Below are 72,089 nucleotides of genomic sequence, written 5' to 3' on the forward strand. Positions count from 1 at the left end.
GTGTTGTGTGAATGGGGCTCAGTGCCAATTACATTCTGGGTTCCTGGGCTTTCTATGACATTTCGTTTCTGGAGAGTGGAAGATGATTAACCGGCAGAGTACCAATATTTAAGCCAAGTCTGGAGGTGACGCAAACATGGCGGGTGAGGTTAGCAGAAAAAAGGGCGGAGCTATGTGAAATTATGTCATCTAAGAAATCGAGACCATACATGGTCAGATGCAGACTTTATTCTCAAATCCTGCATGCGATATCTTCTGTGAATTTGACAAACACCAATTCCGTTTTGTCGAACTGGATTCTATTATGGACCTGAAAGCATGTGAAGTTTGTTTTGGAGAACAACATGAAGTAGAATATGGCAGAGCGATGATTAATGTAAGCAGCTAATGACAAGACATTCAAAAACAGTTATGTCGGTACTGAAGCATAAATGTTTTAATTGGGTTCTTGAGCATTGAAATGAATGTTTCTTTTATTGAGAACTCACTCCGTGCAATTATATTTAAAATACAGTTAAAAGTTAGAAATTGCAGAGGCATGTATTGATTTATTATGGCTGTGGAGGCGGGGTGTGTGGTGGGGGTGGGAGGTGTGGGCAGATACAAATCTTGAAGCTTTCACCAACTGAAACACTACAGCCTAATTTTAATGCATTGCTCTCATTCCTTAGACATAATAATCCATATAATCCTGCAAAACATATTTCTGTAATTGTGAAAATTCAATGTTACATAATGAGAATTGAATTTGCTTGTCCTTATTCACTGTTGATAATTTTCCTCACTGAACAAACTCTTTTCACCATCGCCCAAAAATATTATACTTAACTTCTTGCCTGATAGATAGTTTCAATTTGATCAATATAATTGAAATTCTACCAATTATAAACCTTGCTCTTTCCCTATATCATTTGCTGCCAATTGAAATGACGGCGTATGACAAACGATTTTATTTCTACACGTTACCAAACAAGTAAAGTTTCCTGAAGTTTATGAACCAGTGTGCAATAGCATATATTTTAATAATTTTCATATCAGTTCAACTTGAAACTGACCCTTGTTGCAGGGTCAGTACTGGCCGGTAAGCCTCGTTTTGTTGCAAATTGACATATTCTTCCCTACTTAGCCGATATTGGATACAAATGGCAGCAACTACAATATAAGGAAAAAACAATATGATACAATATGGACAAATTTCATTGCAGTTTTACTAATTCTAAATGAGAAGGTCTTCTATATTGCACCACCTGTTAAAAAGCATTCCTGTGGTTTCCAGCTATCCATTCCAGAGGAATGGGCCTACAGCTCTTGACTGGAAACTCTCCTGCACAGTCCCTAAGAGTTGGGCAGTCTGCCACCTGTAAAATCTACTCTTCTCTGCTCAGTAGATGCAAGGACACATCAATCCCCTACAGAGAGGTATCAAGTAACTTGCTTAAATGCAATTTATTGACTTTCACTGGATTTTGAATTAATAAATGATTGATATAGTTTGCTGACTTGTGCCCAGCAGATCTAACATTAGGAGGGAGAGAAGCAGCACATTCTTTCCATGATTTGAAGGATCAGGAACGAACGTCCACAGGTGAGAGGATGTAAGGAAATTAGAACTGACAGAAGAAGCAATCCCTTTGCCTAGAGAACTAGAGATGGTTTGCATCAGTAGGTAATCGCATATGGTGGGCAGCAGGTTTGTCCAGATGGGTACTCCAGTTGCGTTTGCAGTTGGGCCATTAGCGAGGCAAACGGATTTGTTCAGTAGTCAGGTCACTTAGGTGGACAGTTAAGTTGGGTGGGCTGTCACTCGCATAGTTGGGTAAACAGGTTTGGTGGATAGATGGGTCGTGTAGCTTGGGAATCAGGCTAGGTAGGGAGATGGTTCACCTAAGCAGGAAGTCAGCTTGGATGGGCAGTCTGGCCTGTGGTTGGTATTCAGGTCGGTTTAGCTGTTGTGTTGTGTAGGTGGGTGATCAGGTTGGTCAGTCAGCCAGTTGGAAAGGCAGTCTGATCGGGAGTAGTCAGTTTGGATCAGGTGGGTCGTTGATTCGGGCAGGTTTTCAGATTGGATTAAATAGTTGGGCGGAGGGTGTGGTCGTGTTGGCAGGTGGCCATTTCGGGAAAGGATAGTCAGATAGGGAGAAAGTTTGGGGGCAGATAGGGGCTGGTTCGGAGTGGAATATCCGAGTTGGAAGGTTTAGTCGGGGCGGAGAGAGGGTAGCCAGGTGGGTTGAGCAATTAGTTGGGTGGACAGTTGGTTCGGTGGGACATTGCGTCTCATGGGCAGTTGGATGGGGTCAGCTGTCAGGGTTGGGGAAGTAGTCAGGTTTTTAGGATGGTGTTGGTGATGAGTTGGAGGATTGGATGTGGTGCTCAAATCAGTTCTGCTGGTTAATCTCTGAGAATGATCAAGTTTTACACAGCATAACATTCGCAGCACAAGCATGTAGGCAAGTCCCATGTATCTGACACCCAGTCTCTGACATGAGTTCAGTGTGGGTGACATTGACAGCGGGTCCAGGACAACGCAAATCAGCCAATCAGAAATTTAAACTTCCTGGGCAATTTCAGTGCGTGTGTACGTGCCAGGATGTCTGCACAGTTTGGGATGTGTAACAGCAACTTAAATTCACTGCTGTGGACATTGGAAGTTTTGGGAATTTAGCTGTTTACTAAACTGACGCTTCTCATTGCAGTTCCTGCCCTGGAATGGAGTTAAGGCCAACACAGAGAGGTTTTACTTCACTGTTGTGACATGATAATGACTTCTCTCTACCTACCCTGAGTGGCAAGCACAGTGCAAAAGGAAGAAACAATTTAAATCCCTTGGAAAATCAGCATACATGAAACACAAGACTGAAAGTGGGGCAATGTTTTCTGATATCATTTAAATGAAACAACATATTGTCGTGGCAGCAGAAAGGCCACATTAAAACGTGGAATACTGGCGAAAATTTAACTATGGTCAGAATAGGAAGGTTACAATTAGCATATGTTTAATTCAGTATCAGAATAATTGTCCAAGGAGATTTCACTACCTTCTTCAGCTCTTCCCCAAATTTAGTTTGTGTAGCTGCAATAAACGTGTTTGTGCAGGAACTCAAATACTTGAGTATGTATCCGGTTTGAGCGGCGATGAATGCAGGAACTGTATAATCTGGTTGTACATGAATGACCATAACACTGACTAACGAACAAACGTCTGTTGTCAGCCAAAACAGTATAAAAGTACCGATACAGTGAACAGTAAAATACTCGATTTCCTTCCGTTCTGTATTTCTGGGTCACTCTGATTCTCGCTGCTGTGACCCCGGAGCTCCTTACAGTCTCGACTGGCTACTAACATTTGTCTGATTGTGAAACAATTAAACAGTAATATCAAAGTGAAAGGAATCCAACTCAATAAAATACTTTGTAGCCAACTAAATGTTACACCAAAAGGAGATGTATAAAATTCCAAGCTGGGTTGTAAACCCCAGTGAACATTGTTAATTGTTCGCTTAGGTTCAAAAGTAAACCAAAAGGGAATACTCTGTAAACATGAGAGGACAAATATTGCTGTTAGAACTGTAGCAGAAGTTCTCACTATGCAACACCTTGTCTTAAACTTATGACTACAGATAGATACAATTCAGTCAACTGTGAAGCAGACTGTAAACCACACCGTTAAATACAGGTTCACATTATTTGTATAAAAACAAAAAAACTGCGGATGCTGGAAATCCAAAACAAAAACAGAATTACCTGCAAAAACTCAGCAGGTCTGGCAGCATCGGCGGAGAAGAAAAGAGTTGACGTTTCGAGTCCTCATGACCCATTGACAGAACTTGAGTTCGAGTCCAAGAAAAAGTTGAAATATAAGCTGGTTTAAGGTGTGTGGGGTGGGGGGGGGGGGGGGGCGGAGAGAGAGAGAGAGAGAGAAGTGGAGGGGGACGTGGTTGTAGGGACAAACAAGCAGTGATAGAAGCAGATCATCAAAAGATGTCAACAACAATAGAACAAAAGAACACATAGGTGTTAAAGTTGGTGATATTATCTAAACGAATGTGCTAATTAAGAATGGATGGTAGGGCCCTCAAGGTATAGCTCTAGTGGGGGTGGGGAGAGCATAAAAGATTTTAAGATATTTAAAAATAATGGAAATAGGTGGGAAAAGAAAAATCTATATAATTTATTGGAAAAAAAAGGAAGGGGGAAACAGAAAGGGGGTGGGGATGGGGGAGGAAGCTCACGACCTGAAGTTGTTGAATTCAATATTCAGTCTGGAAGGCTCTAAAGTGCCTAGTCGGAAGATGAGGTTTTGTTCCTCCAGTTTGCGTTGGGCTTCACTGGAACAATGCAGCAAGCCAAGAACAGACATGTGGGCAAGAGAGCAGGGTGGGGTGTTAAAATGGCAAGCGACAGGGAGGTTTGGGTCATTCTTGCGGAAAGACCGCAGGTGTTCTGCAAAGCGGTCGCCCAGTTTACGTTTAGTCTCTCCAATGTAGAGGAGACCACATTGGGAGCAACTAATGCAGTAGACTAAGTTGGGGGAAATGCAAGTGAAATGCTGCTTCACTTGAAAGGAGTGTTTGGGCCCTTGGACGGTGAGGAGAGAGGAAGTGAAGGGGCAGGTGTTGCATCTTTTGCGTGGGCATGGGGTGGTGCCATAGGAGGGGGTTGAGGAGTAGGGGGTGATGGAGGAGTGGACCAGGGTGTCCCGGAGGGAGCGATCCCTACGGAATGCCGATAATGGGGGTGAAGGGAAGACGTGTTTGGTGGTGGCATCATGCTGGAGTTGGCAGAAATGGCGGACGATGATCCTTTGAATGCGGAGGCTGGTGGGGTGATAAGTGAGGACAAGGGGGACCCTATCATGTTTCTGGGAGGGAGGAGAAGGCATGAGGGCGGATGCGCGGGAGATGGGCCGGACATGGTTGAGGGCCCTGTCAACGACCGTGGGTGGAAAACCTTGGTTAAGGAAGAAGGAGGACATGTCAGAGGAATTGTTTTTGAAGGTGGCATCATCAGAACAGATGCGAAGGAACTGAGAGAATGGGATGGAGTCCTTACATGAAGTGGGGTGTGAGGAGCTGTAGTCGAGGTAGCTGTGGGAGTCGGTGGGTTTGTAATGGATATTGGTGGACAGTCTATCACCAGAGATTGAGACAGAGAGGTCAAGGAAGGGAAGGGTAGTGTCAGGGATGGACCACGTGAAAATGATGGAGGGGTGGAGATTGAAAAGCAAAATTAATAAAATTTTCCAAGTCCCGACGAGAGCATGAAGCGGCACCGAAGTAATCATTGATGTACCGGAGAAAGAGTTGTGGAAGGGGGCCGGAGTAGGACTGGAACAAGGAATGTTCCACATACCCCATAAAGAGACAGGCATAGCTGGGGCCCATGCGGGTACCAATAGCCACACCTTTTATTTAGAGGAAGTGAGAGGAGTGGAAGGAGAAATTGTTCAGCGTGAGAACAAGTTCAGCCAGACGAAGGAGAGTAGTGGTGGATGGGGATTGTTCGGGCTTCTGTTCGAGGAAGAAGCTAAGGGCCCTCAGACCATCCTGGTGGGGGATGGAGATGTAGAGGGATTGGACGTCCATGGTGAAGAGGAAGCGGTTGGGGCCAGGGAACTGGAAATTGTTGATGTGACGTAAGGTGTCAGAGGAATCACGGATGTAGGTGGGAAGGGACTGGACAAGGGGAGAGAAAAGGGAGTCAAGATAACGAGAAATGAGTTCTGTGGGGCAGGAGCAAGTTGAGACGATCAGTCTACCGGGGCAGTTCTGTTTGTGGATTTTGGGTAGGAGATAGAAGCGGGCCATCCGAAGTTGGGTGATTATCAGGTTGGAAGCTGTGGGAGGAAGATCCCCAGAGGAGCTGAGGTCAGTGACAGTCCTGGAAACAATGGCTTGATGTTCAGTGGTGGGGTCACGGTCCAGGGAGAGGTAGGAGGAAGTGTCTGTCAGTTGACGCTCAGCCTCCGCGAGGTAGAGGTCAGTGCGCCAGACAACAACAGCACCACCCTACACCCCACTTCCTGTAAGGACTCCATCCCATTCTCTCAGTTCCTTCGCCTCCGTCGCATCTGTTCCGATGATGCTACCTTCAAAAACAGTTCCTCTGACATGTCCTCCTTCTTCCTTAACCGAGGTTTTCCACCCACGGTCATTGACAGGGTCCTCAACCGTGTCCGGCCCATCTCCCGCGCATCCACCCTCACGCCTTCTCCTCCCTCCCAGGAACATAATAGGGTCTCCCTTGTCCTCGCTTATCACCCCACCAGCCTCCGCATTCTAAGGATCATCCTCTGCCATTTCCGCCAACTCCAGCATGATGCCACCACCAAACACATCTTTCCTTCACCCCCCCCTATCGGCATTCCGTAGGGTTCGCTCCCTCCAGGACACCCTGGTCTACTCCTCCATCTCCCCCTACTCCTCAACCCCCTCCTATGGCACCACCCCATGCCCACGCAAAGGATGCAACACCTGCCCCTTCACTTCCTCTCTCCTCACCGTCCAAGGGCCCAAACACTCCTTTCAAGTGGAGCAGCATTTCACTTGCATTTCCCCCAATTTAGTCTACTGCATTCGTTGCTCCCAATGTGGTCTCCTCTACATTGGAGAGACCAAACATAAACTGGGCTGTGCAGAACACCTGCGGTCTGTCCGCAAGAATGACCCAAACCTCCCTGTCGCTTGCCATTTTAACACTCCACCCTGCTCTCTTGCCCACATGTCTGTCCTTGGCTTGTTGCATTGTTCCAGTGAAGCCCAACGCAAACTGGAGGAACAACACCTCATCTTCCAACTAGGCACTTTAGAGCCTTCCGGACTGAATATTGAATTCAACAACTTTAGGTTGTGAGCTCCCTCCCACATCCCCACCCCCTTTCTGTTTCCCCCTTCCTTTTTTTTTCCAATAAATTATATAGATTTTTCTTTTCCCACCTATTTCCATTATTTTTAAATATCTTAAAATCTTTTATGCTCTCCCCACCCCCACTAGAGCAATACCTTGAGAGCCCTACCATCCATTCTTAATTAGCACATTCGTTTAGATAATAACACCAACTTTAACACCTATGTGTTCTTTTGTTCTATTGTTGTTGACATCTTTTGATGATCTGCTTCTATCACTGCTTGCTTGTCCCTACAACCACAAACACCCCCTCCACTTCTCTCTCTCTCTCTCCGCCCCCCGCCCCCCCACGCACCCCCCCACACACACCCACACACACACACAAACACCTTAAACCAGCTTATATTTCAACTCTTTCTTGGACTCGAACTCAAGTTCTGTCGAAGGGTCATCAGGACTCGAAACGTCAACTCTTTTCTTCTCCGCCGATGCTGCCAGACCTGCTGAGTTTTTCCAGGTAATTCTGTTTTTGTTTCACATTATGAGCTTGCAAATCGGTGTATAGGACAGGATTGTATCTGGAAAATGCTTACTCAGGATTTGATACACGAGAACATTCTTGAGCATGACCAGTAAATCGGATGTTGCCATGGACACCATATAGAAATAAATACATTTTGAAAGGTCGCAATTTCCTCTGGAGAGAATCACGATTGTCATCAGGTTCCCTATGGGAAAAAGGGAGAGAATTTATCCAACATGGACATTTACAAACAGTCCACAGAATATTATCGGAAATAGTGCTGTGCATTTATGCCTAGCATTATATACATGGATCTGATTTATAACATTGGACAGTGTTCACGAAATTCCTAAAATAAACAAACGAATATGCACTCTACTGTGCTTATTTTCAAGAGCAGTATTTTTGAGACGCCCTAGCTGAAACAGAGACCGGAACCAGGAAAATGGCGGGGAGTCTACAATTTGGACACCAGACATCTGAGAAATGACACTGTGCATGTAATTGGTAAGGAAATTTAATGGAAACTAATTGGGAAGCATAAACAGATTAGGCAATAGGATTTCAGTCTGTGGTCAAAACCAGCAGGAGTCTTAAAAAATTCAATTCCTTTAAGCAGAAGAGATGCAGGCCCAGGGGCTCTCGCTGTATCTGTGAATGGGAGCAATCTTAAAAGAGAAAATCTGTGAGCCAACCAGGCAAGCTGAAGAGCTGGGAGTTATTTTTTTTTTACCAGAGCTAATCATACTGTGTACCAGAGAGCCATTGAATGGTGGGGTGACAGTGCCTCTGGGAGATCTCCGCCATCAGGAGTGTTGTGACCCGAGTGAAAGATGCTACACAGAAGTATGCCTTGTTGATGATTATCATATCTGTGGAGCATGGATGGAGTCAAGTGGCTGTTGGAGACCACTTGAGAATCAGACCTTGCGGGAAGAAGAGTAGTTGAGCACTGCTGAAGCAAGATGGAGTTGTGAGAGACATTGGGACTGAACACAGAGCCAAATATGTGCTGAGGACCCGCCGAGAAATCCGTCAGACTCAGAATTGTTGTATCAGCTACTTCAACTCTAATAAATACTTTCTACTGAATACAATTATAAATTAATTATATGTTTTTGTTTATGGTTTGATTTTTTACAGTAAATGTTAAAAGAAGTGAAATCTTGTCCATTGTTTCCTTCCATCGGAGTCCTTGGAGAAGTTTCGTTCCATCAGATATTTTATTCTCAAGTGGACTCGACACAGTATGTGTCAGTACATACACAGTATAACAGTATGTAGCGGGACTTGGACTCAGTCGTCCTCCCGGTAAATTTCAGTCTGATCTTTTCATCGTTCCGAGAGAATGGTCACTCGAATTCAGCCTGGAGGATGGTAACGGAGAGTCGCCCCAAGCTGCTCCTTCTCCCGCCGACATATGCATTGAGCCTCAACTGGAACTAATGTTGACTTTGGTTAATAGCATAAAACTGGCAAAATCTGATCAACCGTCCGTCATACATCTCTCCCGATTCCCTATCAATGAACTTCGCCACTGGCATTGGATTGAGGCTCAATTAATATTTAAGCTGTACTGTGCAAGTCACCCGTGAGTACCTCACAGAGACATTCCAGTTACAGATAAAATGTTTTGTAAAGGGAAAATGGGATATTTCTATAATTTGTTGCATTTTAACGGTCAAATAAGAAACAGATTTCCTGACATATAACCTACCTGTCATCAGGCCGTTACCGTGTGATTCACTGAGTGAATTTGATAAATTGCCACTGAGTCTTCATGTTATACTAAATAGAATTTTACAAACGGCTCCTCCTGATTATTTGGAAATGGGAATCTCGGGAAGGACATCCGGTGCCCGTGGTGTTCAATTTAATTTCCAAAGCATTACACGAAGCAATACATTCAAATAAAATATTCAGCTGAAGAAAATAACTATCCAATTTAATTCAATACATTTGCCTTCTTATAATCGGTCTGGAGAACCCGGTCATGAACTAAACAGGAACCGATGGGTCTGCAAATATTCTTTGCGAGGGAGAAATCAGGAGCAGCTTCCTGTTCCTCAAAATATCTTCCCGTCCTCTGCTGGGTGGAGGATGCTGTAGTACTTGGAATTATCACTGTGACGTCGACACTAGGCAACATGATTTATGAGATTGATAACATTGACTCTAAGCCACAGATTATTTAATGATCTATGAGCTGTTGGAGTGGCGGCGATTCAAACCCCCTCTCCTTCAGGGTGAGGAGGAAAATTAAACTCCAAGTGCCCACAATCTGCCGAGCAAAACCACGGCTCACTGGCCCGGTGAACAGCTATATTTCCCGTTGATACTCAGCAATTCATCCCGGTATGATATGACTAGGCAGTGAGACATTCCCGCAATCAGCCACATAATCACTAGCAGTGAAATACTCAGCAGTTACCAGGCAACAATGACTTACCGGGAATTCCAAAGGATGTGAGAATTGGTTAGTAAATTTCCGTTCGTTGTAAAATCGTTGGCCGGGTCATTTCTGTAGAAGACTGCGATAGATTACTCAGTTTTCTGAATTGCATTAAAGATCCATAAAAGTTTCCGAATTTATAGGACAATTTGTGTTGCGGTGAGGAAATCAGCTTACACAATAATTCGTGTTATTTGTAGCCACCTAACAAATAAGTGGGTAATTTACCTCTTCAGAGACCCCGGTCCGTCAATGGGGAAATTGACCAGCTCAGTTCCAGAAACTTCGTCATTTAAATTAATTATCAGAAAGCAACCCCAGGCGGAATGTGTTCTGCGCATGCCCCCCTTGAATGTGGAAAGGAATACTCCTCTGTACAGTGTTGGATTCTTGGGGCTTCATATTATTCTTTTGCGATCGTGACTCGTCCATTGCAGAATGTAAACGTGTTATAAAATGTAATTGCTTAACGTAGACTTCATGTCTTCTGTGGTGAAACCTCGTGATGACTCGGCGTTATTATTACTGACGATGATATTTCTCTGACATTAAGAATACTGGCAATGTCCGTATATTTGTGCTGTTGCTATCAGTCAGCAGTACTAGTCATTATAAACACTAACATATTGGAAACATATTGGAAAACAACCCGTGCTGATTTTATCAATGCAAACTCTAGTCAAAAATAAGGATGCCCTGCTCCAACATTATTAGTTGGGAAATGCAATCAAAAAATGCTGGGAATGCTCAGCAGATCCTGCAGCATCAGTGGAGAGTCAATCAGAGTTAATGCTTCAGGTAATGGTCAGCATTGACTTTTTCAATTTCAGGTTTCCATCATCGCCGTATTTTGTTTTTGGGTTATTGTTTTTGATCCTGTTCCAGAACTTTCACAGTGACTCTATTCTAGTTTTTTGGTGATATTAGCATAACATCACTGGTAGTAACCCAACTGTGGGGTTACAGGACAGGCTCCTACTCAACTGTTGTTCGTGATATCCTTTCACTAACATTACTGTGGGTGAGGTCACCGTTAATGTTTTTACTGTTAATTTAATATTACTGAGGAAGCCTCTGCACAAGCATTAATAGTTGTGTCCATGCAGAGAATCATTACAATATTTCGATTTGTAACCCTAATCCAACGTTATTTTTCAGACCCTCCGCAAAGTTATTCGTGATGAAATCACTTAAACATTGCTGGAGGTAATCCAGTGCCTCCAAGTAATTTTCTTGTTTTGTTTTATTTCCTTCCTAAACCAGATCACCCGATTATAAGGTAAAAGTCCGCATTGCCGTAATTAATGCGGATATATTTTAATCAATACTCTGGGTAAAATAGGAAAGCCCCTACTATCTAAAGCGATGCTTCTTGCAATCCTCTGTTTCACATTTGGAGTATTTTTAATACTTTGTTTAAGTATCATGACACACGTACTCTTGGGCATAACTAAAAGAGAAATAAGGAAAATTCTCCGATACATTTCGGTTGTAACTGGGCTTGGAGAATGAAACGGTGGCATGACATGTCACTGAAAAATTGTTGAGAGATCAGAGAAATAAAGTATACGCTCAAATTTAATGCAGGAGGAAAATTTGTATCCTTGAATATGTACAGTTGATGTTGACGTTTACACCGTACACACAAAACGGAGTCAAAAAATGAAACGGAACGTCAACCAATGGAGAATATTACTTCTGCCAATTGGCGAGACATCGATTGTGTATCACACCAACCGACAGTGAAAAAACAATAAAAATTCACTTTAGCCCAATGGACTTACGAATGACAGTAGTCGCTTTCAAGAGAAGGGCTAAATATAGCTTTTAAACTGAGAGCAGATGCAAGGATGATAATGTGGTGAATTGCATAAGCAAGTTGGCTGATGACACGAAGATTGGAGGCGTTGTGGACAGCAAGGAAGGCTTTCAAAACTTGCAGAGAGATCTGGACCGGCTGGAAAAATGGGCCAGAAAATGGCAGATGGAATTTAATGTGTAAAAGTGTGAGGTGTTGCATTTTGGAAGGTCAAACCAAGGTAGGACATACACATTAAATGGTAGGGCACTGAGGAGAGCAGAGGAAAAAAAGGATCTGGGAGTTCAGATACATAGTTCCCTGAAAGTGGCGTCACAGGTAGACAAGGTTGTAAAGAAAGCTTGTGGCGTACTCGCTTTCATAAATCAAAGTATTGAGTATAGGAGTTGGGATGTTATGGTGAGGTTGTATAAGACATTGGTGAGGCCAACTTTGGAGTTTTGTGTGCAGTTCTGGTCGCCTAACTACAGGAAGGATATCAGTAAGATTGAGAGAGTGCAGAGAAGATTTACTAGGATGTTGCTTGGTCTTAAAGATTTGAGGTACAGGGAAAGATTAAACAGGTTAGGACTTTATTCCTTGGAGCATAGAAGAATGAGGGGAGATATGAAAGAAGTTTACAAAATTATGAGTAAATGCGAGTAGGCTCTTTCCACTTTGGTGCTCCATGCCCTGATTAATAAAACCCAGGATTTGGGGACCAGAGCTGCTTTCTCAAACTGTCCTGCCAGCTTCAATGATTAATGCAGATAGTCACCTAAGTCCCTCTTCTCCTCCATCAATTTAGAATTACGCCTTTCATTTTATGTCAGCCCTCCTCGTTCATCTGACCAAAATGTATCACTTCACACTCCAGCACATTAAAGTTCACCTGCCCCGGGTCTTCCCATTCCACCAGCTTATACATATCCTCTTGAAGTCCATCATTATATTCCACAAAATTCACAATACTTCCAAGTCATGTATCATCCTCAAATTCTGAAACTATGCCCTGCATTCCCAGGCCTACGCTATTGATATCAATCAAGAAAAGCAGTGGTCCAGCTACATACCGCCACCATGGCACAGCACCTGCAGCACACCCGCATCTCCCTGCCCTGCCCCCAGCCACCACAGTCACAAGTAAATAACATTTTCTGTAATTCATGCTTTAATAGTCTTGAATTCAATTATTGAGCTGTGGCATAATGGAATTCTAGCTTTTCTAACGATTAACAGTTCACAACACCACATGGTTCGAAATGAACAGTTTCAGGGAACAGGTCCTCAAATCATTAACACAGAGGGAACTAATGTAAGAGTTGATTTAGAAATGATATGGTTAACTCGTTTGTTTAGAGCTCCTGAACCTCAAAATCACCCACTTCATCACTGCATTTGTATCATTCATTTTGTTGTTAATAGCTACATCAAGTCGCCTGTATATAGCACCTCTAAAATAACTCATAAGAAGGACTTCTGGACTCAGCCAGAACCACCGGTTTCAAGTGCCACACCTGGGTGTTAAGACCAATCATTATTTTTATTCATTTACAGGATATGGTCTTCTCTGGATCCGCCAGCATTAATTGCCCATCCTTAGTTGCCCTTGAGAATCTGCTTGTGAGCTACCCTCTTGAACAATCGCAATCCTTGTGGTATAGGTACACCATAAGTGCTGTTAGGAATAGAGTTGCAGGAGTTTGACCCAGTGACAAGGAAGGATGGGAGATATATTTCCAAGTCAGGATGGTGAGCGGCTTGGAGGGGAACATCCAGGTAGTGCTGTTCCCATGTATCTGCTGCACTTATCCTCCTAGATGGTAGCGGTCATTTGTTTGGATGGTGCTGGTTAAGGAGCCTTTGTGAATTCCTGCATTAAATCATATAGATGGTACACTCTGCAGCTACTCTGCTTCGATGGTGCAGGCTATTAATGTTTGTGGATGGAATTCCAATCAGGTGGGCTGCTTTGTATTGGATGGTGCAAATCTGCTTGAGTGTTATTGGAGCTGCACTCATCCAGGAAAGCGGAGGGTATTCCATCACACCCTTGGCATAAGCATTGTTGATGGAGGGCAGGCATTGGAGAGAAAGGAAGTGAGTTACTCGCTGCAAGATTCCTAGCCTATGACCTGTTCACATAGCCACAGTAATTATATGGCTAGTCCAGTTCAGTTTAATTTCACTATTAATTGCCAGGATGCTGGTAGAGGGGAATTCATTGTCGTAATGTCATTAAAATCCATGGTGCACTGGTTAGATTCTCTCTTGCTGGAGGTGGTCATTGCCTGGCGCTTGTGTGGCACGCCTGCTACTTGCTATTTGTTCCCTCAAGCTGGATATTGCCCAGGTCTTGCTGCATTTGGATATGGGCTGCTTCCATGTCTGAGGAGTCGGGAATAGCACTGAACATTGTGCAGTCATCAGCAAACATCCCCACTTCTGACGTCCTGAAGGAAGGATATCCATTGATGAAGCGGCTGAACTTAGTTGGGCAGACAACACTGCCCTGATGAATTTCTGGAGTGATGACCTGGAACTGACCTCCAACAACCAGAATTACCTTAATTTGTGCATGGTTTGAATCCAATCAGCAGAGAGTTTCCCCCTGGTTCTCATTGACTCCAATTTTGCAAGGTCTCCTTTTTGCCACACTGGGTCAAATGCTGCCTTGATATAAACGGCATTCACTTCCACCTCAACTGGGGAACATCACTGAAGTCAAACACATCGAACAGTTCAAGCCGATGACTTTTTCTCAGAACTGAACAAAGGTCCGAATGAGCTTTCTTGCTTTCAGTGGGATGGTATCACAATTTTCCAAAACAAATACCATATGAAATTGTTTACTCACTGTTCAAATAAACCACACTGGTGTTGTATCTTACCGGAATTTCTGCAATTTAATATCTCCCCGAGAAAACATGCAATATTCAAAGTTGTAATTGTCTCTACTGCTGTTCGCTGGGTGAGGTAAGTGTAACTGCACTCTATATCAGAGCAGCATTTGAGCGAGTGTGGCATTCAACAACCCTACAAAAATTAGAGTCAATGGGAATTCGGGGTTAAACTTGCTGCTGGCTCTAGTGCTGGAGCTTTTTTGAGGAAGGCTTTGGAATTTTATGATTCTCAGAATTTAGAACATTATTCCCAATGAGCTTTTTTGCTTTATTAGGGTTAATATCACACTTTCCCACAACAAACACAATATTGATTTTTTTTTACCCATTCGCAAAATCCAACTCTCTGGGCTTGGAGCTTTCCTCTCCAATTTCTTCAACTTAACTTCTCGGCACAATAAACACAAACTTCAAAACTTTTACAGTTCAGTGCAGACAGCTGTGTAACAACAGTTGTCACATCACAAGCCTCGAGTGAGTAGCGAGTAGTCATTGTAAATTTGGAGATTTGTGCAATGAATCCAAAGGGAGGCTGCTGGTCTGCCTGTGAGGGAAATGCGATGTAGAGGGTGAATTACCAAACTAGGGAATGCAAGCAAACTATGGTTTGCAGTGCCTCATGTCAGATTGTGAAGGCATCTGTGGGAAGCTTGTGTGATCCAGCTGAATATCTCAAACAGTAAAACATAAAAGGTTTAATCTGTGGGTCTGCGGTTTGAGTCCCGGTCCAAACGCTGCCTTTTGAGTCCAGGTGATTTCCCCCTCTGCACCCTCTACCCCCCACCCCTCGCCGTGAAGCTACAGGGTGGAAAAGTGTAAGGGATGCTGAATTCTTCAAGAGAGCAGAAGAGACAGATACTTCTTCATTAGCAAATAAATACTGCCTTCAGGAAATTATTGTAGTTTCGATCAACTCTTAAGAATTATTTCTAGATTTACAGCTGCCCTAAATGTGAAAATAGCTTCTTGATTTTTCTCTTGGTTGGCATGGACACCATCGCTGTGAATCAATGTCAAAAAAGTGAGTTGATTCCACCCCACGCCTACCGCCAGGGATAGCAGCATCTCTCGTTTTAACCTAACTTGTGGTTTAAACGGAATGGAAACTTCAGTCAAATCATCCTTCATTCTTCTTTTCTAAAGATAAAATAAACAATGAAAAGCCCTGAAAAGGAAAACTAACGTGTGGGACAAGGCGGCTGATTGAAAATAGGTGAAGTTCTCCATCAGCGAGCCTGCACAGACAGGATGGAACAAACGTTTTGTGCTCTATCTGTTCTATGATTATACCTTTCTATAATTATCAAAGCTGAACTCCTGAAGTAACCGACTGAACTCTGAAATTCAACTGGTGAATCAGCACTGTTTCCACTCCAAGGCCAACATACTACTGGTGGTTCCTCAGAGTAGTGCCTGTAAGAACATGAGAAACAGGAACAGATGTATCATGGATTTGACGGCTTCTCAACAAATTCCTGATCTTTCTGGTTGATCTTCTGCCTCAACAGCACCTTCCTGAGTATTCTCAATTCCCCCTGTCGTACAGCGCCATCACAGATAAAGCATTCCTGATTAATTTTAAGCCACTGAAGAGGTGAACATTGATCTCTACTGCACGATAATAGACTACAATTCAAAAACTTGTTTGCATGTTTTTTATGCCTCTTTTAGTGACATGCATTGTATTCTAATTGCAGCAGCAAGTTCAGGACAATTGTCTGAATATCGATTGTAATGAGTGTTAACTCGGATATGACAGTTTGGAAGTTTTGCTCTACAAATGATTTTTTCTTGTCCATGTGCAGTGATGGTTTGTGAGCCCTCTACCTGGAGACTTAAATCCATTTGCTTTTCCACAGTCCCTTCCTTCTCACCAGATAGAAAATATTCTCCTTGCTCAATTGGTCCATGAAAATGGTTCCTTGTCTATTCTCCATATCCTTACTGACAGGCTCTGCAGCTACTGCCCATTGTATTCCTATTCCGTCTCCTATGTTCTGAATACACACACAGCCTGGGGAAGCAGATTCTTTCGAGCCATTGTATCGAATCCACAAGCACTTTTCTTGGTAGTTTTCCAAATCTAAATAGCAGAATAGAATACGAAAATAGAAAAATCATAGTCGAATATAAATGGATTCTCTTTGTGTTTCTGCCAACAAAATCTTTATTTCCTGTTGCAGATTGGGTGACAGCAGTTTTTCAATGTGCAAGTATTTATAATTAACGCTGTGACGTTTGAAAACGGAATTGTGTTTCTTGGTGTGCTAGCTCTGAATTAATATGTGTGTAACTGTGTTATCTCTCAATGCACTTGTGTGTATCTGCGTTGTGTGTAAGTATATTTAAGAGTGATTGGGAAAAGAAGAGAAACAGGCAGAAAAAAAATATTTCTGCATCAAACCAGATTCAGACCAAATGAGGAAAATACAGATCTCTGTAACCAGAAGAATGAAAAAGTACACTTATATTCAGCACAAGAAGTCAAAATTACACGATAGACGGCCACTTTATGAGCGTTGTTTTGGGCGGAGATAAGTGTGGTTTATTGACTACCAAGTTATGTAGTTGTGGCTAAGTGATTAACGCGATGAAGTACAAATCCATTCGGGTATTCTCGTGCAGATATGAATCCTGTCGACTGCACAGCTCCTTTTACTTGCGCAGATTAAAATTTGGACCAAGTTCCTTTTACACAAATCATACCTTACGTGGGATGATACCCCACACCTTTCAACAACATAAGCCAGTTTCCTTATTCTTATTCATCTGCGTGTATTCACGAAATTCCTGTCATAAATACAGCAAATATCAGCTAAATTAATGACACCCACCTTTTCTTCCCTCTCTCACACTGTCTAAGTCACTTTATATCTTATAATATGTGTCCTACTTTGTGCGTGGGCATGTTTATGTGTGCATTTGTACTGTTCCTTTGCGTGTTGTTTTTGTTTATTGCTCCTGCATTGTTCTTGTTTATTGAGTTGTTGTAAGACACTCTCCTTCAAAAGCCTTTCCAATTTTGTTCTAAACTTATTCACAAAATTATCTTCTACCACTTTTTCAGTTGGGGCATTGCAGATCCCAACGACTCAGTGGAAATGTCTCTGCTAACATCCTCTGTATATCATTTACTCAATGACTTTTTATCCACGTCTTTAGCTATTGACCTACAAGCAGAGGGACTCTTTTCCTGTTTACCCTCCCCAAACCTCACGTGATGTGGAAAATCACAATTAGATGATTTTCTAATCTTCTCTGTCCGAAGTGCAACAGCCAGAACTTCCCCAGCAACACCTCATGACTGAACGATTTCATCCTTGGAAACCTCCCTGTGAGCGTCCTCTGCCCCCTTTCTCATGCCTTTCTGAAGATCGGTGACCATCCTTAACCACAGGGCTCCTTACTAATGTCGAACTGCAGTTGCTAATGTTTTAGCATGATCTCGACGCTTGAATACACTATTTTTCGATGTAGAAACCCAAATAACCAATACACTTTTCGAAGTACAATACAAACTTTGTGGAATGGAGACAAATATCCCTCTGCCCATCCCCAATTTACAAAAACTCACACTTATACACTGTAGCGACTTTCCATAATAGTTCTGCCAAAGTTCATAATTTCATCGCTTACGTCCTCGTATTGAAATGTGTATACTTTTTTAATCTGTTATTATTATTTGTGCGTCTTAATTTCTGAACTTCTTTCTCAGTGGGTCTTTGTTTCCCTGGAAGCCTTTCTCTTTTCCACTTTCAACTAATGACGGGATAGAATTGCGACGCGTATCTCTGTCCTTCATTCTCTACTTGACACTTTTTGAATATCTGTCTGTTTGTCTCTGTTTCCCTTTCCTTAACATCTCTATTTAATAATAAAAAAAATCTCCCAATCGGACGGAGGAATAGGCGCCGGACAATTCTCATATCCCGTGATCAGCACAGTATTCAATAATCGATGGATTTCAGCTTTGAATATATTGAGCTCTCCCAATCCTCTAGGGTAAGGTGCTTCAAAGTTTGAATGAAGAAATTTCTACTCATCACTAATTATACTAAACTTCAAAGAGAATAACCTCATTTTACTCAATCTCACCTCTGAATCCAGGAATGAATCTAGGGATCAAGCTCTATTATCAACACGTGCAGTTCGACCTTTTAAATCGCTGGCTCTATTCAGCAGGTCAGACAGCACCTTTGGCTTTCCGACCTGAAATATTGAAATTGTTCCTCTCCAAGGAAGATGTAGTGTTTGCAGAGTATAACAGGAATTTTCTATTTTTACTTCAGAATTCCAATATCTGCATATCTGCGAACATACGAACTAGGAGCAGAAGTTCGCCAATTGCCCCCGCGAGGCTGCTCCTCCGCTCAGAAAGATCATAGCTAATGTGTTTGCATTTCAAGTTCCACATCCCCATCTACCCCAAGAATCTGTCTGCCTCTATCTTCAAAGTATTAAATGACACCGCCTCCACTCCTTTCTGAGGTAGGGAGTTCCAACGTTGCATAACCATTTGAGAGAGAAAAAAATCTTCATTTCTGCCCTACAAGGAACACAATTAATTTTGAGAGAGTACCCCCTAGTCTTTGGCTCACCCACAAGGGGAAACATCATTTCCACGTCCTCAAGGCCAGTTAGCATCTTATATACTTCAATGAAGAAACTCCTCACTCTTCTAAGCTACAATGGAAACAAACCCAAACTGTCCAAACTATCCTCATAAGAGAACCCGCTAATTCCAGGTATCAATGTTGTGAACCCCCTCTGAACAGCCTACAACTCACTTACATCACACCTTAAGTAAACTGCAAGACAGCATTAGAGATGTGGCGACATAAATGCCCTGTAGAATTGAAGCATACCATCTTTACTTTGGTGATTCATTCCTCTAGTAATAAATGATAGCATTCTATTAGGCTTCTGCATTACTTGCTGTACCTGCATGCTAAGTTTTTTTGACTCATGAACTACGACACCTAGATGCCTCTGCAATTTGGAACTCTGCAGTCGTTTTCTGTGTAATTAATGTTTTTGTTTAAATTCTCCGTGGCAAAGTGAACAACTTCACGTTTTCCAATGTTATAATCCATCTACCAGATTTTTGTCCACTCACTCAACCCGTCCCTTTTCCATCTGCAAATTATTTGGTCTTTTTCACAAATTTCCTACCTATCTTTGTGACATCTGCAAATTTAGCTTCCAGGCCTTCACTCTCCTCATCCAAGCCATTGATGTAATTTTTTAAAAGTTGAGGCCCCAGCATATAATCATGCAGTTCCCCAGTTGTCACATCCTGTCAATCAGACAAAGGCCCATTTATATTGCTCTCTGGTTCTGAAAGACAGCCAGCCTTCTGTCCATGCCAATGTATTACCCCCTGCGCCATGAGCATTTATTTTCTGCAATAACCTTTGATGTTGCACCTTCTAAAATGTCTTTTCGAAATACAAGTGCAGCACGTCTACAGGTTCTCCTTCATCAACAAAACATGCTTCTCCTTCAAAAAAAACTGTAATTAATTGTTCAAACGTGATTTGCCTTTCACAAAACCTTGCTTTTGCGAGAGTCTGGTGAACCATTGTTATATCATATCTACCGGAAGTATTTCCTCCTTCAGGCTGGGACTCAATACTGACAATTATTCATTTATTTCAAGTCCTTTACAGCAAAGGCTGCCCAGAAGAAAGAGAAAGAGGCTGATGTCAACATCTTGAGACTATCTCCCTCACAAGACTCTTAGTGTACCCACTCCACATGGATTGTAGCAGTTCAAGAAGGCAGCACGCGATCAGGTTCTCGAGGAGAATTAGGGATAGGCAATGAATGATGGCTTAGCCAACAATGCCCACACCCCATCAATAAATTAACAATCACCCCGACCTTCAGTATAGAATGAGCAATATGGTTGTGGTGATTTTTTTGTTTTCACGTCGTCATGCTGCATGCTTGTAATGGAGCAGCAAAGCAGGTTGTGGGATCTGATTTTTGCAGAAATTTCTGGAGATTTATTTAAGTCCTTAACAGCAGCGATGGGCAATGCCTTGGGTTTGACTGCCTCGAAACTGGGAGTTTAACAGTATTTTTCGTACTCATCTACAAGTACAGAATGAATTTTGGACTGGGAGACCAATTCCACTTTGCTTCCTTGCTCCATGGTTTCTAGCTTCGCATCACTGAGAAAATATTACTCCGGTTTATCGCCCTGTGCCTGCAATATCTGCTCTTTGTGTAACACCTACATTCTTACTGACAGGCTCTGCTTCTACTGTTTACTCTTCTTCCCTTTCGCCCCGCTGTGTCCTGTACACACAGTTCAAGGAGAGAATAATATGGATTAATCTTATCGAATCCTGTAGCTGTTTCAGTTGGTAGCCTTTCAAATCGATATGATACATGGAACACGGTGTAATTTTGAATATGTAAATTGGTGCTCTACGCATTTCTAGAAACAAAAACTGCCATTCTTATAGCTCTTTTAACAAAGCCGCTAAGGCGTCTCCAGTCTGGGTTACATCCGCTTTGAGATATGTCCATTTATGAATAATATTGTGATATTTGCAAAGGGATTGTGGGTGCGTATTATTCTGGAGATGTGTGTGAACCTGTGTGCTATTTCTCAATGTACTTGTGTTTTGAGCGGTACTACAATGTAAATACATCCGAATGAAGTCAGATCAGGCGAATTAATGAACAGAAAATATAGATACATCTCACTAGGCCTGTAAACAGCTGAGTCATAAAATACATCACACAAAGTCAAAGGGATATAAAAATGAGCTCTGGTCGGTTCAATTATATTTGCAATGATCGCTGAAGGCTCAGAGCCGTTTCCTGCTAACCTAGTAATTAGCTATGGATGCTTTCTCCAACTCCGCCCTTTCAGGATGGTACATTATACAGAAAAACTAACCTCCTAGATAATTTTTGTCGGTGAAGACCAATTCCTTTCACACCATGAAGAGCCGCCGCACGTGGACCCAAACGTTTGTCAGTTGAGAAAGACATTTTGCGTGTCATCAATATTCATAAATTCATAAATCATAATATCTGCACGATGCAAACACTTAATTGTTTGCTCAGGGGTGAAAGAAAGTCTTCAGGGAGACAGTAAAATGCAGAATTCCACAGATGAGTGCAGCTCTGGGAGAAAAAAAAAAGTCATCTCCTCTTAAAAAGGAGACCTCTCATTTTTCAACTGTGCCTCTAATTCTAACCTCAACCCGATCAAGTCCCCTTGGGATCACGTATGATTCAATAAGATCACCTCGTTTTCTTCTAAACTCCAATGGGTGCAGGCCCAAACTGTCATCATAAGATAAAGCCTTCCTCCTAGCAATTAATTGAGTGGAATATCTCTGAAATGCTTCTTATGCATTTTTTATGACATGGCTGATGATATGTGCCAGTTGGGCCAAATACACAACGGAAACTTGGCTGCTCTACGACAACGGTTTTGGCAATTTGCTATTATTACGAGAGGACTTTTGCAATGAACTCAGAGGAATTGAATCCAAAAACAACTTTAGATATTTAAAATTAAGTTAAAACATTTATTAACTAAAGGAACAAAACAAAACAATAAAAGCACAGAAGATTAAAGTCACATGGATAGCTAGTATTAACATTTCTCAAAATTCTTAAACAGGTTTCCAACTCCACTCCCCCTATAAGGCAAAGATGCAAGATAGGTCTGCAAATACAAAATCAACTGAGCACACGAACAACTAGACTGTGGATTCCCAAAGTCTTGTAACCCAACATTTTTGTTACTGGACACAGCAGACTTCTGCTAAAGTGGTTGGAAGCTTGTCCCCGAGGACTGCTTCACACGCAGTCCCTTTCAGTCTCACATGGCCAACCCCCCTATCCAGTCTTTCATGCTTCTTCATATATGTTTCTCTCTCTTTCATCTCTAAATTTCATTATTCTACAGGTCTTTAGAAGTTTAATTTTCCCGGTATATAATAATCATTCAAAAGGTCAATATGACCTCTCTCCTTTTGCCCTATTTAGCTTATAGTTGCAAACAGCCTACTATACATTTCAAAACCAACCACGTTTCCACTTAATTTAAAATGCAAATTTATTTCACACCCTACATGCTGCTCTCATTCATATTTACTCATTAGCATTTCAAATGTCTTTTTTCCCCTAGCATATTTTGACAAGTTCAACCTTACAGTCTATCTGACTCTGATTCAATTAATTCAGTCACTTAGGTAGAACCAACATAAGGCTAAATAATATTATGAAACATATTATCGTTTTATGACGAATTCATTTTTTTTTCAAAGGGAGGCCAAAACTGGACACAGTATTCCAGATGTATCCTCACCAAGCTCTTGTACAGCTGCAGTAAAACTTCATTACTTTTATATTCCATTATTCCTCAATAAACGTCAACATTCCCTTTGTCTTCCTAAAACGTGTTGGACTGGCATACAAACTTTTTTAGTGATTCATGTACTAGGGTACCACTATCCTTGTACAGCTATGGTCAGTTGGAGAAATTCTTTCTGCTTGCTTGGATTCTGGGAGTAAGGGCCACAGTTAAAAAAGAAGATATATTTCAACATTGAAATTAGGAAACAATCTCAGACACCAAGGGTGCTTTAACTTCAGAGCTCACTTCTGTACACAGTAACTGGTCGTTTTAATATAAATCAATGATCGATGGCGTTTTATTGCAAAAAAAATCATTAATGTGCACACACGACTTGGTTCACAATTGGCCACGATATCTCTAAATAACCGAACAGAATCTAGTGACTAAATCGCCTCACCAAAAGCAATTTTGGAGAAAAGCGAATAATCTTTCAGCTCAGCACTGTACAGCCGCCTGAACACAAAACTGAGTTCATCGATTTTAGATCATAATAATCGCCTCCATCCTGTTTATTATTTTTTCCCTTTGTCGGCTTGGTTTGGCCCCATTTATTTAATTATTCCTTCATGTTGTCTTCAGGCGGCTGCTATGCAAGCATTCATAACCTCTCTTAGACAAAATGTATTTTACCCTGTATTGCAAGAGTGCAAGAAGAAACACGTTTTGCTAAAATAACACAAGGCTTTGGTGACAACATAACTTTAATATTGTTTGCAGTTGTAGTCTCCATATTTAAGGAAGGATACAATTCCATTGGAGGTGGCACAGCGAATGTTCATTGACAGGTCCCCGAGGTGAGGGGACTGTCCTATGATGAGAGGCTGAGTAGAATGGAGCAGCATTCCGGCTCTCCCACGCGGTGGTTCCATATGTGACTATCCTGAACCACCAAAGCAGGCGTCCATCATGCTCCCGGCTTAGGTTCTATTGCCATCGGCCCTGACATGAGGTTCAATCTCTCCTCGCACCATAACTGTGCAGATGAGCCATCCCGAGTAGCTCGCAGGGACGGCATAGTTTTATATGAAAAATGTCCGCTTAAGGAAATATTGGATTGTTCTATAAATTGAACATTTTCGGCAGTCAATAAAATAATTGAGTCACTTACATAAATCCACATAGATATTTCATTGCAGTATTGAGCAACAAAATCATTCCACAAAAGGGCTTGTGCCATGTGAAGTCGTGTTGTAGGTTACCACCGCAGCCGGAGGAACAATAGGTGGATGGCTTCATTTACATCCCTGGTATTATGTGGAGGGAGCAAATCGCCGGAGGGAGAATCAGAGGTCATCAGTGTCCTATATAATTTCCAAATCCTTATTGGAAAGATAGGAATTTTTTGAAAAGCTGTGCACAGGAATAGTATTCCTGTGCACAACCTGTGCACCATCCACGCCAAGCAAGTCAACATCTTTCCCAAAGACATCCAGTTGGCCGCCGCATCCGCGAGGAGCGAGTCTAAAACACGGCTTCAGCACCACTTGTAACAACGGCTCTTTTCGGAGCTACCAAATGGACAAAGCGAACAGGCGTGATCTGCCATTGCTGAGAGCAGCTAAATGATCTTTGCAACTGAGTGATTTGAATAACACCCAGTGCTTTGCTGGGCTATTTCATGGAGACAGATAAGAGCTCTGTGTCTGGAGTCACATGTTTACCATCCCAAGGTAATTATGACAGATCGATAATCTGTGATCTGTGTCTGATTCCGGCAACGCGGCTGGTCTTTAATTCATGGAGTGTGAGTCTGATAGCTGACCTGGAATTCTGAAGCAGCATCTCTGGCACCAGCCAGAACCTCACTTTCCCACAACAAGCATAGTAGTAACTTGTTTCCCCATTCGCGAAATAAATCCTAGTCCCTTCGTACCTGTCACTGGAATTTCTGCAACGTAATACCTCACTGAAAGAAAAGCAATCTTCAAAGCTTTGAAAGCCCGGTGCAGATCAACGTTCTCATTTCGCACTCTCATACAGCCCGTAACAGATAAACAATGAAGTTTGCCTCAAAGCACTGGGATACATTTCTGAAGTTTGCGTGGCAGAGCTTTGGTTAGATTGGGCGTTGTGACTAAGTTGGTTAAAGCGCCTGTTGAATGAACAAAAGAGAATGCGTTCAAATCTTAGAAGTTCCTTTATCCGTTTTGTCGATGCATGGCTTTAAATTTAATCAATGACTTTCGGGAAGAGCATTGAGAATTAGCCGCCTATATAATGAAGCCGGACATTACCATCGTTTCCTCGGGAGGTTCATGCAGAAGGATCATTTCGAAATATTGCGCCGATAACGGTGAGCGAGGATTGGATGATTTATGCAACTGCGCGTTAGGCAAGAAAGAGCGGGGAAGGTTGTGTTGGAATTTCTTCGATGAACCCCTTGGACCGACTATTCTATTTCCGCCCCTACCCTTTGTGATTCGCACAATTTAGAACGTTACTCCGAATCAGCTTTGATGTTTTCCGTGAGATGATATCACACGTTCCGACAACAAACGTCATCTGAAATTGTTTATCCACCTGCAAAATCCATCTCCGTGTCTTTTTAGCTTTCCACTACAATTATAGCTTCCAGGAATCAATGCAATATTCAAAAGTTTAAAGGCCCAGTGCAGATACCTGGGTAAGAACAGCTGTCACATTACACGCCAGTGCTAAGGAGCGAGTAGTTGCAGCAAGTTAGAGGATTTGTGAAATGAAGCCAAAGGGAGGCTGCCGGTCTGTCTGTGAGGGAAATGCTCTGCATCGGGTGAATTAACAAATAAGGAAATACATAAAAAATTGTCTTGACCCTTGTTAAATAATGAGGACGGATATTGGAAAATGCGGAGTGAAGCCTGGGTAGCTCAGTCGGTAGATGATCTGAGGGCCCAGGTTTCAAGTCCCTGTCTGGGCGCTGCCGATAGGCAAAAGGTGCTCGCTCTCCGTCAAACGGCAAAAAACCAACAATGGTTGCTGAGTTTTTCAAGTAGAGCTGAAGTAACAGGGACCTTTCCTTGATGTCCAAGAAAAGATCCATCCCTTCGAAATTAAGGCAGCCTCGGTCAATTTTAAGATTTTTTCTGGACTTGCAGGTACTCCGAGTGTAGAAAGTGCTCCTTGACTTTCCTCCTGTTTGGCGCTATCGCTGTAGACCTGTGGCGGGAATAAATGATAAAAATCAGCCCGGTTCCTACCGCCGGGTGCAACGGCTTCTCCGTGTTTAAACTAACAATTCATTTTAACTGGTTAGAAACCTTGTTTCGATCACAAAGGTAAAAGCAAAACACTGCGGATGTGGGAAATCGGACACAAAAACAGAAAATGCTGGATCAGATCACATTTCATTCTTTAATAATCAAGAGAATAGAAAACAGTGAATTCCTGAAAGTAAAAACAACGAGCAAGGAGCGGGGAGAAGGCAGGGGATTGATCGTGGGCCAGCACAGAAAGGATGGGCCAAATGGCCTCCTCTTCTGCTGTACCCATTCTATGATTGTTCGAATCTAGGATTATGAAACTTGACCTCCAAATGTAAACTACTGAACTCTGGAATCCCACTGGTGAATCAAGGCCGCTTCTTTTCCAAGGTCAAAAATTCCTGCTGTTTCCTATGTGTGGTGTCTGTAAGAAGATGACCACAGGGGCAGCTGTGTCATGGATTTCCTGGATTCACAAACATTCAAGTATTTCCTGATAGCATATCCGCCTCAATTCCGCATTCCTGAAAATTCTCAGTTCACACTGCCTTACTGCCCTGTAGCAGGTGAAGAATTTCCACCGAGTTTGCAACAAAATAGAGGGACACGCTTGAGAATATCGCTGCCTGGTGTTGTTTGCATTTTTTCATAGTGGTTTACTGGGTGACATCTTAGATCTAGTAATGGATGAGATCCTGATTTGAATCACAAAGGCACTTTTACTTATTTAAAATTAATCAGGCAAAGTGCTGAGCATTTTCGAGTCGGTGGAAAGCGTTTGCAATGACGTATGAATATAAAGAAGCACAACAGGATCGAAATTTCCTTATATGCGAACGTGCACCGTTGTCCTTAAGTATCGCTTCCTCTTCATTTCAACCAAATGAACCAGTGGGTTTGCCGGTTTACGCAAATGAAAACTACTTTGGGGTAAGTGCAGACGTTTTGCAGGAAATCCCATTTTCTTTTCATCTTTGATCTGGATCCGCAACACACAGTTTCACAAAGAGGATCAATCTTCGAAAATCTCGAGGGATTTGAGAAGTAATTCTAGCACAAAAAAACCGTCTTTAAAGACATCTCAATCAATCACAATGCATTTCAATGAATTTTGTTCTCCGCTTTCATTGCACCTGAAAATTGTTCTTGACATGAATCTCACTGAAACAGAGGGTGACTGTGGTATCTGCCAACGTGTAGGTGATGCGGTTTGTGCCACTGCAGGACTCTCAACTGGGATTCTCACAGGACCCCAGGGTAGAATTGCTGCAAGACTTGGAACACGTTGCCAACTTTTTTTTTCTTTTATTGCTTTGTGGATGTGAGAATCGCTGGTAAGGCGATTCTGGAGCTTCTTTCTGCAATCAGTGTTTAATTAACCACTACCATTCAGGACTGGATGTGACAGGATTACAGAGCTTAAACCTGACCCATTCGTTATGCGATTAATTCGAAAGCGATTGTCTGTGAGGACAGGAGACAGAGGTTTCATGGCACAATAACCAAAGGGTGTTGTCATTGCAATAAGATAAAAAAGATTTGTAGAAGGCACTATTTCAGCCTCAGCTGGTGCATCCCGTCTGGTTCTGGCCGCTGCTGTTGTGGATGGATGGGAAGATGTAAAGGGTGTTGGAAAGAGGGCAGAAAATATTCACGAGAGTGTTTCCTGAATGAAGGAACTTCAGTTATGAAGGTAGATTGGAAAATTAGGACTATTTTCCTGAGAGAAAAAAAAAAGGCTGAAAGGAGACTTGATGGAGGGATTGAAAATCAAGAAGGATCTGTACATATTGGATGTGAAGAAAATGTTCCCGTTCCTAAAAGGATCAAGTTCGGGCTGGTGCAGCTTTAAAGTAGTACTTGAAAATATGAAAAAGTGATACGAGGTAAAAAAAAAAAGATTCCTTCTCGCGGGAAGTGGTTAAGGTCTGGAATGCAGTGCCTGAGAGTGTGGCGGAGGCAGGTTCAAGGGAAAAATCCAAATGGGAGTTAGATTGTTATCTGGAAAGGAAGAACGGACATGCGGGAAGAAGGCGGGGAATGGCACAAAGTGAATTACTCAATCGGAGAGATGGTGCAGACAACATTCGTCGAATGACCCCCTCTGCGCTGTAACATTTCTGAGTTTCTGTGATTCTATGGGTATAATAAGGAAACAAAAGATGTGCCCAGATGATGTTGTGAATGGCAGCACAGCAACTGCCCGAATGTAACATGGAGAATAAGGAAAGAAATGTGACAAACCAAACCGCAAGAAGAAAAAATACACGCTGGAAACAACATGGAGGCAGATTCTAGTGTCTCAATTCGTTGAACTCAGTGTTGAGTCCAGAAGGCTGCAGTTGGAAGATGAGGAGTTCGCCTCGGATGTTTTCTGTTGTTGACGCCATTTAGTCCCAAGAACACGTTTAGTGACGTTGTGCCTGATTGGAGAAGAGCTGCATGTGATCGCCTTTGGCTCATATTACCCTCTAATAAAACACTATGAATCTCAGATTGAAAATACAACAAGCGATCAAGCATTAGTTTGCGTGTACAGTGGGAGCTCTTAAGTTCCAGCACTCTTTCTGTGTAGAATTGTTTCTCAATTCCTATTCTGGCTTTAGATTTTTGACTGTGGCCCTTAGTCCGAGATTCTCAGGAAACGCAAATAGGTTCTGGCAATGATCTTTTGATTCCCTTGGCATCCGGAATTCTTGGATCAAATCAGTGCATGAATCACGAAGGAGAATTCGTTCCAGGGACTGAGCTGTGTTTTACTGTCCGGAGTTGAGAAGCGTGAGGAGAGAGTTCAAAAAGCAAATGGTTTTGCAGAGCAAGAAAGTTGAAAGATTGGCGACGAGCGAGATCGAGGAATATGAATACCGTTCAGGAATTTTTTTCCAAAATGCCTTCAGATAGAAAAGTAATGTAGTACGGACACTGGAAAACTGAAAGAAACATTTAAAAAAACAAAACATTCTGGAAATATTCAGCAGCTCATAGAGCATATATGGAGACAAAAGTTGAACTGTTCAGGTCGATGACTTTTAATCAAAATGGAAGTAAGATGTGAATATAACAGGATTTAAACCAGTGGAGTGCGGGAGTAGGTGGCGTGTATATAAGAGAATGTCAATGAGGATGGAGGGCAGGGGGAAAGGTTCCATGGTTACAAAAATATATATAATGGCTGTAGGAAAGAAAATAAAAATATGTGTCCATGTGAGGTTATGAATGGCCATTAGCAACGGTCCGAATGTAACATGAAAGAATAAAGAAAGATAAGTGATCAATGTTGAAGCAGATGTTCTGATCTAAAATTTTTGAACTCAGTATTCATTCCAGAATGCTCTATCCTACCCAGTTGAATGACCAGGGGCTGTTCCTCGAGCTTTGCTCTTGTTGAGATCCTTTATTCGCTGGAGCACGTTCTGTTATTCTGAGATCCTGGTTGTTTGGTGACTACCGCTATATGTTCATTTTTCTCTCATATTCCTTTAAAACCTCTTTTAATGAAATTATTTGAATCTCAGATTTAAAATAAAACAATGGGTTAAACAATATTTGCCGTAATCAGTAGCTCCAGCGTCATTTGTGTGTAGAATTATTTTCTAATTCCCCTGTAAAAATCTCTGGTTTTAATTCTTCAACTGTGACCTGGGTCCTAGATTCCGAGTCAGCGGCAGTAGTTTATGGGACGATTTTATCCATTCAACGCTACAAACAAAAGTATCGAATCCCTCCTGCAATCATGAAGGACTACGGTAAAGGGACAGTCAATGAGTTAAATGTAGAGACTGAGCTGCTGTTTAGTCTCGGGAATTGAAGAGAGTTAGGAGGGATTTCATGAGACAGAGTTACAGGGGAAGAAAATTCTGAAAAATTGGCGAGGAGGAAGAGCGATGGATATGAATGACGTTCAACATCTTGCAAATTTTGATCAATGAAAGACCGAAAGAGAAATTAATCTCTGAGCCAAGGAGCTGCTGATCCGTGCAGTGACCATAAAAGAGAATTGAAATGTGCAGATTCATGGTTTTTACTGAGGGAGATGTAATGGGACAAGCAAATAAATAAAAGATGGAGGATGATTAGCAGGACACTAAACAGCTGCCGTCCGGAAACAAGAATTAAATTTTAAAATCCGAAAAAAAAACAGTGGCAGAGATTACAATGTAAGTCACCCTGTCATGTTACTGTCACTCTTTTCAAGATGCACTTTTGCATTCAGATTATTAATGAATTCTGGCTCATTATTCATTACTAAATTCAGCATGGCCGGTTCCGCTCGGTTTCAAAGTGTCTTGTTTCAGCAAACTGCTCTGGAATGAGGCTAACGATTCACCGATTTCCCGGATATTCCGATTTAAGCCAGTTTAGGACAAAAAAACAGTTTTTGTGCTAAAACACATACAGAAATGTCGTCCAACTATTGTTGTGAATAGGCCTTCCTTTCAGGTTATTCTCACACACCTCTGAAAACAACCGCTGTTCCTTTATTTGCACGAAATGTTTGCTTTATATCAACCAATTTCCAATTGCTTCCTTTGTGTTAATTTGTAATAAAATGTCTCCTCGTCGGGGAATTGAACCCCGGTCTCTCGCGTGACAGGCGGGGATACTAACCACTATACTAACGAGGAATACACAAAGAGCACTCCAAGTAAAGGAACCTGAGGTTAGCTTCACCCATTAGCAAATGAAATTGAAGAGGTGGTCTGATGTGGGGCTGCAGGAGGTGCCGGCTTCCTTCAGAGATCCCAGAGCCAAGGATGGCAGGATATCTTCTCTGAGTGAAGTCACACTGTCTTAATTCCGATCTGGGCTTCATGGAACAAAAGCAAAAATTGCTGGGAAAACTCAGCAGCTCTGACAGTATCTGTAGTGAGAAAGGCAGAGATAACGTTTGGAGTCCAGAGTATTACGGCCTTGAAACGCTAACTCTGCCTTTGTCTCCACAGATGCTGTCAGAGCTGCTGAGTTTTTCTAACATTTTTTTTGTTTTAGATTTCCAGAATCCGCAGTAGCCCGGACTTAATGATGCTTAATAACCCATCAATTGACAGAATTATTGAAGAATACAAATTGAGTTGTCCCATGCTCAGTGCAGTTATACCGTGAAGAATTCCTTGTGAGTATAGTGGTTCCATTTCTCAATGAGAAAATGCAGCCGACAGTGAGACCTGCGCATGTACATTTCCAGGAAAGTTGCCAATTTCGGCGATCGCCAGACTTCAGATTTTAATTATTAATTTCAATTTATTTATTTCAGGATTTTTGTTTGTCAAAGCTTCCCCACTACTGACTGGTCTGTAATAGGCTGGTTGGTTTTGCCCCCTTTTTTGAATATGGATGGAACATTTTCAATCCTCCAGTCTTCTGGCACCAATGGATGACTCTCTTTCTCTCGCGATCGCCACTTGCCCTTCTCCGATATATTTTCACAATTGCAGTTTGCGGTTTTTAATATACTTGATTGTTTTTACACAAAACGATAATTATTCTCGTTTGGGTGAGTCAGGTATATGAGAACATTCTCTACAATATGAATACGATCAATTATTATTTATAAAAGTTATGTAGATGAATGTTGCTTACAGTATTCTAAATGCGATTAAATCTGAGGCCGATATCTGTGGCACGAGGGTACAGAACACATTTGTAGGGTGGGCTGTTGGTGAGCTCCAGTACATTGTTTGTTGTAGAAACTGTTTATTAGAATTTCAGTCTGGCTAGAATTGATTAGATGACTAGTTTACGAATGATTGATTAGATTACTAATCCATTGGATTTGCAAGAGAGAGAAATAGAGAAGTTATCCAATTGGCCTAAGGCCTGGTCTCTCTGATTCACTGCTAGTGAACATGTTCTTGGGAAAGTCGAGGGCGAGTGCAGGATGGTACCTCTCAGTGAGACCTGAGTTCACGTAATGGAGAGAGGTTTCCACAAGTACTCACCCACTTTTCACCTTCAAGCCTGCAGTCAGTGCCACAATTGCCCTCCAAGAGAGCAACAATGCTCCTCATGAAGTGCAGCTTTCCAGGAATTGCAGCTTAAATGGAGAGAGGAAAGTCACTGGTTACTTTCTCTGGCTACCGAGAGGAATCCAAAGGCTATAAATGTAGCAGACATGTGATGGGGGTGGATGGAGTTGGCGGGAATGATCCACATACATTGCATGACATCCAATTGCAGAATCTCTACCAGGTTAAGGGATGTCCAATTCCAAGCTCACAAAACACGGTTTTTAGGTGTCTCATACAACACAGCATAATGTGCAGGGACACAACAATCATACTGAGTAGTGTTGTTTCCTTGTCCAAATTCTCAACTGGACCCGCAGTATCTTGTTCTCTGCACGTAGGGCACCATTTTCCTTCGTCAGGGCTTTGATTTCACGCAGAATCTCTCCTAGGCCATAGTGTGCTTGCCCACCTAAAACACCTCTGTGTCTGACGACTGGTTATTAAGGAGATGGGTAAAATGGTGGTGGACCTGTGATGCTGGCCCGTCCATGTCCGTTTCCCACCCATAGCTGCTGCCAAATGAAGCTCGGCCTGATGTGGCTGTGAATGCAACTGCTGAGGGGCTCTCTTTCTCATTGGACTCATGTGTGACTGTTTTCATTCTGACTGGTGTTGCAATGTTAAACCTCATCCTCACGTTTCCTTGCCACAAACTCTCTAGATGGCTCACATGGCTCCTTTCAGCTGTGACTGTGCGGAGTGGCTGTTTTCAACAATGCTGACCGCTGTTCAGTGCCACTGGTGGAGGTTGACACAATCCCGATTGGGAGGTAGTTCCTCCCCCTCCTCCTCATCCTCCAGCTTGCCAATATCCCTGCACACAGCAGCCAGCTAGTCTCCAAACTAGGCCTGGGCCAATGACAGTATCTGACTTCTTTTCTATGGTGAGTAACATCCATTGCCATGTAAGGAAGCGGCAGGAGGAAGCACACTGCCCTTGGACTGCAATTCATTCATCTTCTGTGCGCTCGCTCAGCTGCAGATGAACAGTGTGCTGGGTGAACTTTAGCTTCTTCCTAAAATCTGCAAAATTAATACTGGAATGTCTCATAAATCAGCCAATTCAAAATGAATAGGCTTAACTAGCAGGAGTCTTTGTTCCTCGCTTATCACAGCTTTTAGTATCTGCCTCTGTAACAGTGCAATGATCATTGCTTGTGCTGCGCTCTGGAGACAAAAACATAAATCATGCATCTGATTTCACAACTGCAGGTGGACAAGTCCATCCTTTGAGCAGAGATGTCTGGTATCAAACAGCTCACCCGTAAATCCACCGGCGACAAAGCACCCAGGAAGCAGCTGGCCACCAGGGCAGCCCGAAAATGTGCCCCCTCCACTGGCCAAGTGAAGAAACCTCATTGCTACAGCTGGAGCACAGTCATGCTCCAAGAAATCCACCGATGCCAGAATTCCACAGAGTTGCTTATCCGTAAACCGTCCGTCCAGCGCCTGGTGAGGGAATTTGCCCAGGGCTTCGAAAATGACCTGAGGATCAGAGAGCTGCAATTGGAGCTTGGCAGGAAGCCAGTGAGGCCTACTTGGTTGGCCTGTTTGAGGAGACCAAGCTGGGTGGCATTCATTTCAAAAAAGTGACCGTAATGCCTGAAGACACCCAGCTAGCACGACGGACCCAGGGGCGCGTGCTTAAGCTCTTTGCTTCATTATATTTTCTCCAGACGATTTTGAAGTGACATTTAAAAAATTTCTAAAACATTATTGGACTGTATTCTTGGCTTTTTGTGGAGGCTGGGCCTTTATTTTATATCTTTGTTAGCATTGAGTATGATCGTGCCTTAATGTGGAAGTAGCAAAATTTTTTGCAAACATTTCTTCGAACTCTTGGCTCAGTTTGAAGAATAAAACATGTGTATCTTTAAAAAATAATAAAAGAAATTTGCCGACTTTGACATATACATGCACGTCTAAGCGGATGCATGGAAGAAACAGTTGTGCAGAGTGATTTTTTTAAACAGTTTTCTGGCCAGTTATACACTCTACATTGTTTGGCATGATCCCAGGCCTAGTCAATAATATAGCTTTTCCCTGTCAAATGCGCTCAACTTCACTGCAGCCTTCTCTATGTTACAGCTGGAGAAAATAAAGAACAAATCTTCCAACTTGGTCGCAAAATTTTCTGCAACAAGTTCCCTCGGCCCTCCCATTTGAACTAGCCCGTCCCCCCTCACTCTCGATTCTTCTGCTCGCTCAGGCAGACAGCGGCTCCATCCTGGTCAGCAGCTCCGCGATGCAGAAAACCAGAGACAACTTTCGGTTCGCTGAGGCAGGACCTGCCGGGGGCGCAGAGTGGTCATCTGCAATAAGGTCACTGATGTCCAGATGGCCGATAGGGAAATTAGAAATAGTGGACAAAGCCTGATAAGACCCTGCTGAGGGATTGAGATGGTCAATGCTCAGAATTGCAGAAACGATCAGAAAAGGCTGAAAATTAGTGGTGGGAAGCTAAAAGATCTGGGAACATTTTATGACAAGGATTGATGTGACTATAGCATTTTGTGTGATCTCTATTTGAATGCAGGTGTTGCTACACCATTTTTAACTGTGTGTAATTATTAAACTTCAAGCAGGTGGAAACACTCTGTCCTCTTTAAACTAAGTTGAATAAAACATCTCTCTATATCTGGGTATGGGACTGTGAAAGCTTGCAAACAAACAATGCTTGAATAAAAAACGAACAGCAGATGAAGAGACTGCCACAGTTGATATAAAAACATCAGGATCATTTTTTACCTAAAAAAAACAGGGTACATGTTTCAAGCCGGTTCCTCCACACCGCCCAGCCCCCGCCCTCTCACCGCTCACCCCCACTAAAGACAACTCCATGCTGGCCTTGCTTCCTTCTTCCAATCCTCTATCACCATGCCGTCCTAGCTCTCATTTCCCCGTCTCCATGCTGGCCTGACTCCCCCCACCACCACCCCTCCGAAATATCTCAATAATTGTTTGCATTCGCCATCCCACCTCTTTCGTGATCCGCATGGTTCCGTCTTCACCCACCGCCGACTTAAATCGTTTCGGCCTCTCCCCGCTCCGGACTGATGCTCCAATCTCTCGCATTCTCGGTCCCGCTCACTCCCCGATGCATATGGAACTCCTTCACTTACCGATCACAAGCAGAAAAGGGGCACTGACCGGCACAGGATGTCGAAATGCCCCTGGGAGCAGCAGGTACTGGGGTAATGGCCTCTGGACCACACAAAAGCTTTTAGTGTGTCCACCTTTGCGTAGCTGGGAGGAGCAGAGGCCTCTCCTCTAATATCCACCGTCCCAGGTACAGGCTGCATTCCCACTTCCTCTCCCAGAACAAGAGGGGATTGGGCGATAGTTGGAAAGCAAGGCTGGACACCAGGTGAAATGTTCATGTTCTAAATTCCTGAATATATTGTAGTTCATTCTGCTATCGCTTTCAAACTTTACCTGACGGGAATAACTCCACATTCACAACATTCTAACAGTGACAATTGAGACTTGAACACCCGGAAAAGTGGGTAAGAAAGTGAGTATGACACAAATGCAAGTCGGAAAGTAAGTTGTGAAGAGGGCGTAATGATATAGACAGGATAAGTGATAGGACAAAGTTCTGGCAAATGTGGTATAACGTAGTAAAACGTGAGGTTACCCATTTTGGCAGGATGAAAAAAAAGGGGCACATAATCCAAATGGTGAGAGATGGCAGAACCATGAGATGCAAAGTGATCTGGGTGTTCTAGTGCATGAATCAATTTGTTTATTACTGCTGCGAAACTCTCCAATGCCATTGAAATTCGAATGGTCCAGAATCCCAGGCCAGATCATTCTTCTCCTTGAGGTTAGAATGGTTGCTTTTCAAAAGGCCTCATTCTCTAAAAAGGCCTCAGTTTCGAATTAAACCTTTATTTTTATTGCTGCACCAGTCGCGCTGTCTCAACAATTCGCTGACATGTCTTCTACTTTTCTACTGAAATCTTAAAATCAGCTCAATTTTTCCGTTGAATTCTCACTTCAAAGCTGAGTAAGGCATCAGGGTAATCTGTGACAAGGAAATCGTTTTGTTTTACGCAAGAGGGCCTCAGAAATCATGCGATGAGAGCGGACACAGAAACAAGGGGACATTATTCTAACCCGTGAGCCCCTTTCACACAGACTCTCTGACACAATGTTGAGGTCTGCACAGTCACAGGACAAACTGTTCCCAGATTGGTAGATCCTGTGACAGGCTCCCCCCTCCGCAGGGCCTATTCTGTGGATTCTCGGGGGTTAGTTGTAGTTTCCCGGCTCCGCTCAAAGTGCCTGTTCCCCTGATTCAGGGCTGAAACCAATCACAGCTCTGGTTGCATTAACACAGACCTAATTCTATGTTATTAAATTGTTCACAGGCAGTAATATATTTGATTAAGATTTAAAAAAAAACAAATTGTACACTGTGGCCCTCCCTTAAGCGTATCCCACTTTGTTTTACAGTACAATAGATAAAAGAGAGGACAGAAGCAGGGTGAGTTCAGGCAGTGAAACACAGACGGTCAAAGTAACTGTTCCAGGAAACCTTGTAGAAAGCTTCAATTGGAGTGGTAGAAGATGCAGTTTCATCTGTCACGGATATTGTACCAAAGACAAAGACAGTATTAATCTCAAACTCAGGGGCAGTGCCAGCGAGTGAACCAAAGCCATATATTTAACCCTCGCTTCCCTGCTGAAATCTCTGCGGTCTTGCAGATCAGTTGTCGCTGGGTATTGCTCTCAGTAACTTAGTGTTTAACTTCGATTAAATGAAACTGGGAGTTCCACTGTCAGATATTAACTATTGCACGATCCCAGAAAACTTACCAACTGCCTCACTCCTCCCATGTTTCTGCAGGATGACTTTGTGAATATGAGCTCGTGAACAGCAAATCCCTGCAGGGAATGATCCCAAATTGAGCTTCTTAAAGGGACAAGCCTCCAATTTTATCTTTCTGACATTTTCCATATCTCCAGTTCTGTTCTTCAGATATTTGTCAAAGTGATTTGCAAACAATGTTGATTTTAGTTGCTGATTTAATGCGGAAAATGCCGCATGAGCTATTTAGTCCCAAACTGAACCTTGAATGCTCGTGAGTCAGAGACTGATAAATACAGAATCAATCCCACAGTCATGGATAGTGCCAGAGATTGATATTGACAGAATCAACGTCACAAGCATAGACAGTACCAGAGACTGATATTTACAGGATCAATTCTGAAATGACAGATAATACCAGAGACTGTTATTGATAGAATCAATCCGCACTCACATGAATAGTAAAACATTGCAGGGTTACGGGAAGTTGCAGTGGATGAATTGTTCCTTTAGAGGGCCAGCACAGATTGGACAGCCAGAATAGCCTCTTTCTGTGATATAGCCATTCTAGGATTCTAATAGAAAATTCTGGAAGAACTGAGTAGCTCTGGCAGTTTCGAAGCTCCGACAGCGGGTCTATTTGTTAACATTCTGTCAACCACACTTCCTGTATCCCCAGATGCTGCTGCACCTGCTGAGCGTTTGCAGCATCTTATGTTATTATTTCAGGTTCCCCGAGTGTGCAGTATTTCAGTTTTGGAATAATAAAACAATCGCTGTGCGGGAATCGATATTCAGAGAAGAAATTGGAAGCAGCAGAGTGAAAAGAGAATCGGTGAATTTTACCAAATATGAGTAATTCTATCCCGGCTCCACACGACAGCTCAGAGAAAATCTTCATTATCAGCAAAAGTGAACAAACCGGAGATACATGTTAAATGGAAGATAATTGGAGGTTGGAAATCATTTCCTTTGCATTAAAACTGACCGCGTTTTCAGAGAAAAATCTTACCACAGCTAACTAAACTCAATGCTGAGCTTGGGATTTCAACTTGATAGGTTTAGAAACCAAGTAACTGTGATGGTTGGGAATTGAACGCAAGTTAACTACTTGTAAAGCAGCTACACTCACCACTATACCACCTGCGCTTTGCACCCAAATGCAACTATAGCAAAATGGCTCAAGACTCTTCACAAGAGCGTTATCATTATAAGTAAAATAAAGTTGATGCTGAGCCACAGAAGGAGATATTTGGTCAGATGACAAAAGCTTGCTGAAAGAGGTAGCTTTTAAATAACATCTTACAGAGCAGAGGGAGCTAGAGAAGTGGAGATGTTTAGGGAGGAGATACAGAATTTTAGAGCAGGTCAGCTGAAAGCATGTTTGTCAATGCTGTGGAGTTGAAAATCCCATCACCAGTTGCCCTTGACAAGGTGGTGGTGAGCTGTCTTGTTCATTCCATGTGGTGTAGGTACACCCAGAGTGTTGTTAGAGGTGGGTGGAGGGTTTTTTAAGGGTGTTGATCCAGGGAAAGTGAAAGAACGGTGAAATATTTCCAAGTCAAAATGTTGTGAAGGTTGGAGAGGTACTTCCAATTAGCTGTGATCCTGTGCATCTGCTACTCTTGTCCTCATAGATGGTGGCTGTTGTGGGTTTGGAATTTGCTGTCCAAGGATCCTTGGTGAGTTCCTACAGTGCATGTTCTGGATGACGCACACTGCTGCTACTGTACACTTGTGTTGGAAGGATGTGCCAGCCAAGTGGGTTATCTTGCCCTGGATGGTGCCAAGCCTCTGGAGGGTCGTCGCTGCACTCATCCAGACCAGCGGAGAGTACTTCATCACAATCTTGACTTGTGCCATGTAGATGGTGGGCAGTCTTTGGGGAGTCATCAGGTGAGTTAATCACCTCAAGGTTCCTTGCCCCTATCCTGCCCTTGCAGCCAATGCATTTGTATATCTGGCCCTGTACAGTGTCTGGGAAATGGTACCCCAGATTTCCATAGTGAGAGATTCAGTAATGACAATGCCATTAGACTCAATGAGCAATGGCTAGATTCTCTCTTGTTGGAGATGGTCATTTCCTAGCGCTTGTGTGGCACGAATGTAACTTGCCACTTGTCAACCCAAGCCTGGATATTGTCAAGGTTCTGATGCATTTGGACGTGGATTACTTAAGTATGTGAGGCTTCGTGAATGGTGCTTAACATTGTGCTATCTTCACTGAACATACAAACTTCTGAACCTATGATGGAAGGCAAGTCATTTGATGAAGTAGCTGAAGATGCTTAGGGAGAGGACACTACCCTGAGGATCTCTAGTATCATGTGGTCAGGGCTGATAGACCTTTGCACTGTCAGGGGGTCAGTAATGGGGGAATGCTGCAATGTCCGAGGGTACCATTGACTGAGCGCTGCACTGTCAGAGGTTTAGGCATGAGGGAGCACTGCTTTGTCAGAGGGTCATGAATCCAGGAGTGCTGCACTGTCAGCGGGTCAGGACTGAGGGACACTGCACTGTCAAAAAATGAGGGCTGAGGGAGCGCTGCATTGTTGGAGGGTCAGGACTGAGGGAAGACTGCAATGTCAAAGGGTCAGGGCTGAGGGAGCACTGCATTGACAGGCGTCACGGAGGGTGAGGACTGGGGGAGCACTTCCTTGTCACAATGTGCGTATTGTGGGAGCGCTGAACTGTCATATGGTGGTAGCACTGCAGTGTCAGAGTGCCAGGACGAAGGAATACTGCATTGCCAAGCATCAGGACTGAGGAAGCACTTCACTGTCAAAGTTTCAGTGCTGAGAGTGCATTGCACTTTCAGACGGTTTGAGCTGAGGGACCTGTACACAGATAGATGGTCAGGATTGAGAAAGCGCTGCACTGTCATAGGGTCCAGACTGAGGGAGAGCTGTACTGTTGGAGGATCAGGGCTGAGGCTGTTGCACTATCAGAGTCTAACGAATGAAGGACTGCTGCGCAGTCAGTGGGTGAGGACTCAGGGAGCACTGCACTGTCAGAGGGTCAGCGCTGATCGAGCGCTGCACTGTCAAAGAGGCAGGACTGAATGAGTGCTGCACTGTCAGAGGGTTAGGCATGAGGGACCACTGCAGTATCAGAGGGTCAGGAATAAGGGAGCGAAATGCTGTCAGATGGTCAAAATTGCGGGTGCGCTGCACTCTCATTGGGTCAGAAATGAGGGAGTGCTTTGCTGTCAGACTTCCGAGAATGAGGGAGATACGCACAGTCAGTGGGCCAGGATTGTGAGGACTGCACTGTCAGAGGGGAGCTGAGCCCTGGACCAAGCTCTCAAACTAACCCTATTCCACTCTTTAATAATCCCACTCCGAACTGGAACACTGCTGGCAATTATTTACACTTAAGAGGATTAGCCAGTGAACATTTCAGAAACTAAGGTCAGGCACAGAGAGAGAGAGTGAGACAGAGAGAGAGGGAGTGAGAGAGATAGAGAGAAGGGCCTAAATAGAGCAACTGGAAGGAAACTGAAAGCGTTGTTAAAGTGCAAGTAGACTACGTCAAATGCTTTGCTCTCATCTACAGACCTCAATAGGAGGAATGCTCACGTAGAGTGAGCCACTGAAAGGAAATCATTACATGGTCAATTGATAGCCGAACTGTTCTGTGGAAGTGGATGAACAAGGAACTAGACTTTGCTGTAAGGAATTTGCTACTCCCGGTGATAGAACTACGACTCCCCCACAAATGCGGCAGAGCGTATTCTCTCGATTCGTCTTTGTGATGGAAAATGTGCTTTCAAGGCTTGTTTTATTTCTTGAGGCATATTCAAACTGAAAATGGAAACAGGGGAAGGCAATTTCCCCTCTCAATTGCTAAGGAGTCAAACGCTGAATCTGAAATTCGTAATCCAAACCTTCTGTTCAGACCGAAACTTATTGCACCGATGTAAAGGGATGCAGAGCTATTCAGGTTCACAAATGGAAGTTAATGAGTCACGTGGTGCAACCAGGGCAAGCTGAAGGAGACAGAGGCCAAAACCATAAGCTGATAATAAGATGTTACAACTATTTATTTACACACACATAGCGCAGAAGCCAAATGCAACATACTTCGAGACAACTTTTCCAATGGTGCAATCTAAACATATCCGAAGCAATAGGGGGACCGTTGATTGGTTAGAGGCTAGCATCATTGTGGTCGAACCTCCCATTGAAGCCAATTGGTCCACTCATTATTTACAAGAATAATCCGAATGACAAAACTCTTAATGCCGAAGGAACCATTTGAGTTAAAAGCCCAAAATGCTGTGAGGCGGTGCATCAATGACTACTGGCTACAAAACTGCCAGAACTTTGAGATATCCTTCCACACAGGGGTGTCGGGTTGGGGAGTGTGTGGAGGTAGTGTGGGGGTAGGTGGGGGATGGATTAAGGGATCAAAAAGGCAACAGATTGATCAACAAAACAAAAGTAACTCAAATGAAATCAACGCCAGGGGAAGTCATCACTGTCTGCAATAAATAGCTGGACCGATGTTGGAACTACTCCTTGTGAGGTATGTTAGGGACAACATTGTCACCTAGAAAGATCTAGACACCAAAGAAAGCCTGCCTGTCTTACTAGAGCTGTATGTCGAAGCCAAAGTGAAGGAGCTTAGCAAAGCTATTCACTCGCTTGCCATTGGCAAAGCATCAGATTTTGATACTAGCCCGCCTGAACTCAACAAACACAGAAAATTGGCAGTCCTGCTGCAGCTGCTCAAAGCTCTCTGTCTCTGCTGGATGGAGGGTGCAGTGGACAAGGAAATGCACAATGCAAATATTGTGATGCACTGATTGCAGCAATGATCCAGGCATCGCCCTGCTGAGCATCATGGGAAAGGTATTTGCCAATGTTGCCCTTGTCAGGCTGCTGATCTTGGTTGAACACACCTATCCAGAACCTAAGTTTGATTTAATAATTGGAAGATCAACAAATGACATCACAATCTAAGCCCGGCAGCTGCAACCAAAATGCCGTTAACAAAGGAGACCACTATATCTTGCTTTCACTGATCTCACCAAAATATTCGACCATGTGAGCAAGGTAGAGTATTTTGTTTGTTTACAATATCCATTACAATTCTCATTGGCCTTTGTACCATGAACCATTTGTGTCCCGCCCACCATCCTAACAGACCAATGCCTTTGTAAATCGCAATTGTTATGATTGTGTCTTTCTTCAGTTTTGATGAATAGTAATCGGCTGAGCAGTTGACTTTGATTATCTCATAATGTTCGTTGACATTATGAGAAATTCCAGCATTTTCAGTCCCTTTCAGATTTCCAGCGTGCACCCTATTTTGTTTTTTTCTATGTGCCAGGATGGAGGAATCAGATTCAACATGGAATTAAAGAGAACTGATGCACAGGGTGATGAGGAAAAGCCGAATTGTGAAACAAAACTGACAACCCTTTAGGCACAGGCTCGAGGGGCACAAATCCTTCTTCTGAACGGCAGGATTTTATGATTCCACGAGTTTCATCTCCACATGAACTGGGGGATTGAGAAACGGCTGAAGATGTGAAGGTGATGGAACAATGATCTCGGGCAATTACCTGATGTTCTGTCCCAACCAGCTTATAGACACAACAAGGCATCATTTTTCGAGCTGTGGTGACTGAAATCTGGAAGATTTGTTGGGCTGCAAGAGGTGCCAGAGAAAGAGAGGGCAAGGTCAGGGATGGATATGAAAGTAAGGATGAGAATTTTAATGTTTAGGTATTGCCAAGCCAGGAGCCAGTGTAGGTCAGCAAACACCGCTTGGTTGGTGAACTGGACTTGGTTCAGGTGAATTTCCGGGCAGTAGAATTTTGGATGAGCACAGGCATATGTCGGGTTGAACATGCGAGGCTGGCCAGGGGAACACTGGAATAGTCAAGTCTAAAGTAAGCAAAGGCGTGGATGAAAATTTCTGCAGCAGATGAGCTGAGGAAGGGTCGGAGTTGGACAATGATTAAGGTGTGGAAGAACAGTGTATTCATCTGATAACGTTCTGTCATCTTGTCCAATAGCATGTAGTTTAGTCAGGAATATTAGGGGTGAAATGAATACAGTGTCACACATTATTGTCTAACATATATTTGGAAAAAGACTCTTTCTAATGAAGTTCTGTTGAAGAGTCACATTCTGCTCAAAGCATGAACTCTTTTTTTCTTTCCACAGATACTACCAGAAGAGTTGCAGCAATTTTTGGACTTTCAGCAGAATAAGCAGTGTTTTTTTTTTAATTACATCTTTCCTTGTTATGGTTCTTTTAATTACAGCTAATCCTCCCCCTTTGGGGAAATGAACCTCCATCTTCGGTGTTATAGGCGGGGGATACTAACCAATATACCATCATGGAAGATCTTGATGAAATGACTGGAGTGATTGTGGGACAATTCAATTTCTACAATTCAAGAAATCTGTCAATTTGTGTATTAATAAACATCATAAATTCCAGAAAACAAAGTCAGTCCATTTAGAGAAAGGATCCTGCCATCCTTCTAGGGGTTATATCCTGATAGGATTGAGCTATCCCTTCATTCTCATATGGATTTCTAAATGCCTGACGTGAAATCTGGATTCATCGGTTCCGTTTGTTAGTTCAAACATTCCTCGTTAATATAGTGTTTAGTTTCCTTGTTTATTATGCGGGTCACCGGGGTTCAATTCCTTGATGGGCAACAACTTCAATCAAACTAAAAAGTAGAATAATTGGAAGTGGAGTATAGAGTTGGCAATTGTTTGATATGTAGTAGAGATTGAGTACAGATGAAGATTATGTCAGTAACAGCAGTTCTGTTTCCGAGATCCTAAGAGATAAGAATCCCCTGGTGCCCTTCACTAGCAGGGAGGCGACGTTTCCATTTGCTGGCACAATTTTACACCGGAGCAATATTATGGTCCCACTGACGTCAATGGACTTTTGGATGGCTCGCCACATTTTACAGCTCTACACAGAAACTGGCTTTCTCACCTAAGTTGGGCTGAATCGGAATTTCTGTAAAATCAGTGAATTAGTTGCTTGTATCCAGGACAGGTTGCTGAAACAAGACACTTCAAAAACCAAGAGGATCTGGCCACATTCGATTTAGTAATGTGGAACAAGGCAAAATTAATTAATAATCTGAGAGTAAACATGCATTTAGTAAAGAGTGCCATTAATATGACAGAGTAGCTTGCATTGTAATCTCTTCCACCATATTGTTTTTCATTATTTTATCTCCTCTTATTTCATTTTCTTTCTTTTAGTTTCGCAGCTATGCTGGAACCTGACATTCATCCCCCTGCCCCCATCTTTTGTTTCTTTACTGAAGCCATCACCTCGCCCTCTGGCCTTGCACAACTTTTGTCATTTTTGTCACATTTGTCATTTAATCTTTCCTGCCCTCCACCCATCATAGGCTTTCCCTTTTGTTCGTCTATACACACTCCATCTGAGATACAAGGAACAATGCAGGCAGCCCTTTCTCATACACAGTAGATACATTATCACTCACAGAGACACTGAGACACAGACAGGTCATCAGTTCCACAGATTCAGAGAGCAGAAATGTTCAGTCCAAACCTTATCCCAAGTTCCAGAGATATAATTTTAATATAACATTCAAACAGAGCAAGAGAGAAAGAGGTTTCCATTTTACTCCAACTCAGTCCCACTGACGATTATATACGTAAATTACATTCCCCAAATCACATGTACGATAAGATTGAAATGAACTGCATCAATCTGACAATAGTAACACACATCAGCTAATTGAATAGCAGATCGGAAGATACAAATTTAATCTTGATTATGTCAGAATATCCAATTTAATGTTGCAAAGTTATTCACAATCCTGCTCGCAGTTATGTAGATTTACTAATCGAAAAGCAGAATACTGCTGATGATGGACACCTGAAATAAAACCAGAAAACCTGGAAATACTCATCAGATCAGGCAGCATCTGTGCAGAGAGAAACAGGTTTAATGTTTCACGTCGATGACCTTTCATCAGATGAAACGACCTAAAATGTTATTTCTCTTTCTCCCTTCACAGATGCTTCCTGACCTGCTGATTGTTTCCAGCATTTTCTGTTTTTACTTCATGCAGATTTAGTACTTGATCAGACGTCACACACGCTGTCTGTTTAAAACGCACAGTCTCAGTGTTCAAGTTTATATGCAAGATGGAAAAACTGCTTGTACATTACAATATTAAAGATAACGTTGCAAACAGCATCTTGTAAAGGCAGACACAAAGTAAATAAAGTTAAGGAACCGATCAAAAGTAGAAATAATACCAAGACCCAGGTACAGAATGAATCCAACACTTATATAGAGTACCAGAGATTGACAGATAAAGAATGAATCCAACATCCATACATATTACCAGAGAATGACAGATGCAGTATGAATCCCATATTCATACACAGTACCAGCGACTGACAAATAAACACCTGCAATCAACCCTTACAGGCAGCAGAGAGTCTGTCAGGTGCAGAATGAATCCACCAGTCACAAAAACGCCAGAGTTAGAAAGAAACAGACTGAATCTCCATAGCAGGAAGGGCACCACTCACTCACCCCCCTCCCGCACCTCCCAAACTCCAAAACACTATAAACTCCGAACGAATTGGAATTTTGCTGGTAAGCGTCCCGGACAATTTATTATTTTTAAGGTGTGGGTACATCAGTAGCAAGTGTTAGTGAAGTGGGTGATGCCTATAACCAGGCACACTGGCTCACCACAAAAGCTGCTCCAGAGGGGGTTCTATGGGATCCACCCAAAACACAATCACTGGTAGGAGAGATTCCAGTTAATCTTGATTTTTTTTAAAAAATATCAGGCCCCTGACCCAGATATGACTGTTGTCAAGTGGGCTGAACACCATAATAAAGAATTGCCCTCATCTCTTACAGCAAGTAAGGACTCACTCGTTATACATGATGAAGTTTTCCATAACAAGGATGGCTCTAATTTGACTTGAGTCACATTTCGATGTCTTAGAATAAAATTAATTTTGTTTATGGAACAAATTATAGTGGGTTTGTCTTTTTCAAGTCCTCGATATATTCCATAATGATTGTTGTTTTCCGAAGATGCATCATATTTTTTAAAAACAGTTATCAAATTAAATTTTGGTCCTATAGAAAGTGAGTCTGGGGAATTATTCATACAAAATAAGGAGATGGCAGATGAATTGAACATGTATTATACATCAGTCATCACTATAGAGGGTACAAGTAACATCCCAGAGACAGCTGTAAATCAGAAAAATGGAATAAAAGACCATAAGAACTAAAGCAGGAGTTGGCAATTCAGCCCCGCCATTGAATACGATCATGACTGATATCATATTTGCCTCAAATCCTATTTCCTGCCCTCTCCCTATAACCTTCCAACCCATTATTAATTAAAATTCCGTCTATCTCCTCCGCAAATTTATTCAGTGTCCCCGCATCCGCTGCACTCTGAGGTAATGAATTCCAGACTCATGACCCTTTGAGAAAAGTAATTCCTCCTCATGTCTGATTTCAATCTACCACCCCTTAGCCTAAAACAATGGCCTCCTGTTGTATAATGCCCCACAAGGGGAACTATCTGATCCACATCCAGTTTGTCTATCCTCTTTAGGATCTTATAAATTTCAATTAGATCTGCCCTCATCCTTCTCAACTCTAGCGAGTGTAGGCCTAAACTGCTCAATCTCTCCTCATAAGGCAAGCCTTGCATCTCTGGCATTAATCTAGTGAACCCCTTCTGAATTGCCTCCAATGCAACTACTTCCTTCCTCAAGTAAGGGAACCAAAACTGTGCACAGTACTCCAGCTGCAGACTCACCAATTCCTTGTACAGTTGCAACAACACATCCCTGTTTTTATAATCTATTCCTTTAGCAATAAATGCCAAAATTCCATTTACCTTCCTTATTACCTATTATAATTGCATACTAGCTTTCAGCAATTCATGCACAAGGAAGCCGAAATCCCTTTGCACTGAAGAGTTCTGAAGTTCCTCTCCTTTTAAATAATAAGTCACCTCCTTATTCTTCTGAACAAAATGGGGAACCTTTCATTTATCCACGCTAAACTCCATCTGGTAAATGTTGGCCCTTTCACCTAACCTGTCCATATCCATTTGTAAATTTCTTATTTCTTCATCGCAACTTACTTTCCCACCTATTTTAGTGTCATCTGCTGAAGTGGAGGGAGGGGGTGGTGCAGGTAATCAAGAAAATCACAATCACCCGAGAAGCGGTGCTGAGCAAATTTTTGGTGCTGCGGGCTGGCAAGTGCCTTGGTCCTGATGGACTTCATTCTAGGGTCTTAAAATAAATGGCTAATGACATAATTGATGTGTTGTTCTAATTTTCCAAATTTCACTAGATTCGGAAAGATTCAATTAGGTTGAAAAATACCGAATGTAACACAATTATTATAAAAGGGATGGAGATAGGAACTACAGGCCAGTTTGATTAACATCTGAGAGAAAAAAATCATCTCTGCATTAAACGGGCGATCCATTTATTTTTAAACACTGTTCACTAGTTCTAGATTCTCCCACAAGAGGAAACATCCTCTCGAATTCCACCCAGTCAATACCCCTCAGGAGCATATATATTTCAATTAAGTTGCCGCTTACTCTTCTAATCTTCATTGGATACAAGCCTAGCCTGTCCAAATTTTCCTCATAAGCAACCCTTCAGTTAGAGGTAGTAAGCTTGTAAACCTTCTCTGAATTGCTTCTAACATATTTATATCCTTCCTTAAATAAGGAGACGAATACCTACTGTACACAATTCTTCAGACGTGGTCTCAAAAAAGGCCTGTATAGGTGAAGGATAAACTCCCTACTTCTGTATTCAAGTCCCCTTGCAATAACATTCTATTAGCTTTCCCAACTACTCGCTGTACCTGTATACTAGTCCTTTGCAATTCATGCATGAAGACACCCAGGTCCCTCTGCCTCTGAGAGCTCTGCATTCCTCACCATTCAGGGAACATGCTTTTTTTTTCTCCATGTCAAAATGATAAATTTCACATTTTTCCACATTAGTTCCATTTGCCAGACCTGTACCCGCTCAATTAATATATCCATATCCCTTATAGCCTCCTTTTGTCCTCTTCACAATTTACTTTTTTTTAACCTATCTTTGTGTTGTCAGCAATGCACACAATCGCAACATGTGCATTAAGCATCACAGAGATACAAACACAGGCAAATCATCAGTTCCACGGGGTCAGGCAGCATAATTATTCAATCCCACTCTGATCCCATGTTCTGGGAACATGCTTTTCATCTAACATTCAAACAGAGCATTAGATAAACAAGTCGATTCTATTTCCCTACAACTCATTCCTGCTGACAGGTATAGAAAGAAATCCAAGCCCCCAAATCACTCATATTTAAGGGGTTGTGTGAATTTCACACAAATAACCCTAGCAACTACATCAAAAACAGATTGAAAGAAATGATTTTGTTCCAAATAAAGTCACAAAATCTGGATTGAAGTTGCAATGCCATTCCCAATCCTATTTACAGAGATGTAGATTTGCTAATCGAAAATCACAATACTGCGGATGCCTGGGTTCCGAAATAAAAACGGAAACTGTTGAAAACCTGAGCCGATCAGGCAGCGTCTGTCAAGAGAGAAAAGCAAAGTTACCATTTCAGGTCGATAACTTGTCATCAGATGAAGCGACCTGGAACGGCAATTCTGTTTCTCCCTCCACAGATGTTTCCTGACCTACTGAGTATTTCCATCATTTTCGGTTTTTATTTCATGTGGATTTACTTCTTGTTCAGAAGGCTCATTTGTTCTATGATTGAAACATATACTGTAATGTGTTCAAGTAGATCACTGTTTACACCTCAAATCCTCAATGGAAATATGCCTGTATATTGCAATGTTAAAAATACCGTTGCAAACACCATCATGTCAGGTGGGATACACATTACATAAAGCTAAATAATAAATCATATGTAGAGAAAAAAAACCACCCTTCGAGATAAAGAATGAATTCAAGACAAACACAGTAGCAGAGACAAAGAGAGACAGAGTAAGTCCAAAGCTCACACATAGAACCACAGGGTAAATATATATAATGAACCCAACGTTGTGACACAATACAAGAGACAAAGGGATGTAGAAAGAATCAAGTACTCACTCAGTGCCAGTGGCTGACTGATACATAACGAATCATACACTCAAATGCATCATGATAGACTGATTGATAATTAATTAATCCAACACTCACACACAATATATGAGATGACAAATAAAGAATGAATCCACCACGTAACTCAGTACAACAGACTGACAGATCAATCATGAATCTAACACTCATACATAGTAATAGAGACTGACAGGTACAGAATGAATCCAATAATCACACACAGCATCAGAGACTGACAGAAACAGAATGAATCCAACACCCACATTCAGAGTTGACGTTTCGAGTCCTCATGACCCTTCGACAGAACTTGAGTTCGAGTCCAGGATAGAGCTGAAATATAAGCTGGTTTAAGGTGTGTGTGTGGGGGGCGGAGAGATAGAGAGACAGAGAGGTGGAGGGGGTTGGTGTGGTTGTAGGGACAAACAAGCAGTGATAGAAGCAGATCAACAAAAGATGTCAACGACAATAGTACAATAGAACACATAGGTGTTAAAGTTAAAGTTGGTGATATTATCTAAACGAATGTGCTAATTAAGAATGGATGGTAGGGCACTCAAGGTATAGCTCTAGTGGGTTTTTTTTTATATATAATGGAAATAGGTGGGAAAAGGAAAATCTTTATAATTTATTGGAAAAAAAAGGGAAGGGGGAAACAGAAAGGGGGTGGGGATGGGGGAGGGAGCTCACGACCTAAAGTTGTTGAATTCAATATTCAGTCCGGAAGGCTGTAAAGTCCCTAGTCGGAAGATGAGGTGTTGTTCCTCCAGTTTGCGTTGGGCTTCACTGGAACAATGCAGCAAGCCAAGGACAGACATGTGGGCAAGAGAGCAGGGTGGAGTGTTAAAATGGCAAGCGACAGGGAGGTTTGGGTCATTCTTGCGGACAGACCGCAGGTGTTCTGCAAAGCGGTCGCCCAGTTTACGTTTGGTCTCTCCAATGTAGAGGAGACCACATTGGGAGCAATGAATGCAGTAGACTAAATAGGGGGAAATGCAAGTGAAATGCTGCTTCACTTGAAAGGAGTGTTTGGGTCCTTGGACGGTGAGGAGAGAGGAAGTGAAGGGGCAGGTGTTGCATCTTTTGCGTGGGCATGGCGTTGTGCCATAGGAGGGGGTTGAGGAGTAGGGGGTGATGGAGGAGTGGACCAGGGTGTCCCGGAGGGAGCGAACCCTACGGAATGCCGATAAGGGGTGTGAAGGGAAGATGTGTTTGGTAGTGGCATCATGCTGGAGTTGGCAGAAATGGCGGAGGATGATCCTTTGAATGCGGAGGCTGGTGGGGTGATAAGTGAGGACAAGGGGGACCCTATCATGTTTCTGGGAGGGAGGAGAAGGAGTGAGGGCGGATGCGCGGGAGATGGGCCGGACACGGCTGAGGGCCCTGTCAACGACCGTGGGTGGAAAACCTCGGTTAAGGAAGAAGGAGGACATGTCAGAGGAACTGTTTTTGAATGTAGCATCATCGGAACAGATGCGACGGAGGCGAAGGAACTGAGAGAATGGGATGGAGTCCTTACAGGAAGTGGGGTGTGAGGAGCTGTAGTCAAGATAGCTGTGGGAGTCGGTGGGTTTGTATTGGATATTGGTGGACAGTCTATCACCAGAGATTGAGACAGAGAGGTCAAGGAAGGGAAGGGAAGTGTCAGAGATGGACCACGTGAAAATGATGGAGGGGCGGAGATTGGAAGCAAAATTAATAAATTTTTCCAAGTCCTGACGAGAGCATGAAGCGGCACCGAAATAATCATCGATGTACCGGAGAAAGAGTTGTGGAAGGGGGCCGGAGTAGGACTGCAACAAGGAATGTTCCACATACCCCATAAAGAGACAGGCATAGCTGGGGCCCATGCGGGTACCCATAGCCACACCTTTTATTTGGAGGAAGTGAGAGGAGTTGAAGGAGAAATTGTTCAGCGTGAGAACAAGTTCAGCCAGACGGAGGAGAGTAGTGGTGGATGGGGATTGTTCGGGCCTCTGTTCGAGGAAGAAGCTAAGGGCCCTCAGACCATCCTGGTGGGGGATGGAGGTGTAGAGGGATTGGACGTCCATGGTGAAGAGGAAGCGGTAGGGGCCAGGGAACTGGAAATTGTTGATGTGACGTAAGGTGTCAGAGGAATCACGGATGTAGGTGGGAAGGGACTGGACAAGGGGAGAGAGAAGGGAGTCAAGATAACGAGAAATGAGTTCTGTGGGGCAGGAGCAAGCTGAGACGATCGGTCTACCGGGGCAGTTCTGTTTGTGGATTTTGGGTAGGAGATAGAAGCGGGCCGTCCGAGGTTGGGCGACTATCAGGTTGGAAGCTGTGGGAGGGAGATCCCCAGAGGAGATGAGGTCAGTGACAGTCCTGGAAACAGTGGCTTGATGTTCAGTGGTGGGGTCATGGTCCAGGGAGAGGTAGGAGGAAGTGTCTGCGAGTTGACGCTCAGCCTCCGCGAGGTAGAGGTCAGTGCACCAGACAACAACAGCACCACCCTTGTCAGCGGGTTTGATGACAATGTCAGGGTTGGACCTGAGAGAATGGAGTGCAGTAAGTTCAGAGAGAGACAGGTTAGAATGGGTGAGAGGAGCAGAGAAATTGAGACGACTAATGTCGCGCCGACAGTTCTCAATGAAAAGATCGAGAGAAGGTAAGAATCCAGAGGGAGGGGTCCAGGCAGAGGGAGAATATTGGAGATGGGTAAAAGGATCCGTTGAACTGGGAGAGGACTCCTGCCCAAAGAAGTGAGCCCGGAGACGAAGACAGCGGAAGAAGAGTTCAGTATCATGCCGAGCCCGAAATTCATTGAGGTGAGGGCGTAAGGGTATGAAACTAAATCCTTTGCTGAGCACTGAACGTTCAGCATCGGAGAGGGGAAGGTCAGGGGGTATAGTGAATACACGGCTGGGGTTGGGACTGGAAGAAAGGGTGGGGACGGAGGGACAGGCAGGGGTGGAGGGTCCTAGATGGGTGTTGGTGTCGATGAGTTGTTGGAGCTTGCGTTCCTTAGCACTTGAGAGAAAGAGAAAAAGTTTCTTGTTGAGGCGTCGGATGAGCCGAAGGATAAAATGAAACTGGGGGCACGCGCAGCTTTGAAAAAGGGTACGGCGGTGCTGCAGGAGGGAGAGGTCGAGTGTGTTCATATGGCGGCGCATGGCACTGAGAGTGGATTTCAGAATGTGACGGGAACAGCAGTCCGAGAAACGTTTTATGTCCCGGAGATACCTGTAATCCTGGGTGGGTTCGAAACATGAGGGGTGGAATTTCAGTTGAAATCCACGTGGGGTAAGTCGGAGACGGAGACAGTCACTGAGAAAGGAGATATGGCTGTGAAAGCGGGTTTTAGTAAACACCTTGTCAAACACTAGGAGAGAAATGGAAAGCAATGAAGGTGAACAAGGCAACAGAGAGATCCGGAAATCTTGTCGCAGAGAGGAACAGAACTTCTTCAATTTCCAGTTCCCTGGCCCCTACCGCTTCCTCTTCACCATGGACGTCCAATCCCTCTACACCTCCATCCCCCACCAGGATGGTCTGAGGGCCCTTAGCTTCTTCCTCGAACAGAGGCCCGAACAATCCCCATCCACCACTACTCTCCTCCGTCTGGCTGAACTTGTTCTCACGCTGAACAATTTCTCCTTCAACTCCTCTCACTTCCTCCAAATAAAAGGTGTGGCTATGGGTACCCGCATGGGCCCCAGCTATGCCTGTCTCTTTATGGGGTATGTGGAACATTCCTTGTTGCAGTCCTACTCCGGCCCCCTTCCACAACTCTTTCTCCGGTACATCGATGATTATTTCGGTGCCGCTTCATGCTCTCGTCAGGACTTGGAAAAATTTATTAATTTTGCTTCCAATCTCCGCCCCTCCATCATTTTCACGTGGTCCATCTCTGACACTTCCCTTCCCTTCCTTGACCTCTCTGTCTCAATCTCTGGTGATAGACTGTCCACCAATATCCATTACAAACCCACCGACTCCCACAGCTATCTTGACTACAGCTCCTCACACCCCACTTCCTGTAAGGACTCCATCCCATTCTCTCAGTTCCTTCGCCTCCGTCGCATCTGTTCCGATGATGCTACATTCAAAAACAGTTCCTCTGACATGTCCTCCTTCTTCCTTAACCGAGGTTTTCCACCCACGGTCGTTGACAGGGCCCTCAACCGTGTCCGGCCCATCTCCCGCGCATCCGCCCTCACTCCTTCTCCTCCCTCCCAGAAACATGATAGGGTCCCCCTTGTCCTCACTTATCACCCCACCAGCCTCCGCATTCAAAGGATCATCCTCCGCCATTTCTGCCAACTCCAGCATGATGCCACTACCAAACACATCTTCCCTTCACCCCCCTTATCGGCATTCCGTAGGGATCGCTCCCTCCGGGACACCCTGGTCCACTCCTCCATCACCCCCTACTCCTCAACCCCCTCCTATGGCACAACCCCATGCCCACGCAAAAGATGCAACACTTCCTCTCTTCCTCACTTCCTCTCAACCCTTCACTTCCTCTCTCCTCACCGTCCAAGGACCCAAACACTCCTTTCAAGTGAAGCAGCATTTCACTTGCATTTCCCCCAAGTTAGTCTACTGCATTCGTTGCTCCCAATGTGGTCTCCTCTACATTGGAGAGACCAAACGTAAACTGGGCGACCGCTTTGCAGAACACCTGCGGTCTGTCCGCAAGAATGACCCAAACCTCCCTGTCGCTTGCCATTTTAACACTCCACCCTGCTCTCTTGCCCACATGTCTGTCCTTGGCTTGCTGCATTGTTCCAGTGAAGCCCAACGCAAACTGGAGGAACAACACCTCATCTTCCGACTAGGGACTTTACAGCCTTCCGGACTGAATATTGAATTCAACAACTTTAGGTCGTGAGCTCCCTCCCCCATCCCCACCCCCTTTCTGTTTCCCCCTTCCCTTTTTTTTCCAATAAATTATAAAGATTTTCCTTTTCCCACCTATTTCCATTATATAAAAAAAACCCACTAGAGCTATACTTTGAGTGCCCTACCATCCATTCTTAATTAGCACATTCGTTTAGATAATATCACCAACTTTAACTTTAACACCTATGTGTTCTATTGTACTATTGTCGTTGACATCTTTTGATGATCTGCTTCTATCACTGCTTGTTTGTCCCTACAACCACACCAACCCCCTCCACCTCTCTGTCTCTCTATCTCTCCGCCCCCCACACACACACCTTAAACCAGCTTATATTTCAGCTCTATCCTGGACTCGAACTCAAGTTCTGTCGAAGGGTCATGAGGACTCGAAACGTCAACTCTTTTCTTCTCCGCCGATGCTGCCAGACCTGCTGAGTTTTTCCAGGTAATTCTGTTTTTGTTTTGGATTTCCAGCATCCGCATTTTTTTTGTTTTTACCCACATTCAGAACCAGATACTGACAGATACAAAATGATTCCAACACTCACAGACAGTCTGAGACTGAGAGTTATAGACTGAACCGATCATTCGCACACACAAGCAGAGACTGCACACCCAGTGACTGACAATAAGAGAAGTAGGGTTTATTGAACGATTCTTGGTCACACACCGATTATCAGGCGCTGAAAGATACAGAACAAATTCCACACTCTCTTACAGTGCCAGAGATAGACAAATGCATATTAATTTGAGTAAATTATCATGAAAGAGACAATATCCACTAACGTCAGTCAGCAGCCAATGAATTAGCAATGTCTTAAACAGCCTGTTTTTTTTTGTAGGAAACCGTTCACATTTTAGAGAGAATTGTACTGCAGAGTCGAAGCAAGAGTTTAAACATTATTTCGACTGGTGTGTGATTGAATAAAATGTACTTACATCCCCTATCCATCTCCTTTATTTACAAATGTCCACTGTGCAATATAATGTGAACAATTTTTGTGTGTTTTGACTACCACTGAAATGTAACAGTGATTATTACGGAGTGTGGGATTACACACTGGCAACAAAATATCGGGTGCACATACGGGTCAGGTGCTGGAAGCACCTGTGGAGTGTGTCAGAGCGATAGACATCACAACGCAAGATTGTTCTCTGCACGGTCAGCCAATAAATCAGCCAGTCAACTCAGTGACCAAATTAAACCTTAGAGTCATCATTTAAAACAGAGAGAGGACGAGTGTGGAATTTATTTAAAAGAGAGAGTGAATGAGTTTGGACTTAATTTAAAACAGAGAGCGGGTGTGTGAGGGCTACATTTAAAACAGATGTGGGTGAGTTTGGAATTTATTTGAAACAGGGAGGTTGAGTGTGGATTTTAATTATAACAGAGGAAAGATGAACGTGGACTTCATTTAAAATAGAGCGGATGAGTGTGGAATTTCATTAAAAAGGAGAGCGGGAGAGTGTGGACTTTATTTAAAACGGTAAGCGGGTGAACGTTGACTGTATTTAAAACAGAGATCGGGTGCATGTGGGCTTTATTTATAACAGAGAGCGTGTGAGTGTCAGTTTTATTTGAAACAGAGAGCAAGTGAGTGTTGACTTTATTTAAAACAGAGCCGTGAGAGTGGACTATATTTACAGGAGGAATAGATTGTGTGCGGACTTCTGTTAAAACATTGAGCGGGTGAGTGTGGACGTTTTTTGAAACATAGATTGAGTGAGAGTGGAATTTATTTAAAACAGAGCCCAAGTCAATGCGGAGGTGATTTAAAACAGTGAGCGAGTGAGTGTGGACTATGTTAAAAACTGAGCGCGGTTGTGAGCGGGCTTTATTTAAAACATAGCGAGTGAATGCGGTCTTTAGTTAAAACAGAGAGCGGGTGTGTGTGAGTTTTTTTTTAAAACCGAGAGAGTGTGAGTATGGACTTTATCTAGTGGAGAGAGCGAGTGTGCGCGTGTTTTATTTAAAACAGAGAGCGAGTGTCTGGGTTTTATATCAAACAGAGATCGGGTGAGTGTGGGCTTTATTCAAAATAGATGACCTGATGGTGGACTTGATTTAATGTAGATAAGGGGTTGTGTGCTTGTTTTATGTAAGCAGATAGCGATTGAGATTTTGCTTTATTTAAAAGAGAGCGCGGGTGAGTGTGGGTTTTATTTTAAAACAGAGACCGTGTAAGTGTGTACCTTAATTAGATGAGAGAGCAGGTGAACGTGGACTTCGTTTAAAATAGAGCCGGTGAGTCTGGACTTTCATTAAATCAGAAAGCGAGCGACTGTGGACTTCATTTAAAACAGAAAGCTTGTGAATGTGCACTTTATTATATGCAGAGAGCGGGTGTGTGCACGCTTTATGTAAAACAGAGAGCGAGTGAATGTGGGCTTTATGTAAAAGAGAGATCAGGTGAGAGTGGGCTTTATGTACGACAGAGAGCGGGTGAGTGTGGGATTTATTTGAAACAGATCGGGTGACTGTGGACTTTATTTAAAACAAAGCGGTGAGAGTGGACTTTATTTAAAGCAAGGAGGGATTTGAGTGCGGCTTCAGTTAACAGAGGGCGAGTGGGTGTGAACTTTATGAGAGAGTGCGGGAGAGTGTTGGCTTAATTTGAAACGGAGGGTGAGTCTGTATATCAAGTGAAACATACAGCGAGTAAGAGTGGAAGTTATTTAAAAGAGGGAATCAGCGTGGATTTCACTTAAAATGGAGCTGGTGAGTGTGGATTTTATTTAAAACAGAAAGAGAGTCAATGTGGACTTGATTTAAAACAGAGAGCGGGTGTGTGCTGGTGCTATTTAAAAGAGAGAGAGAGAGCGTGTGAGTGTGGATTTTATCTGAAACAGAAAGCGAGTCATTGTTGACTTCATTTAAAACAGAGCCGATATGTGCGGGTTTTATTTAAAAGCGGGAGCATGTGAGTGTGGGCTTTATTTAAAACAGACAGCTTGTGCGTGTGTAGTTTATTTAAAACAGTGAGCTGGTGAGTAGGGGCTTTACTGAATACAGAGAGAGGGTCAGTGTGGAATTTATTTTAAAAAGTGATTGGTTGAGTATGACCGTTATTTAACACAAAGAGCGATTGTGTGTGGTCTTTATTTAATACAGAGAGCGGATTTCTCTGGGCTTTATTTAATACTGAGAGCGGGTACATTTGCGTTTTAATTAAAACAGAGAGCGGGTGAGTGTGGACTTCAATTAAAAAAGAGAGCAGGTGAGTGTGGCTCAATTTAATACAGAGAGCTTGTGAGCGTGGGCACTATTTCATACAGATAGCGGGTGAGTGTGGCCTTTATTAAATACAGAGAGCTGGTGACTGTGGACTTAATTTAATAACGACAGCGGGTGAGTCTGGACTTACATTAACAGAGAGACCGTTTGAGTGTGTTATGTTTCCATAACAGAGAGCAGTTGTGTGTGGGTTATATTTGTAACAGGGAGCGACAGAGCGTGAACTTAATTTGTAACAGGGAGCGGGTGAGTGTGGACATTACTTGAAACGTAGAGCGGGTGAGAGTGGAATTTATCTAAAACAGGGAGTGAATGAGTGTGGACTCAATTATAACTGAGAGCAGATGGCTGTTTACTTGAATTGAAACAGGGAGCGGGTGAGTGCGGAAATTATTTAGAATATACACCGGGTGAGAGCGGAGTTTATTTGACAGGGAGAGACTGAATGTGACTTCCCTTAAAACAGAGTGTGTCTGATTTCGGACTGTATTTATAACAGAGAGCAGGTGAGTGTGGACATAATTCATAACAGAGAGAGGTTGAGTGTGGACATTATTTATAACAGGGCGCGGGTGAGTGTGGACTTTATCCATATCAGAGAGCGGGGTGTGGGGATTTCATTCAAAAGTGAAAGCGGGTGTATGTGGACTGTATTAAATATAGAGCAGGTGAGTGTGGACTTTATTTTAAACAGCGAACGTGTCAGCGTGTGCATTTTTAAAATAGAGAGCTGTTTGTGGACTTGATTTAAAAATTGTTGAGTCTGGGCTCCAATTAATGCAGGGAGCGTTTGAATGTTGACTTTATTTAATTCAGAGAGAGTGTGTTTGCGGTTTTTATTTAAAAGAGTGTGTGAGTGTGGACTTTATTTAAAGCAGAGAGCAGTTGAATTTTGGCATTATTTAAAACACAGAGCGAGTTAGCGTGGAGTTGATTTAAAATTGAGAGCTTGTGAGTGTACACTTCATTTAAAATAGAGAGCTGGTGAGTGTGGGCTTTATTTAATATAGAAAGAGGGTGAATGTGGAATTTATTTTAAAAAGAGTGTGGTTGAGTGTGAGCTTTATTTAATACTGCATGAGGCTGTGTCTGGGCTTTATTTAATGCTGAGAGCGTGTACTTGTGGGTTTTAGTTTAAACAGAGAGTGGGTGAGTGTGCACTTCACTTTAAAGAGATAGCGGGTGAGTGTGGCTCAATTTCATACAGAGAGCTTGTGAGCGTGGACACTATTTAATACAGATAACGCTTGAGTGTGGTCTCTATTAAATACAGAGAGCAGTTGAGTGTGGACATAATTAAATAAGGAGAGCGGGTGAGTGTGGACTTAAATTAACACAGAGATCGTCTGAGTGTGCCTTTATCCATCACAGAGAACGGGTGTGTGTGGTTTTTATTTATAACATGGAGAGAGTGAGTGTGGACTCAATTTGAAACAGGGTGCGGGTGATTGTGGAAATTATTTAAAACGTAGGGCGGGTGAGCGTGGACTTTATCTAAAACAGGGAGGGAATGAGTGTGAACTTTATTTATAACAGGGAGCGGGTGTCTGTGGACTTAATTTGAAACAAGGAGCGGGTGAGTGTGGATGTTATTTAACAAACACAGAGGGAGAGAGTGGAGTTTATTTGAAATAGGCAGGGAATGAGTATGACTTATCTTTAAACAGAGTGTGTGAGTGCGGACTTTATTTCTAACAGTGCGTGTGAGTGTTGACATTATTTATGACAGAGCGAGTGAGTGGGGACCTTATTTGTAACAGACCGCGAGTGAGTGCGGACTTCTACCCATAACAGAGACCGGGGGAGTGTGGAATTTATTTAATACAGGGCGGTTGAGTGTGGACTTTTCTTACATCTTGGTGATTTTGGGTTCTGTTTATTACAGAGTGCATGTGAGTGTGGACTTTATTTAACACCAATAGCTTGTGTGTATGGGCTTCAATTAAAACAGAGCGGATTAGAGTGATTTGTATTTAAAAAAGAGAGCTGGTGATTGTGAAATTTAAGTGAAACATAGAGCGAATGAGTGTGGACTTTAATCAATACAGAGACCGGGTGTGCATGGACTTTATTTAAAACAGAGTGAGTGAGTGTGAGCTTTCTTTAAAACACAGAACGGGTGACTGAGGTGGAACTATATCTAAAACAGGAGCTTGTGTGTGTAGACTTTATTTAAAGAACAAGGAAAATTACAGCCCTCCAAACCTCTGCCAATCATATTGCCCATCAACTAAATCATTTTCCACTTCCGCAGTCCATATCCCTCTATTCCCTTCTCTTCATTTATTTGTCAAGCTGCCTCTTAAACACCGCTATCGTACCTGCTTCCAATACCTCCTCTGGCAGCGAATTCCAGACACTCACTATCCTCTGCATAAAAAAACTTGCCCCGCACATCTCTTCCAAAGATTTCTCCTCTCACCTTAAATCTGTGTCCACTAGTAATTGACTCTTCGAACCTGGGAAAAAGCTTCTGACTATCTACTCTGTCCATGCCACTCATAATTGTGTAAACTTCTACCAAGTCGCCCCTCAATCTCTGTTGCTCTACTAAGAACAATCCTAGTTTCTCCAACCTCTCCTCGTAGCTAATAACCTCCAGACCAGGCAGCATCATGGTAAACCTCCTCTGCACCCTCTCCAATGCCTCCATATCCTTCTGGTAATGTGGCGACCAGAATTGCATGCAATATTCCAAGTGTGGCCTAACCAAGGTTCTATACAGCTGCAGCATGACTTCCCAGCTTTTATACTCAATACCCCTGCCAATGAAGGCAAGCATGCCATGTGCCTTCCTGACTACCTTATCCATTTGCGTTGCCACTTTCAGTGACCTGTGGACCTGTACACCCAGATCTCTCTGCCCGTCGATGCACTTAAGGGTTCTGCAATTTACTGTATAATTCCTATCTATATTAAATCTTCCAAAATGCATTACCTAGCATTTGACAGGATTAAACTCCATCTGCCATTTCTCCACCCATCTCTCCAACCAATCTATATCCCATTGCATCCTTTCACAATCCTCTTCACTATCTGCAACTCCTGCAACCTTAGTGTCATCTGCAAACTTACTAATTAGCCAATTTACATTTTCCTCCAAATCACTTACGTATACTACAAACAGCAAATATCCCAGCACTGATCCCTGTGGAACTCAACTAGTCTCAGCTCTCTATTCAAAAAAGCACCCTTCTACTGCTACGCTTTGTCTTTCATGACCAAGCCAATTCAGTATCCATCTTGCCAGTTCACCTCTGATCCTGTGCGACTTTACCTTCTGTACCAGTCTGCCATGAGGGTCCTGGTCAAAGGCCTAACTGAAAGCCATATATATAACATCCACTGCCCTTCCATCATCGATCATCTTTGTCACTTCCTCGAAAAGCTCCAAGTTAGTGAGACACGACTTCCTCTTCAAAAATCCATGCTGCCTCTCACTAGAATGCCCATTTGCTTCCAAATGATAGTAAATCCTGTCACGAAAATCTTCTCTAATAATTTCCCTACCACTGACGTATGGCCCACCGGCCTGTAATTTCCTGGATTATCCCTGCTACCCTTCTTAAACAATGGAACAACATTGGCCATTCTCCAGTCCTCTGGGACCTCATCCGTAGCCAGTGAGGATACAAAGATTTCTGTCAAGGCCTCAGCAATCTCCTCACTTGCCTCCCTCAGTACTCTGGGGTAGATCCCATCTGGTCCTGGGGAATTATCCACCTAAATATTCTTCAAGATGCCTAACTTCTCCTCGTTTTTGTTCTCAACATGATTCAGGTTATCTACAAACTCTTCCCTAGACAGATTGACCACTAAAGTCTTTCTCTTTGGTGAATACTGATGATATCTCTCCCATTTCTTCTGGCTACACACACAGATTCTTATCTTTGTCCATGCATGGGCCTACCCTTTCCCTGGCTACCCTCTTGGTTTTTACATATGTATAAATGGCCTTAGGATTTTCCTTAATCCATGTTGCCAGTGACATTTCATGACCCCGTTTAGCCCTCCTGACTCATTCCTTAAGTTTCTTCCTACTTAATACTTTAATACAGAGAACGTGTGTGCATGGGCTTTATTTGAAACAGAGCGGGTGAGTGTGAGTTGCATTTTAAATAGAGAGCGGGTGATTTTCAAATTTAAGTGAGAGCGGGTGTGTGAGGACTTTATTTAGGACGGGGAGCATGTTAGTGTGGATTTTTTTTAAACAGAGCAGGTGTTTGTGGGCTTTATTGGAAACAGAGAGCGAGCGAGTGAGGACTTTATTTAATACATAGGCCATGTGAGTGTGGACTTTATTTAATAGAGAGAGCGGCTATGTTGGGGGGTTTATTTGCAACAGAGAGTGTGAATGTGGGCTTTATTAAAAATTGTGGGCGCGTGAGTAGGACTTTAATTAAAACAGAGTGCGTGAGTGTGGGCTTTATTTAAACAGAGATCGGATTAGTGTGGATTTTATTTAAAGCTGAGAGCCAGCGAGTGTGTGATTGATTTAAAACACTGAGCGTGAGTGTCTGGACTTTATTTATTTGAGCGGGTGAGCGTGGGCATTATTTAATACATATAACGGGTGTGAATGAGATTTATTTAAAACAGAGCATCTCAGTGGGATCTGTATTTCAAACAGGTAAGGATGATTGTGAAATTTATGTGAAACAGAGAACCGCTAAGTGAGGACTTAATTTAATGCAGAGTGTGTGTGTGGACTTTATTTCATACAGAGAACAGGTGTGTGGGAGCTTTATTTGCAACAGAGAGCGTGTGAGTGTGTCCTTTTAAAAAAAAACAGGGGGCCTGTGAGTGTGGATTTTATTTAAAATAGAGAGCGGATGAGTATGGATTTCATTTGAAACAGAGAGCGGGTACGTGGGTGCTTTATTTAACCAACGGAGCGAGTGAGTGTGCACTTTATTTAATGCAAAGCGGGTGACTGTGGTCCTTATTTAATACAGTGCGGGTGAGTGTGGAGTTTACTTAAATCTTGTTGAGTTTGGCCTCTATTTAATGCAGAGAGCGTGAGAGTGTGCAATTTATTTAATACACAGAGCTTGTGAAAGAGGGCTTTATTGAAATCAGAGAGCGGGTGATTGTGGACTTTACTTGAAACTTGGTGAGTGTGAGCTTCATTTAAAACAGAGAGCCTATGAATGTGGACTGTATTTAATACCAAAACGGGTGTGAATGGGTTGTTTTTATAAAAGAGGCGGGTGGGTAGGGACTTAAATTCAGATGGAGATCGTGTGAGTGTGGACTTTTTTCATAACAGAGAGCAGGTAAGAGTGGACTTTATCTAAAACAGGAAGGGAATGAATGTGGATTTATTTCTAACAGAGAGCGGGTGTGTGTGGACTTAATTTGAAAGAGGGATCGGGTAAGTGTGGACGTTATTTAAATCATACAACGGAAGAGTGTGGAATTTATTTGAAACAGGGAGGGAATGAATGTGACTTCTCTTAAAAGAGCGATTGTCTTAGTGCTGACTTTATTTCTAACAGAGTGGGCGAGTTTGTAATTTATTTATAACAGAGAGCGTGGTGAGTGTGGGCATAATTCATCACGGACAGCGGGTGTGTGTGGAGTTTATTCATAGCAGAGTGCGGGTGAGTACGGATTTCATTCAAAACAGAGAACGGGTGAGCATGGACTTTTTTTCAAACAGAACGCCCGTCGTGGGCTTGATTTAATAGGTGGTGAGTGTGGTATCCATTTCATGCAATGAGCGGGTCATTGTGGACTTTTTAAAATTCAGAGCAGGTGAGTGTGGACTATATTTTAAACAGAGTGGCTGAGTGTGTGCTTTATTTGAAACAAAGAGCGTGTGATTGTGGGCTTTATTTAAAACAGAGAGCCTGAGAGTGTGGACTTAATTTAAAATGTGGAGCGTGGCAGTGTGGGCTATAGTTAAATCGGAGATCGGGTGAGTGTGGACTTTATTTAATACAGTGCGGATGAGTGTGGACTTTATTGAATACAGAGAGCTTGTGAGCATGGGTTTTATTAAAAACAGAGAGCGGGTGAATGTGCAGGTTATTCAAAACATAGAACGGGTGAGGGAGAACTTTACTTAAAACAGAGAACAGGTGAATGTGGACTTTATTTAAAATTTGGAGAGTGTGGAATTTATTTAAAACAGCGTGCGTTTGAACGTGGAATTTGTTTAATACAGAGAGCGGGTGCCTCTGGGCTTTATTGAAAACAGAGCGTGTGAGTGTGGGTTGTGTTTAAACAGAGTTGGTGTGAGTCTGGACTCAAGTTAAAAGAGAGCGCGTTTGAGTGTAGACTTTATTCAAAACAGAGAGCGGATAAGATTAACTTTATTTAAAACAGAGCGGGTGAGTGTGTGCTTTATTTAAAACATGGAGCGAGTGAATGTGCAATTTATATAATGCAGAGCGGGCGAGTGTGGTCTTTATTTCATCCACTTCGGGCGAGTGTTGACTTTTCTTAAATCTTGGTGATTTTGCGCTCTATTTAATGCAGAGAACTTCTGAGTGAGGTCTTTATTTAATACCGAGAACTTGTGAGGGAGGGCTTTATTTAAATCAGAGACTTTATTTCTAACAGAGGGCGGGTGTGCCTGGACTTCATTAGAAAGAGGGTGTGAACGTTATTTAAAGCTTACAGCGGGCAAGAGTGTTGTTTATTTGAAACATGGAGGAAATAAGTGTCACTTCCCTTAAAAAAGAGTTTCTTATTGCGTAGTTTATTGTTAATAGAGCGGGCGAGTGTGTGCTTTATTTAAAAAAGAGAGAGCGTGTTAGTGTGGACTTTATTTAATACAGCTAACTTGTGTGGATGGGCTTTATTTTAAAAAGAGCGGGTGAGTGTGGGCTGTATCTAAAACAGAGAGCGGATGATTGTGAAATTTATGTAAAACAGAGCGGGTGAGTGTGGACTTTATTTAATACTGACAGCGGTTGTGTTTGGTCTTTATGTGAAACAGAGAGCGTGTGAGTGTGGGCTTTATATAAAACACGGGGCGCGTGAGTGTGGAATCTGTTTAATACAGAGATCGGGTAAGTGTGGACTTTATTTAAACAGTTAACGGCTGTGTGTGTGATTTATTTAAAACACGGAACGACTGTATGTGGGCTTTACTTAAAGGAGACTGCGTGTGAGTGTGTACTTTATTTAAAGCAGAGAACGGGCGAGCGTTGATTTTAGTTAAATCAGAGGGGATAACTTATTTTTCAAAAAAAGGTGTAGAAAATGTTATTGTTGAATTGCATTAGTGAATATTCTCAGTATTTACCTGAAGATTTTGACTATCGTTCGTGATTAGATCTGTCGTCTTTATTTAATCTTCTTCAAATAGCCTGTTGTGTAAAAATCGATACAAAATAATTTCAATGAAGTGTCAAACCAGGGATTCGAGTGTAGTGAATTAATAAATTAAACATATAAATGGGGCGATTGAAAGCCCTTCCCCCTGAACCATATCTCCACCCACGCATTCGCCTGGTCTCATGATTTTGGATTCAGTTGTAAATGGCACCGGGATAACCGCGACTTTATTATCTTTGAGTACCTGCTCTTCAATGTCGCTCCAAACTCGATCCCTTTCCTATCTATGTTTTGGGTATCAATGTGAACTACGATCTTTGCCTGTTCACTTTCCGTCTCCAGATCTGATATAATTGCCCCGGTACCAAGAAAGTAACATAACATCCTGGAATGACGTCAATTACAACGGAAACACCTGCCTGCTACCCTAACATGCAATCTCTTCTATGAATATCTCCATTGATATGTATCGGCTTTCTCGTTACGGGTCGGCAGCCCATGGCCCTATGTTCATATGTCTGGATGGACTTCCCAACGAATGCCCCTCCTCATCATTTTTCAGATCCGAACACATGTTGGGCCATCTGAACTACCAGCTTGTGTTTCCTCTTTATGTCTGGACAGTCTCGATCTGAATGCAAACTGCGAAGATGTGGAATGTTCAAATTCTGAAAACTGTTTCTTACAAAATACTCACCCTGTCGTATGGTGCACAGTAATGTCAGCTGCTGCTCAAGCTCCGAAATTCACCGTGTCCCCTACTTCTCAACCCTTCTGACAATGGAAATACTTTCTCAACTCTTTACGCTGTCCAAACCCCTCATGATTTTGAGCATCTTCACCTAATACCACCTCAACTCTAAGGTGAAAAGCCCCTACTTCTAAGATATGATCTGAAAAGAAATTGTTAGAATTATTCTGCATCCTTTCTGCACATCCATCCTATGGTGTGGTTCCCAGAATTGGTTCAAAGGCATTGCTGAGGCTGACGCAATATTATGCACATGATAACTATAATTTCGTTTGTTTTGTACTTATAATGCCCCTATTTTTAATACTGATGTTTCCGTAGTTCTGATGAAATAAGTCCCCAACATGTTCTGCCAACTTCAATGCTTAGTACCTTGGCTCCTGTATCTCATTAAGCGTTTCATTGTTCTTTTATATTGTCTCTTATCACACTTGCTAGAAAAAATGTACTGCCTCTTCCTTCCCTACATTACATTTCATTTCATTCCGTCTGCCCACCAGACTGCCCTATCCTCCAGAATTTTTTTTTAACTATTCTCCTTAGAGTTAAACAACACCACTGGGTTTTTTGTCATCCACAATTTTTTAAAAATTCTGCACTCCACACTAATGCCTAGATCATGACTGTAGATGGAAAACAACGCTAGTGACAGTATCGACGCCTGTATAACACCAACATATACCTTCCTCCATTCTGTAAAAGTAACTATTCACCATAACTCACTGTTTCACCCATCTTCCTAGCCATGCTGCCACGGACTTTAACTTTTAAGACAAGACTGTTATTGTGAATTTACCAAATGAGTTTTAGGTAATCACTTTGCACCACATCCAAAGCATTACCCTCATGAGCCCACTGAAATGGCATGTACAAACTGTGATGGGCCTTATTATATATTTGTTCCCGTGCTGGATGAAGTTTCAATTTTGCAATGCAGGCATGATGCATCAGCCTGGACCACGGCCAGGAAGTCATTTTGGTTTCACTTTGGAAAAGGCCGGGTAAGCATGCTTCATGCCACGAGAAATAATTCCAACCCACTCCAGCCATGGCAGCTGGAAGACAAAATTAGCTGCTCGCAATCTTATGGAGCTTATGCCACTCAATGATCAGAATCACGCAGCTGGTACTGTTAATAATAAATGCTGCCTGTTTCTTGCGAGTGTCCCATTCACTTTGAGGCCCTTTCTCTACATCCACTGTGAATCAACAGGTCCGACTCAGTGGGTGGTCTTCAGTTGCGTCTTTGTGGGATCCCCTCCCTTTCTCTCTGCAGGCTCGGATTCTGGCAACCATCCAAAATTGAACAGTATGCCTCTTCGCAGTTATTAATTGCCCTGGTAATTTAAAAATGTGGGGAGTCGTGTTTGGGCACGGGATGGGCCCTGACATCGGGTTTCTGACCAAAGACTGTAATTGTGGCTCATTAGCTCTGTTGGACAAAATAGTTGCCAAAGACCTTGGTTGCATGGAGCGGATAAAAGGGGGAAAGTAGGTGTCAGGGGGGGATAATAAGGAATAAATTCCAGAGCCTGGGGTGCTGAACCAATAGCGCGGAAATTAAAATCGAGTGGAATAATTAGCCAGGATTAGATGAGTGCAGAGGTCTCAATGGCTGTGGGGATTCAATATATCTCAACGATAGGATGAAAATGTCCATGGAGGTATTTGAAAGCAATGATGAGAAAGTTAAACCTATGATGTTGCTTGACACAGTGACTATGTATGTCAGCGATTAAAAGAATGGTGTGTGATTGGATCTTAGTGCAAGTTAGGTCACCGACATTAGACTTTTGAATGATTGATATCATAGAGAGGATGGAATGTTGGAGGCCAGTCAGGAGTTCTTTGGAAATAACAAATTACTGGTGACTGTTTCAGAATGAGATCAGCAGAGACGGTAGAATTCAAGTCATGTAGTACAGTCGAATATAGATGGCCTTTTGATTGCAGAAACAGCTTTAGCAAATTATATTTTTCTTCTGAATAAATATTATAGCAAGTTTGAGGGCAGTTTTGCTCATTCTCAGGCAGTTGCACGGTGAGGAATCGAGTTGACCACTGCGGTAGCCTGTTTGGATTGTGCCCTGAAAACAATGGTTTCAGTGTTAACAATATTGATTTGGCGTGGTAGAAGTGTCAATACTGCGTATGGTGATGGTGAAGAATGAGAGACAGTAAAAGGTGGAAGGTGAAAATTGAAATGCGTTGCAAGAACAGGGAGTCCTGGAGTGTCCGTGTAATTTTTTTTGAAGTACAGGTTACAATGCAGTTAATAAAGTACATGGATCATTGGGTTTATAACTAAATGCATAGCCTGAAGATTATTCTAAATCATTACAGCAAACTGCTTTCAACCTACTGATTTATTGTATATAATAATGGACACTGCATTTTCAAAATGGCATACATTATTTGGAGAGGGAAGAGCTGATATTTACCAGAATGGTTCCATGAAATATGTTGCTACAATTGAGTAGTTAAAGTGTAGAAACTGCGATAAAGGAGGGAAAACCAAGAAAAGATTGGCAAGATTTGTTCAAGATTGTGGATCGTTGGTTCAATGAAATAAAACGGAGCCTGTGTTCAATGGTTGAGCGGCCGAAAACTAGAGGGTCTAAATTTAAAGTGATTTACAAAAGATAAAAAGTTGATTTGAGGGTTTTTTGTTCTGTAGGGGGTGTGGCTGTGTTTTGAAATGCAATGCCTGATTCGTTGGTAAATACAGATTCAATTGTATATTACAAAATGGACTGGATAAATATATGAAGTAGACAAAGGATAAGGATATCATCAATGATCTAGGATTGGGATTAATGGGGTTCTTTTATGATCGATCTGAGAAGGTCTCCGTCGACCAAATGAACTGCATGGGACCCAACTTTCCTATCATTCTCCGATTGTTCCAGCCTATACTTCTCCAGTTTTCCAGTCTGTTGAAAAGTCCTTTGCGCCTCGGTAAAGACCTCGCTGAGCAGAGCAGGGCTGTAAAGAACGAGGCATCATTGAGCAGAGCGTGGCTGGAAAAGGTGAAAAATAAGTGAGCCGAGCATGTCTGAGATTTCAGTGGTCAGAGGGCACTGTTTACAGCGACACCTCAGTGAGCAGAGATGGGGTGTAAAGAGCAAGAGTTCAGAGGGCAGTGCGGGTCTCCAAGAATTCAGTGGTAGAGTGAGGCTGCAAAGACCGAGATGTCGCTCTGCAGAGCAGAGCAGTAAAGAGAGTGACTTCACTAAGCAGAGCCAGGCGCTAAAGAGCGAGGCAAAAACAGAAAATGCCAAAAAAGAACAGGAGATCTAGCAGCCTCCATAGAGAGGGAAAGCGAGTTAACTTTTCGAGTACATATGACCATATTTAGCTCTGAAGCACGGGTAACGGATGGCCAAGTAACTAAGATAAACTAACTCAGTCTGGAAAGCCGAGCAAATGGAAACATGTTAAGGCAAATGGGAATAAGTCGAGATAAAAGCAAAAAAAAAACTGCGGATGCAGCAAATCCAAAACAAAACCAAAAATACCTGGAAAACAATCATCAGGTCTGAGAGCATCTGTGCAGACGAACACAGTTGACATTTTTATTCCGTATTCATCTCCAACAGAACTAAGGAAAAATGGAAGCGATGTGAAATATAAGCGGGTTTAAGGTGAGGGATGGGGCGTGGGACAGGTAGAGCTGGATAGAGGGTCAGTGATAGGTGTAGATAGCCAAAAGATGTTATAGACAAAAAGACAAAGAGGTGTTGATGGTGGTGATGTTAGCTAAGTAATGTGCTAATGGTCAGATTAAGAGTAGACAGCAGGGTGAGCAAGATACAGATAGCCCAGGTTGGGGTGTAGGGGCTCGAAATAGGCTAAAAGGTATCAATAAAACAATTGATAGAAATATATTTTAAAATAATGGCAACAGGTGTGAAAAGAAATATATATAATACATTTATTTATGTATATGTATAGTATTGGAAAAAGGGGGATCGGAAAGGGAGCAGGGATGGAGGAGAGAGTTCATTACCTAAAGTTTCTCAACTCCGTATTCAGTCCAGAAGGCTGTAAAGTGCCTTGTCGGAAGATGAGGTGCTGTTCCTCCAGTTTGCGTTGAACTTCACTGGAATATTTCAGGAGGCCAAAGATGGATATGTGGTCATGAGAGAAGGGGGGTGTGTTGAAATGGCAAGTGATAGGGAGGTCTGGGTCATGCTTGCAGACAGTCTGAAGGTGTTCCACAAAGCAGTCACCCAGTGTGAGTTTGGTATCTCCATTATGGAGAATAATGCATTGGGATAGCGAATGCAGTTGAGTATCTTGAGGGAACTTCAGGTGAAATACTGCTTCACTTGAAAGGAGTGTTTGGGTCCTTGGACGTTGAGGGGGAAATAAAGGGGCAGGTGTTCCACCTACTGTGGTTGCATGGCAAGCTGCCGTGGGAGGGGTTTGAGGTGTAGGGGCGTTTGAGGAGTGGACCAGGGTGTCCCAGAGGGAACAATACCTGCGGAATGTGGCTGGGAGTATCGGTGAATGGAAGTAGTGTTTGTTGGTGGCATCTTGCAGGAGTTGGAGGAAATAATGCAGAGGGTAATCCTTTGAAGGCGGAGGCTGGTGGTGTGATTAGGGAGGACATGGGAGAACATATCATAGTTCTACTAGGGAGTGGAAGATGTGAGAGTGGATGCGTGGGAAATGGACCAGATGCGGTTGAGGGCCCTATCAACCACAGTGGGTGGAAAACCTCGTTTAAGCAAGAAGGAACACATACAAACAAAAAACTGCAGATGCTGGAAATCCAAAACAAGAACAGAATTACCTGAAAAAACTCAGCAGGTCTCGCAGCATTGGTGGAGAAGAAAAGTGTTGACGTTTCGAGTCTTCACGACCCTACAACAGAACTGAGTGAATATTAGGAGAGGGGTGAAATATAAGCTGGTTTAAGGTAGGGTGGGGGGGTGGGGGGAGAGAAGGGGGGTGGGGGCTGTGGTTGTAGGGACAAGCAAGCAGTGATAGCAGCATATAATCAAAAGATTTCAAAGACAGAAGAACAAAGAGGTGTTGAAGTGGTGATATTATCTAAACGAATGTGCTATTTAAGAATGGATGACAGGACACTCAAGATAAAGCTCTAGTGGGGGTGGGGTCAAAAGGCTAACAGGACATAAAAGATTTAGATTTAAAAATAATGGAAATAGGTGGGAAAAGAAAAATCTACGTAAATAATGGGGGAAAAAATGAAGGGGGATGAAACAGAAAGGGGGTGGAGATGGAGGAGGGAATTCAAGCTCTAAAGTTGTTGAATTCAATATTCAGTCCAGAAGACTGTAAAGTGCCTAGTTGGAAGATCAGGTGCTGTTCCTCCAGTTTGCGTTGGGCTTTACTGGAACAATGCAGCAAGCCAAGGACTGACATGTGGGCAAGGGAACAGGGTGGAGAATTAAAATGGCAAGCGACAGGGAGGTTTGGGTCTTTCTTGCGGACAGACCAAAGGTGTTCTCCAAAGCAGTCGCCCAGTTTACGTTTGGTCTCCCAATGTAGAGGAGACCACATTGGGAGCAACAAATGCAGTAGACTAAGTTGGGGGAAATGCAAGTGAAATGCTGCTTCATTTGAAAGGACTGTTTGGGCCCTTGGATGGTGAGGAGAGAGGAAGTGAAGGGACAGGTGTTACATCTTTTGCGTGGGCATGGGGAGGTGCCATAGGTGCGGGTTGAGGAGTAGGGGGTGATGGAGGAGTGGACCAGGGTGTCTCGGAGGGAATGATCCCTATGGAATGCTGGCAGGAGGGGTGAAGGGAATATGTGTTCGGTGGAGACATCATGCTGGAGTTGGTGGAAAGGATGGAGGATCCTTTGAATGTGGAGGCTGGTGGGATGATAAGTGAGGACAAGGGGGACCCTATCATGTTTCTGGGAGGGAGGAGAAGGTGTGAGGGCGGAAGCACAGGAGATGGGCCAGAGACGGTTGAGGGCCCTGTCAACGACCGTGGGTGGAAAACCTCAGTTAAGGAAGAAGGAGGACATGTTTTTGAAGGCAGCATCATCGGAACAGATGTGACGGAGGCAAAGGAGGTGAGAGAATAGGATGGAGTCCTTGCAGGAAGCGGGGTGTGAGGAGCTGTAGTCGAGGTAGCTGTAAGAGTCGGTAGGCTTGTAATGGATATTGGTGGACAGTCAATCAGCAGAAATTGAAACAGAGAGGTCATGGAAGGGAAGGGATGTGTCAGAGATGGACCATGTGAAAATGAAGGAGGGGTGGAGATTGGAAGCAAAATTAATAATTTTTTCCAGATCCCAACCAGAGCATGAAGCAGCACCGAAGTAATCATCAATGTACCGGAGAAAGAGTTGTGGGAGGGGGCCGGAGTAGGACTGGAACAAGGAATGTTCCACATACCACAAAAAGAGAAAGGCTTGGCTGGGGCCCATGTGGGTACCCATAGCCATACATTTTATTTGGAGGAAGTGAGAGGAGTTAAATGAGAAATTGTTCGGTGTGAGAACAAGTTGTCTGGCGCACTGACCTCTAACTCGCGGAGGCTGTCAACTCGCAGACACTTCCTCCTACCTCTACCTGGACCATGACCCCACCACTGAACATCAAGCCATTGTTTCCAGGACTGTCACTGATCTCATCTCCTCTGGAGATCTTCCTCCCACAGCTTCCAACCTGATAGTCGCCCAACCTCGGACGGCCAGCTTCTACCTCCTACCCAAAATCCACAAACAGAACTGACCCGGTAGACCGATCATGTCAGACTGTTCCTGCCCAATGGAACTCATTTCTCATTATCTTCTCTCTCCCCTTGTCCAGTCCCTTCCTACCTACATCTGTGATTCCTCTGACACCTTACATCACATCAACAATTTCCAGTTCCCTGGCCCCAACTGCTTCCTCCTCACCATGG

At 43.0% G+C, this 72,089-nt stretch overlaps 1 non-coding gene across 1 annotated transcript; it reads right to left on the minus strand.

Moving 5' to 3' along the window:
- Positions 1–30,640: 30,640 nt before the first annotated feature.
- trnad-guc lies at positions 30,641–30,712 on the minus strand. The gene has a single exon. It is a non-coding gene; the product is annotated as a tRNA-Asp (tRNA).
- Positions 30,713–72,089: the final 41,377 nt, after the last annotated feature.

The sequence above is a fragment of the Carcharodon carcharias genome, assembly GCF_017639515.1.
Source record: "Carcharodon carcharias isolate sCarCar2 chromosome 24 unlocalized genomic scaffold, sCarCar2.pri SUPER_24_unloc_3, whole genome shotgun sequence".
NCBI classification, from domain to species: Eukaryota; Metazoa; Chordata; class Chondrichthyes; order Lamniformes; family Lamnidae; genus Carcharodon; species Carcharodon carcharias.